Genomic DNA, 68,136 nt, shown 5'->3' with positions numbered 1-68,136 from the left:
ATGCTCCAATTGCTCTCAAACTTCACATGTTGCATCACACTCTCACCCTCATCACAGACATATGACGACTCTCACTCACAACGCCACCTGAGGGCGTGGCCACAGCGTCCTAAAACGCCAGAATATGAGACGTACTGTGTAACTGGCCTGTATGTGCTCCAATCTTCCTGAAACTTTACGCACGTGCTCCGAGTCTCAGCCAGAGCGCGTTTCCACCATGGTCAACACGCATGCCGCCATGGCTTGTCACTAAACAGGAAGTGGCTCGTAAATACGCCTGACGTGCTCCGATCTGGTCAAAACTCGACATGCCGGATCAGAGTCCCGCCCAGAGCACGTTTGCGCCACACTCCGCCGTGCGCGAAGGCCGACAAGCGTCGGGCGAGGACCCGTCCATCGCCGCTTGCGGCTTTAATTTTGTTTGCATCCTTTGTTTCTTACATTTGTGTATAAATTTCAAACCATGCTCACAACATATAACACGTTTTACTTTACTTCACACCTTAACAACTTCCAGGTCGTCAGCAAACCCTTTAGAGTCATTCAAAGTGGGTTAGCATCGAGCAGTAAGACATCATTTAAAAACAATTATGTCGATATGGAAATGCTGCACCTGGTTAGATCTGATATATTTTAGCTATTCAGTTAATTCTATGGAAAATATATAGCCCCCATAACCTAAAGGTGTAGACTTTCATACGGGGTGGTCGACAGGATTTAGAGGGTATGTGGTGAACTGTATAGTTCTGGCATGAAGCATGTCTTCATTATTGTTTTTTAAAAATGGCTTTTGATAGATGCGGACAAACAATATACTTTTGAGAAATATTTAAGCTGATATAGTTTGTGTTTTATCCACATGCTAAACAAGTACATTTTCAGAAACTAGATGATGGTTCCTTCCAAATAAAGCCTCACACATGCATTTTCCGTTTAGGTATGCCAAACAGGCAAGAATTCTCTAGAATTCTAAAAAAGGAAAAAGAAATGAAAGACAGAAAGAAAGAAAAAAGCCTTCCTTTGTCTGAACGTCTCCAAAGGAGCTTAAAGTAGATCCGCTGCTGCTTACCGTTGAGAGCAGCCTGATGAGATGGTCCAGGGACCAGATAAGGATGCCCCATTTGCGCCTCTCTTTAGAGGTCTACCGGGCTGAGCAGAGGCCCCGGGGCCAATACATGACTTGTTAGAAGGATTATACCTCCCTGCTGGCCTGGGAATGTCTGAGGACCTCCCAGAAGGAGATGGAGGAGACAGAGAGGCCTGGTCTGGAGGATGGATACATTTTCATTGACAGTACATTAACATTTCCAGCGTACATTTACAAAATAATGGATATTTGTTATCAAATGCTTTGGTTAGCATTCAGCACTCTTCGATCAAACCACACACACACATGCGCCTGGCACATGTAGACACACTGTAAACATTTTAATACTTCCTCCTGGTTTCCTGGAGACTCTTTTTCCGAGTCGTCATGTTTTGGCTGTCAGGATTAGTGTCACAGCTGCTGCACCTTGATGAGATAAAACCACACAGGCGGTCTGCACACGGTAAGAAGTACAGACATAAAGTGTCTTTGTAAGGTGTTGGCTGACCACGTGCTGCCAGAACAGCTTCACAGCTCCTTGGCATTAATTCTCCAGGTCTCTGGAACTGTACTGGAGGGATGAACATCATAATTCCAAAAGACATTCCATCATTTGATGTATTAATGATGGTGATGGTCCAGAGTCATGCTCATTTGTGTTGAGATTAGTTGACTGTGAAAGTCATTCAGTGACCCCTGAATGGCCTTATGAATGGGGGCATCCTGGATAACACCACTCCTATCAGCAGAAATATTTATATTTCATAGGTTAAAGGTTACATCAACTTTGTATGATTTGCAGTGACTCCTCCCTTCAAGCAGACAAGTGAACCCAAAACCTTCCAACAAACAGGGGACATTGTGTGGGGGTCTGGCCTTCAGTTGTTTCCTCTTATTTTGTCACTGGTCTGTCTATTATTGTCTGAGTGTCTAACAGCACTGCACCACCAGCAGAGGGCACATGAGGCAGGTTTCACTCAGGCAGGTCCGACGTCAGCGAGGTTTCTTGTGCAAGATTTTTCCTGAGCCTGGCCTCCCTCACACCACTGATCAACTGTCATGTCCACATGCAGATACTTATAAATATATATATGTATATATTTCAAAAATTGTCGCTTTTAGACTACAACAAAAGGCGATAACTGAAAGAAAAGCACAATCAGCGCACTAGTTATTTAACAGCTTACATTTAAAGAACTAGAACTTTCCCTGGCCTCAGCAGTTATATTCATGCCACTGAAGAAGTGTATGGCATCGATATGAAGTAAAACAATCCAGTGAGAAGGACCAGCTGCTTCCTTCCCTTTTGCCCACTTGGAGCTGCTGACCCATGAGGAAAATGCAGCTCGAAAGAGGATGTGATTTAATCACATTACTGCTTGATCAGCCCTGCCTGAGTCATGGTCCTTGACTCCTGGTCTCTAAATGAATCACAGATCCACGGAGTCAGGGACAATTTGTATGTCACCCTGATTAAATCAGCTGCTTAAGTCAAACAACAGGTTATCTGCGAGCCCTTCCCCAGACAGTGCCTCCACGTTGCCGAGTGACTGTCAGGGTTTTCAGGCACTTAATGTGAAGCGAAGGGATTGGCTGCAGGGCTGATGCAGAGCTGATTTCACTTTAAAAGAGCGATAAGGGCCTCATCTCAGTTTCATCACACGTTTTCTGGTATCTAAATGTAAATACACTGATACACAGTACTTTGTTCTCCCTTCTTCTCACACCTAATGTATATTAAACTGTCACACCTGAAAGTGTGACTATAAACACTTTGGAGAAGAAAAGTGTCAGTCAGATAGACTAAAAGTAAAAAGAAATAACAAGATCTTGTGTATTTTTTTTAACCAGTTTCAATGATTGAGTTCACTACGCAGCTTTAATACAACACAACTGTTAGTATCGGAAATCTCAACATGCTGTCGATCACTTTCTACCCTCTAATGGAAGAGAAGCGTTGGATTGTGCTGCTAATAGAAGTCTTGTGGTTTCCTTCATTTCCAGGTCTCATGGTTTCATGGAAATGCATCACACTCACAAAACCCATGACATGGCTAAAAGCTCTGCTCTTCCCTCCTCTCCCATCCTTTAAGGCGCTGAAATGCTGGTGTGTGAATTTCACAAGACAAGGTGTGTGAGAGGTCTGTGTTTGTGTATGCGCTAAGTCCCCTCAGGATTATCACATGACTCATGGTTAACATAAGTACAGGCCGGGAACAGGCTTATGTCAAGGAAGGGAAGGAGAAGCAGGGAGGGAACATTCCTCATCAATGAATGCGTAATGTCGCTTTGTATTATGATGTTGAATAAGTTTTAAACTGGAATTAGACTACAATGCCTTATGTACTTTTCTCCCATTACGAAGCTACTTTAGGATGCTCATTTTACTATAGGTGTGTACTATTGTTCCGTTTACTTTATTAAATTGGGGAAACTATCAAGCAATTTTTTCTAAATTTGAACCCCATTTTTAGTGCTTCTCAGTCTATTTTGTAGTTCTTTGTGTTTATTTTTACTCCATTGGCTTGTATTTGTGTAGTATTATTTCATGTATTTATAAAATTCATTTCAGTTCTGTTTTATTATAGTTATGTTTGGACAGTTTCCAACTCTTTTTGACTTATGACTACTTCTAATGAAGTTAGATTCAACCAACAAACAACGCTGAGTTCGGAGGATTAGCTTTTCTTTTACAATCAAAGGTATTTTTAATGAGCGGTCTTCGCCATCTGTAATTTTCCAGCCATGTTAAGATAAGGGAGAGGACTTGAAATCCTAAACTCAAGGTGGAGAAAAATTAGGTTCTAAAGCCAATTTAATCAATTAATGCAAATGTTTTCATTCAAAATCCACACAACATGAATTTGATTTAATTACCAACATTATTCTGTCAAACTATCCCACCAAAAAAAATTTTTATTTTTTATTTTTAAAAGGTTTATGAAAATCAGTAAATTAGATTCATCATAACATGAACCTACTTTTTTTTTCTATTTCATCTGAAGGCACTTCCCCCTACAATATTATATAATAGGGAAAAGTCCAACAAATCCATTGATTCCCTTTGAGTAAGCTCTTTGGATGCAGTATGTAGTAATCATTAGTGTGTTTCATAGTACAGTTCTGTCTATTTTCTAGTACTTTGCATGTTTTCTTGTACTCCTCTGTGTGTTTTCTTATTTTTAATTCAGAGCCCTGTAGTGTTGGCACATTATGTGGCTGATGTAGTAAATGTTACCTTTAGCTTTATGTCCACTGGTCAAAGCTCTGTGGAAAATGTAAAGCTGAGGGACATTCAGAGATGATGCAAGCACTGGGTGTTTATTTTGTTTTCACATTGCCTCTTTTGCTTTAGTTATTTTCTCCTGCTCTCTGTGCTCACGTATGCTTTTTATTACAGCAGAATTTTCTATATAGCTGTTCTCATTGACATATTTTTCTGTTTCTGTTTTTCGACAACAGAACATGTATGGAATAGTGACTGAAATGGGGCCCATTAAGACAACATGCTAACCAGCAGTCACCTCAGAGCCATTTACCAAGCTGTGGCTCTGCACCTTTAAATACAGATTTTATAACCAAAAACTCAACACACACGAATTTAGAACAACGGCTGTGCTGCAAATTTGACCGTTCAACATTTCCACGTCAACTGCTGTGATTGACAGTGCAGAGAGAGTTTTCTTACTGAATGGGATGGAGACAGCTGCAGCTCACTGGTTTTTAGAGTGAAACAGCCCGTCTAGAAAAGCTGATGGTAAGATGCCCCATTTTTGCAGTACTGCCTACATAGAAACCCCCATCTAAAGCATCCCTTTGAGTCATCATACTGGTGACAGCGAAGAGGAAATGTTTGTTTTTTCAATAGTAAGAACCCCCGGCAGACCCAGGCTCAGGAAAGGCAGCTGTCTGCCTCGACCAGCTGGGGTGAGGGTAATCGGGAAAGAGAAACAGATAGCAGAGTAACACAGAGAGCGCAAACTAAATATCATAAACACTGGACAGCTTGGAAGTACCAGTAACTGGAGATCAGACTCATGCAGCTCCAGAGCCAGAAATATCTGCAGAGAGGTATGAATGCTAATATTCCACTGGACAGGCCTCATAAATATGATCATTAAGTGCAGAGTCTTTGCTGTTGATCATCAAATGGCGCTGGAGACTTAAAGCAGCGCTGCTGGGACTCTAAGGGCCCTCATGACAAAGAAGAAGAGGTGTTTAACTTTGTCACCATGTAATTCTCTAAAAATACTTTTTACAATAACTTAGAAAATGTTACCTATCAGACAAAATCTAATGAAATAGTGTGCAGTGTAATGCATTTTGTCCCACCTTTAAAGGATCCTTTACAACTTCTCTCATTCACTTTTTATTTCACTGAGACTGAAGACCAAACTCAGTTGTTTCACATATAAGATGTCTGTGATGGCTGTTCTCGCTGGTTTGTGGTAAGCTGAATATATCATGTGATGTGCTTTCATGAGTTTAGCCACGTTCAATTCAAAATGTGATGACAGCTGTGGCTTCTCCTTATGTTGGAAAAAAAATGTGACCAAACCACATGGAATGTTAAACTCCAGATGAATATTACTTCACTTTTTTTTTCTTTCTTTTCCTAGACTTTAATGCACTGACTTGCTGATTTAGTCATGAATGTTCTATAGATACATGTAATAATTGTCAGAATTAAGATCTAGAAACACCTTTTCCGGGGGTTTTGGAGACTCGTCACTTCCTGTATTATGAGGAAAAGCGTATCATAATCGTAAAACTAGGTTGGATTATAAAGTAGGCAAGGTGGGAAACTGACGTAAGTCAGTTGCATGTTATTACCTACAATTTAATCATTTTCAAACTGGCAAAGTTATGCTTGAACTTATGACAAATATATATTTGGGCCGAAAACTGACTAGCTTTTGCCCTGAGGTCATGGACTGACTTCATGAGCCATGAAGTTGAATTAAGTACTGAGCTGAAAGTATGAATCAGTTTGTCCTGGTTGGAAAAAATAAAGTTCAGGGATTTTGTTCAAAGAGTTTGGGCTCAATTAGGCTGTCTAGTTGCATCTACAGTGATCTAGAGCATCGCCCATGTTTCACTTTTGTGATTTATATTCTAGCATTTCTAAGCACGTTTTCCAGTATTCAGTATGTTGGTTTGTACTCTTCAGTGTACTTTATAGTACTCTTTAATCTATATTTTAGTTGTCTGTATATTTTCTAGTACTCACTTGTTTACTTTTCCATACTCTGTGTATTTTTTAGTACTGTTCTGCAAACTTTCTAGTAATCTTCAGTGAATTCTTTGGTACTGCAATATATATATTTTTTTGTGCTCATTGGTGTATTTTTTTTAGTATCCTCACTGCATCATTGAGTACTCCTCAGGGTATTTTTTTTTGTTCTTTTCTGGTTATATTCTTGCACTCCTCGATCTAGTTTTTACTCATCTGCATTTTGTTAATATTCCTTTATTACTCCTCACTGTATTCATCAGTGCTCCCCAGTGTATTTGTTAGTACTTCACAGTGCATTTTAATGGGCTACTCCTCCGACTATTTCCTAGGACTCCTCATAGTATTGTTAAGTTCTCCTCAGTATGTATTCTTGTACATATCAATGTACTTTTAAAAGACTACTCCTGTGTATTTGTTAGAACCCATCAGTGTATTTGATAGTATTTCTCAGTGAGTTTTTCCACAGTCTACCCCTCAGTGTGCTTGTCAGCACTCTTAAATATATTTGTTAGTACTCCTCAGAGTATATATGTTAGTACTCCTTGGTGTAGTTTAACTTACAGTATTTATTATTATTATTATTATTATTATTATTATTATCACAAACCATATTTAGACAGCACTTTTCACAATACATGTTATAAAGTACTTTAAATCAGAAGCAAATTAATCATCAAGTTGAAAAACAGATTTATATAAAAACCAAAGCAGGGTAGAAAGGTAAAAATATAAAATACATTTAAAACCTCAAATGATCTCAAAGAGCGTGTTGGCACATGAGGTACTAAAAGGTTGGAAACACAGCTTGGAGAAAGGCCATGTAGGCCATGTTCAGTACTCATAAGTGTTTTTTAAAGTACATCTCAGTGTACTTCAGTCTACTCCTGTGTGTGTTAAATACTCCTAATTGTCGTTTGTAGTACTCTCAGTGTAATTCAACAGTCCACTCCTGTGTGTATTAAAGAACTCTTGACTGTATCTTATAGTACCTCTCAGTGTATTCCAACAGCCTACTCCTGTGTGTATTAAATACTCCTGAATGTATTTTATAGTACCTCTCAGTGTACTTCAGCCTACTCCTGTGTGTGTACTTAATACTCCTCAGTCTATTTGCAGTAGTATAAACAGGGGGCGGGGCCTGCTTCCATTTTAGGAGCGGGTCGGGTGACGTCACGCGGCCAGCGCCCCTGCGCACCACACAAGTCGGAACACGCGCCGAGCAGCAGCTAGAGGAAGCTCCAGACGTCAGTTGAACATGGCGATGAGCTGGAGAGCTGTCAGCCGCACACAGAGGAAAACAAACGCCGTCAGGGCCACGGCGCTTCTCTGAGAGCCAGCGACGGATTTCATTTGACTGCTGAAGCTTCCCCTTGCGCATTCATCCGCATTTCATCTTTTTCTCTGCTACTTCTAGGACGTACGCCGAAGGAAGAAGGGGGGAGGCGGTAGAGCGGAGTTGACAGCTAACGTTGCGGGCTCAGCTAACGTTTACCTGGACGGTCTGACCACTGCTAACCAACGCTTAGGGAGCTAGCTATCGATCCCATCAAGCGCTCAGCTGCTGGGGTTAACTCCTGGTGTACTAAAGCGCTATTAGCCAGTCGATAATAACACGGCATGATTCAGTGAACTGTTGCTCTGTGTTGCTCGTCACTCATGTCCAGGTAGTCCGTTTAAATCTAACCTGTGAGTTGTCGTATGCCGCGTTCGTGTTGCTTGTTTTAGTCGTTAGTCGAATAGAAAAAAAATGTCAGATAACCAGAGCTGGAACTCCTCCGGGTCTGAGGAAGATCTGGAGCCGAGAGAGGAGCCTGGACATCCCGTTGGAATCGCCGAGTTCAGCGGAGTCCTCAGTAAGGTGAGAGAGCAAAGTGAATGTGTCTGTCAGCCTGACAAACATAGACGGAGGCTTCATTGGTTACCCAGCGCCTCAGTGTCATTAAAGAGAACATATTGATTTGCAAGGTGCAAGGCTAAACAAACAAAAGACAGAAGAGGGGGGCATGAGAGGAAAATTGTATGTGTGTTGCCTCAGCAGGGAAAATATGACAAACGTTGATTTCCAGGGTAACAAACATTCAAAAGCCTGACAGAATACCTTGGAGCCTCCCTGCATTATATCCCATTAAGCTTTAAATTGTCACCAGGTGCTTGATCTTTGTATTTTCTTCACTTAAAATGTATTTTCACTGTAATTTGAAGGAGAAATTGAAACATAAAAAATCATTACAAAGCAGAAAATGAAGAATTTCCTGGGTTACCTGCTGAATGTGACCCCTCCTAATGTTCACACGGAACCTGCAGCCAAGTGCTGAAGGCGTAACTGCCAGGGAGGCGCCTGTCTACATGTCAGGGAAAAATTAGGTAATCGTAGGATGTTATGGCAACTCATGGCATATCCAGTTGAGGGACGGGTTATCCAGAATCCACAAAGTACCATTTCTAAGTTGCAGGAATATCAGACTGGTAATCCCCACTGAAGCAAAAAGGAAAGCCCCCAATAGAAGTGAAATAGATGTGCAAGGTATAGGTTGCACAGTTGGATATATTTGCTCCTGGGTGCTTTTAAAAGTATTAAAAGCTGTTGCTGCATTGCTGAAAACACTAAAATAACTGTAAATTAACCAAACGTCTGTGCTGTGGACCAGTTTTCCACACATTGCCCCTTGATATCTGCTCCGTTGGCAGCATTTTCACACTGCTGCTACCAGCTGCTTTTACATTTCCCTCAAAAAAGGGTTAAACATACGGACTGATCTAGTGGTTCACTGCCTACTGTCGACTACTAGACTAATGGCTGGTTATTTTAATTATCCATTAATCAGTTTGAGTAATTTTTTAAGAGTAGAAACGTCTCAATTCTCTTATTCCAGCTAATTAAATTTGAATGTTTTCTTGTTTATGACAGTAAACTGAACCTCTCTGTGTTGTGGACATTTGCGGATGTCGTCTTTGGTGCTTGGAAACATTGATCTGCATTTTTCACTGTTTTCCAACATTTTACAGACCAAACAAGTTATCATTTAGTTGAGAGAATAATCTACAGATTAATCTACAATGTAAATAATTAATTGTTGCAGTTCTGCTCCTGAAGGACTAATTTAAAAGGTTAAAGCTGGCCTGGTGCACATTCCTATTCCATGACTGCTGTTATCACAGTGTGAATAGAGCAAATGGTGTTACGGGTTACAGGCAGATGTCCAGCTATACTGTAAATATTGGTTTGACGACAGTATGCAAGCTGCGGGAAAACATTTGCTGGGACACCGGTACAAGTACACTGTGTTTGTGATGTGAGCGCACTGAGTGAATAACAACGCTGCAAGCTATTGTTGATCTGTTCTGTTCTGTTTTCCTTTGGTAAACAGACTGTTAAGTCCACGGCTAGACATAGTCTTGGTAACCTATTTTGCCATATGCTTCTGCTCACTTGTGCGAGGCTCTGTTTTGGGAAAACTGACCAGTTTTAATTCGTTAAGCTGCTAGCAAGCTAATGTGGTATTAATCTCTCTGAACACTGGTTGGCTCCTAACAGATTGCATGCTGACCCGCTAACCAAGCATATTGAGAGATTAAGCAGATCCATCCAGAAAAGCTCACCTGTTCAATCATACTAAGCCGTGTACACGTCATAGTCTTGTGTGGATTAATGAGTTGACACCTTACATAAAATCTCACATGTCCTAACTAAGGTTTCCCCAGAAAAGCAAACAAGAGTTCTGTAATAGTGAAACTTAAAAATGTGCCTGTTGATGCTGTGTCAGAGATGTGTTGTTTCAACTTTGACCTGAATATTGAGGCTGTGGTTTAAGTTTCTGTAGTTTTAAACCGCACCACTATAAAGCAAATAAGGTTGAACATGAAGTACGTGACTTCCCAAAGAATGCCACAAAGTGCAGCCTCTGAACATGCTATAAAATACTAAACATACCATTTTACTCCTCGCTCACTAAACTGAAGTGGTTGTGGGGTGGTATTTATTGCACAGCTATGTTATTCCATGACATCCTGTAGGTGTTTTTGTTTTTCTTGTGTCTCAGCATACAAAGATATTGATAATATTGATTTCTGTTTTCAGTGGACAAACTACATCCATGGCTGGCAGGACCGTTGGGTTGTGCTGAAAAACAACACGCTGAGCTACTACAAGTCTCAGGATGAGACCGAATACGGCTGCCGAGGCTCCCTCTGCCTCACCAAAGCCGTTATTACTGTGAGTACCGCTGAGTTTTGTTTCTAGTAGCAGTGCTTTACCATTCTGTTCAACTTGCGCAATGTTAGGCCTTCCTGACAAAACAAGAATGAGCACTGTCGTTTGTGCAAGAAGGTTGCATTTTGGCTCGAAGAGAGGAACTCTCACTCTTGCTTTTGCTTTTGACCAGAAGTTTTGGCTGTTACATGCAAAATACACCACTGTTTGGAAATCCCTGAATTTCACCCCCCACTTTGCATGCTTTATTCAAATCTTATAAAAAAGATTTGCTTCTCATTGAAAATTAGATTTGGTTGTACGCTGCACATAGCATTTAGTTCAGCTGGCATGTGAACACAACTCTACTTGTGGGATTGACATTTCACCTAATTCCACAATTCTGCATGAACTCAAAAACATTCAACAGGAACGGGGGAAAAAAAAGGCTTTCTGTGTTTATTGCGGCACTAATTTGGCCTTGTAATGTGAGATGCTGCTTCAGATTTTACCTGACCAGTTTTTAAAAATCAGTTTCCATTTAATGAACTTTGTTACGTTTTTCTTTAATATACAGTCAAAATGACAGCAAAGATGTCGTTGTGTACTTCCACAGTCCCTCCACCCACCCCCTCTCCTCTCCCCTTAGCCTCTCACATGGTTTTGAGAAGTTTGGCATCTGATATGTAAGATGTGATTCAGATGTCAGGCATCCTCCATATGTTTCTTTTAAAATTCATGAAGGAGTTCAGATGTTTAACCCCAGAGTTTCTCACAACATAGGTGAAAACCTATTTTTACAAAGAACTGATTATGTCCCAAGTTATGCTTGAGGATCACTGGCTCGTCAGGTGACTGGTCTAGTTTAAAAACAGCTTGCTATGTGGTAACACTTCACTGGAAGCTCTGTCATGGGACTCATAATGCCGTGTCACTGTATAGGATAGACCTAGAAACACTGCTCCACAACTGTTAGGAACATGTAGTAATTGAAGCAGACACTCTCATGCTCATCATACTTTTAATAATAGCCTGTCACACAGATTACAGAAATCTGTCACACATTGCTAAGCACCGAAAAATTCAATCCAAATGTGTCAACAGTGTTCAGTCCTGGATGTTGACACTGTTTCACCTTTCATCATGTTTCAGGGGGAACGCAGGTCAGTCACCTCAGACTGTGTCTCTTTCCAAACAGTGACAAGGGAAATGAATAAGTTACTGTTTCCAGGCAGGCTTTGCTATTAGGTGTATTTGTTCAGCTTCATCCATTCCCAGCATATGTAAATATTAACCTCCATGTGGTGCTCTGCTGTAGTCGCCTCACATTCCAGTGGAAATATGCCTCGTAAGTGTGGGGCATAGATAATGAATTGTCATGCTGGTGATGGTTATCCACGGACAGTTGTTGTCTTTTTTCAAAAGGAAATCTAGTTTCAATTTTTTTCAATATTTGTCTCTATGATTCTTAAACTCTCAAACACAGATGAACCATGATACAGTAATAGGAGTCGTATGCAATAGCTCAACTGTTGTGAAGTGCTTCACTGCGAATGTGTTGTCACTTTTTTAGAAACCATCTTTGCAGTTACTCATTACTTAACAACCAGTTTTCGGGCTTCTTACTATGTCATTTCAGTTATAGGCCAAGGATTCTGAATTATGTCAGGAGTGTCCACCTGCTGTGGAAAGAGAACATTCCCCCCAATATAATGTCTCCGTCCTTGTATAGTTGAGGGCTCTCAGGATCTCCTCTCCGCCTGCACACTGACTCCTCAGCCTGAGACAAGAACGCCACCAACAACAGCTGTAAAAGGACAGAAAATGTGTATTCCAAAACAGGAAAATAATAGTTTTCAAAAAAAAGACTATGTGTATTCATATATTTGCATATAAAGAGAGGTGACAAATTATGAATATTATTATTGTTGTTGTTGTTAATAATAATAATCATAATGATGATGATCTTTGCTGACTAATGGCTCCTTCACAGAAATACAGCAATAACAAAACAATAAAATAAACAATTAAACATTAGAAATGGGCAACAATTGCACATGAGAAAAGACATCATAGACTACATGCAAAGGCCATTTATGTATAGGTGTGGTTTTATAGGGTCCCTATGAATCTATACACAGTTTTTCTGAGTAATCACCTTTATCTTATGATGAAACATCCTGATGTGGGTGGTATCTTCCAGGATGACAGTGGCCCCATCCAAAGGGCTCATTTCACTGAATGGTTTGAATAAAATGTGAATCCCATCTTATGGCTGTCACCAGATCTTAACCCAGTTGAACACCTATAGGAGATTTAAATCTGATTTGCACTCTTCATCACTGCCATCATCAAAAAAACAAATGAGAGAAAATCTTTTGGAGGAATCGTGTTTATTTCTCTCGTAGTTCCACAGATCCAGAGACTGATTGAAGCTGTTCTGGCCGCACGTGGTTACTTTACTAAAACACTTTATGTTGGGGTTTTCTTGAATTTGTCACAATCTGTGTGTTTACTTCAGAGGGAAGTCAGTGCTCTGCTTGGCACTGGGCGTCATTCACAGGTTCACACCACATTTGAGAAATGTGGGTAAACCTGTAAGATAATTTCTTCATTTTAAAAGACCCGAAGCGTAAAGGCATTTCTCAAAACAATATCGTGTCGCAATGTTATAACCCAAGGATGCACCTTGTTGCTGGTGACCCATTCTTCCCTCCTATTTTATTTCTAATTATTCCTCTGTCTATGGAAGCTGATGACACTGAACTGGATAACATTCAGCCAACGTACTATAACCAATATACAGTGTATGTGGACATAGAGAACTCATTTTACAGATGCATACCATCAGCATTAGCACTGGGCAGGCTTTTTATCAATTAAGTAAACACAGCTTATATTAAGCCCACATTATCTCTGACTCATTAACAAGAAACCTTAGTCAGGTCAGTAATGCAATTAATATTAATAATTTATTTCCTTACGTTTCCTACATTCTTACGATCAGTGACTCATCAGCTCACTCATCGCTTTTGTCCTTGATTAACAGCCTTGATAGCGTGGATGATGTTGTTTTCCCCTTGTAAGCCTGTCTGTCTGTATGTGCATGCGTGTAATCATGGCAACATGTGGTCATGGACGGGTGGTGTAATCCCATCACAGGATGTTCTCTAGTTGTTTGGTTGTTTCTGCTTCTCACTATTGTGTAGTTTGAAGAAGTAAAAGAGTTCAGTTGGGCGTCATTGTTACTCCACTAGCTCCATATTTAAATACTTCTCTTGAGGCCGGCTATCAACCGCATAACAATGATGCCCTTCTTGTAGATGTACTCAGAGTTGTCGTGCCATTTGTTTCAGGAGTGGAGGACATTTATGACGCATAAGTGCACAAAAAGTTGCAGTGCAAGCAGAGGTCAAGCTCTTTGATTAAACTAGGATATGCCAGGCTCCAGAATGTGAGCAAAATGGCTGCATTTGCAACCTTTTTTTGATAGTGTGAGAGTTGAAAAGAGCGCATGTAGAAAAAAAAAATCACTCTTGTTTCATTTAGGACAAATCTGACATTAGAACGGCCCAGTTTAACTCTTCCAAAGTCCTTTTTGGTCACACACCTGTCTGAGCACACCACAGCTACCAACAGCGGCTACCACAGCATGCAATGTGGGGCGTTCAGGGAACGTCAGTAAATTGTAGGGTCTATCGATAAGAAAACGTTCAGCAAGTGATGTGTTTTGCCTGTGACAAGGTGGGAGGTGCAACCAAATAAGAAAGTTGGTTGCACTGGTGCTCCCAGTGAAAAAGTTCGTCTGCAGCTTAGCTATGAAAACGGAACTACGTAAGCTTTCATTTTATACGACTGGCTTGTTTTGTAATCTCTGACCATTGAGAAAGCGTCAGAAGACTGAATGACATCAGAAGGCTTCCTTTTCTTCTTTACCAGTTAATGTTAGGTAGGTAGAAAAAAAATATTTTAATTGGCTGCTTAAAGACTTAGTTTTAGGGGCAAACATTTTCTTTAAATGTGTTACTCAGTCCAGTTGACTTCATGAATCGTCAGTACAACGTTGACCATTCTTTTTATTGGCTCTCCTGCCTGATGCTCTAAAGATAATAGAATCTTAAGCACTTAAAAAATGTATATGAATCTTTACTGAAGTATTTGAACTACAGATATTATGTTTTGTCACTTGGAGAAAACTGTTGCAGAGTGTTGTTCTGGCAGCACTACAGCTATGGATATTTTTGAAAGCGGTGGAAAACCAGGAAGAACATCAGTGTGTGTTGGCAGTTGACTTGGAAATGGACTATCTTGTCATGTTATTCCAAGGAGTGGATGCATGGGATTTTCTGTCGGTGCAAAGGTGGGTTTACAACTGTACCTACAAAGGCTTACAAGAACCGCTGCCATTTTTAGATCCATGGTCACTTAATGAGAGCACACTGACCTACTTGTTATTCCCTCCCTCACTGGAATCATTGAGTATTACAGACTGGATCCAAGATTATTTTGAGTCCTGCAACGATCTGGTTTTCGCCCCACCATGTCTGTCACAGTTAACCACCTGCAATGTTTAAAAGGAAAGGAAAAGAGTTCAGGTGGAGGTCAAACAGACCGGTACAAGTGACATCAGGCTCTGTGGAAATGTGCTAAGTGTCTTCAGCCAGGAAATGTGACTCTTCCTCACAACATGTGACTTCCTCCACAAACGGGGTTATGAGGAGGGTCAGAAACCACATGCTAGGTTCTGTATGTGTGTGTTTGACTGACTGAATGTTGTTCCTACAGTCACACTCACTTATTTAGAGTTCCCTGTTCCTGTCTTTCACTTTGACCACTTGGTGAGTCAATGTTTCCTTCATGAGGGATCCCGTTTTGGTGTTCAGGGAGTCAGCAGAAGGATGTTCCTGGCACTAGATCTTAGTAATACTGTTGAAGGAAAAAGACACCGTATTTGTCACAACCTACTTTGCTTATGGCATAATTCTACTCTTTAAATCTGTTAAAATTACAGTGAAATACATGTAGGTCTAGTGCAGATTTTGAAGGGTTTCCTCGTGTTTGCCTGGTTTCAGCCGCTCCAAGTCTTAGGCACTGTGATTCCTAGTGATTTCTGTACTCCTGGCCTTTGTGACTGCGGACACGTACGCCGGCTCAGAAGACATTGGAAGGGAGAGGACAGAAGGGGAGTCTTTTTGAAGCCGAGTAGGAAGTTTATGTTTCAAGAGAATAGAGACAGGGTGAAACTGTTTTGTCTCATCATTTAGATTTTGGCATTATATGACTTGTTACACAAAATAGTAAATGATGTCATAAAATGTTGTGTCTCCCTTTTCTGTTCTATTCTCTTCCCTTTTAAGTTAGAAAACTATCCAAAGCAAACAAAGACACACAAATGAGTCCCCAGTGCCAAAGAGTCTGACACTTACGATGTGAGAGGGAAATAAAAGCTACTGTGGGACCCAACACAAAGGGAGGCGTTTGACAGACATCAGAAATAGTTGCAGGCAAAGGCTTCTCAGCATCAAAAATAGGCAAGCATGGCAACACAGTGCCCCAAATTAACAAAGGAAAAACTGCTCTGATGGGAGACTGCTTTGTTATATCAATGAGCGAGACTTAAATGTGTCATCCGCACTGTTGATTGTGTTACGGTTATTTTGTTGCACGCACACTGGCCTTATAAAACATTATCTTTCAAGTTCAACTCCTTCTCACATCTTCTAATGGTCACGATCACAGATACATTTAGCAATAATAAAGACTTACTCCATATTTGATTTGTTCCTTATTTGATTTTTTTTTCCACCAATGAAAATGATGAGAATAGAGATTTGTGTGGGATTTAAAGTACTTCACTGGAATTAAATTGAAAACATCCATCCATCTATGCCTGATTGTGCTGTGATTGGACACAGGAGATTATACGATATTGGACACAGATCATGTTGATTTTGTAGCTCTGTGTTCTTTTGTTTAGGTAGTTGTTATTTGATCTACCTACACAGACATGCACAACACAAGTGGACAGACACAAACTCAAATTCAACATTTTCAGTTTCCTGTTATGGTGGAGCAAATAAGCCATACAGTAGCTAAAAAAATCAATTTTTTTCTTAAATGATTGTCAAAAACTTGGATTCTTTCAATAGTTGACAACTCATTTCTCAGTCTTTGCAGCTCCACACACAAACTAAACACCCCGTGCATTTTCTGTGTCTGCTTGCTTTTCACACAGAGCCCAGACTGACTTCATCGTCAGCATGTCATGTTGTCTTGAAAAGTAGCCCTCCAGTGATGCATTATTCTTTACTGTTGCCTTGGATCCCAGTATTGTGGAACTTGGTGCACTCTTTCATTCCCCAGCCCTTCTCACCAGTCAGTACAGGCATGACCCTGTAGCCCAGAGGTGATAAAGAGCGACTCATTTTCTCACTTTCCCAGCAACCAAATGGTACTAGAATCCCATCTGGCACAAAAAAAACCTGCAAGCTGTGTGCAAGGCAATACCACTGTTTGCGATCAGAAGTTTACATACACGTGCAAAGATCACGTATATCCATTAAAAAAACAAAAAGTTGGAGGAATCATTGGAAACTTAAGACTTCCAATATATACATATACATTTAGCAGTGTTCATAAACTTGCTACTTCTAGTCCAGTCAGTTGCAAGTTGTATGTTGAAACAGATTGGTGTAATCCCATGTTGTACAGAGAAGGAGGATGTTGAAGTTGTCTTCCCTGACACGACTGATGTAGAGTTAAGGATGCATCACACTTGTTTCCTTCCTTGCTTGTGCTTCCTCTTCTCATCTGTCTCTGTGACCGCTGCTGATCTCATGCGAGTGCCGACGTTAACTCTTAAATGAGCATCAGATTTGGAAAGCTTTTAGTATTCATCCTCATGTTGTGCATTATTGACACAGAGCATTTTGGTCTTGGCCTCAGAGCAGCCCAGATGCCAGGCAGCAATAGCCAAGTCACACTCTTGCAATGAAATCTCCTTAAAGACACTATAGTGGGCCATTTGTTACCCTGCCAAGGCACTGAAGTAATACAGTCTGTGGTAATGGTTTGGACTGTCTCAGGGCACATGCATCCGCTGGGTCATATTAGATTGCAGTTGTTAATGATTATGTGCTTGTTTGATTATAGCTTGTCTCACAGAATAAAACAGTTTAAGTACTGATAATCTTGCATGGATTAAATAGAGTTGGTAGGCAGGAATAATCGATAAAGTATAATTACAGTGTTTTCCCTCACAGTAATGTTATCGATTCGCTAACCCAAAAAAAAAAAAAAGAAAATCAATATTTGCATGAATTAAACACTACAGCTGCTAATTTCAATCCCTGCCTCTTTCTCTCTGACTGAAAGTGTTCCAAAGATTGCATTTATTGTGCTTCACAAATATGCTAAACCAGAGATTCCAGATGTGTTTATTGTATTGTGGCCAGCATAGGAATGTAGAAAGGTGATTTTTCTTTTCTTACACTGCAAGTCTCTGCTCAGTTTCTTTTTTTTTCTCAAATCGCAGTCCCTCTCTCGCCTTCGTCCTTGACTGCGCTCGAACAAGCCAGACTTGTGCTCATATATCAGCCTGTTCTTTCTCTGTGATGTGAATTTAGCCTTGAGACTCACTGCTGAAGTGTCCGTTCAGAGGACCCAGTACATTTAGTAAATTCAGGTAAATACCGTCGCTGTCGCCACCTCTGCCCTCTTCCACTGCACGCACCAACCCACAGACAGATTCTAGTTGATGACCAAGCCAGCACAGCAGTTTTACAATGCTTAGTGTACACTGGAGGGCTATTAGGAATATGCTCCGTTGTGCAAAATACTTTAAGAGGCCAGTTATCTGCCACTGCTCCTCCTATGGGACTCTGTGTGAAGATGGAGGCCTCCAGTACTCTTTGTCTATCATCCCTTTGAGGTATATAGATTGGATAAATTAAAGACATCCAATTCACATCTCTGAGACTGTGGTGAATCGCCATGTGTTCACTTGTTAAAGCTGACTCAGGAACAGATTGTCGCCCACCATGTGACATATCACACTTTGCTTTTTCTGTGTCATCTTAATCGCTATTTACATGGGTGGCCACCTCGCACATATGCCTCTCTCTGCTCTCCGGACCGCAAAAAGAGATTTGCTACAAAAAAAAAAAACATGACGATGAACTAAGAACTGTACATCAGTATCATCACAGATATCCAGCCAGCTCAGTCTCCATAGCTGGCCTCATTTAACAGAATCCCACACACTGATTAACCTATTTTTTCGTCCTGTTTCCTTTTTCTCTCTCTGTATATTTTTTAGCCTCATGAGTTTGACGAGTGCCGCTTGGACATCAGCGTAAACGACAGCGTGTGGTACCTCAGAGCTCAAGACCCAGAGCACAGACACCAGTGGATCGACTCCATCGAGCTGCACAGGGTAAGTCATGCACACAGCAGGCCGTGAACTCCAAACAAAATCCCTGTCACATTTCAAACAAATACAAATCATTTCATACAAGGCTGGACTTGACAATGTGTGTGATTACTGTATGCGTGTGTGTGTTTCTATTAGAGTATCAGAGAAGGCAGGAGAGACAAGGGAGGAGTCCAGGGAACAATAATCATCCCTCCACCACTGGTGCGTTTGTTGACAAGTCTGTAGGACTGTAGGAGTTCTGGTGTCTTTAGCACAGTACACTGCTGCAGATGGTCTGTGTGTTTGTGATAATACATCAATAACATACATGGATTACTTTGCATAAGCATGTATTCTGCGTGGATGGTTCACTATTGGTGCATGACTGGTGTAATGGCCTTTAACACAGAGGCATGGTTAGCTCAAAGTTATCTTAACCTTGGAGTGGCACAGGGTTAGCGTAATCCCTTTTCACAGACATTTAACACATGGATAACCCTGAAAAGGGTTCCAAGACTTGCTGTTAAAGCTGTTTGAAGAACACAGCTGAAATATAACTGTGTTTAAATAATTTTTCCAGGAGCAGCCTGGAAAAGTTAACCCTCTGACCCTAAAGTAGTTTTGGGATGTTTCTTTTTTTTTGCACCTGTCCCATTTGGTCTCACTGTGAGCTCATTCTCCACAGTAGTATAAAGTCCTGCACCTCTTTGGAAACAGAACGGCTATGGCTAGAAGGAGAGAGTACTCAAGAATGTCCTTTGTGTGGTATGGCAAGGTTATAATGAAACAAAAAACTAAAGTTTAATTTATTTTTCCAAGTGCTCACACATATTACTAATACTGGAAATACATATTGACTGTACATACTATAGATAATGTCACAATTTTGGGTTTGTTTCCATACTTGTCTCCTTTCTGCTCTGTCTAAACGCAACCTGCAGCTCAGCAAACTTCACCCAAATAGTCCTTGGATTTTTTGTAGTGTGGCTCAAGGCTGAGCAGTTCATGGATTCTTGGTTGTGCTAGAAGGGCAGACTTTTTATTTTTTACGCAATCCGATTGGAGCACACAATTTATTTTTGGCATGTAGAAAAAATTCTGGTGAAATATCACAATTTTTTAGCCAAAGTAACATTGTCACTTGAACAGTAACAAGTTCAAGAATCACTGGAAAGTTAAAAATCCAACAGTTTCTTTTTCTGAAAAATGGTCAACATTTGGCAACTCTTTTAAAGGAACATGTGTTTCAAACCTGCCAACAGGTTTTGGGGTTCAGTGGGTTAACTCATCCTGAAGGTGAGCCAGTCAGCTCTGGACTATAGTCAGGAGTTTTCTTGGCATTTGATTAAAATATTAGTACAATGTGAATTTACATGTTGGTGCACTACAAGCTCATGGTTTACGTGCAGCATGAAAAGCCTCGGAGCGCAAGGAGAGCAGACCTAGCAGCCTTTGTGTTTATTCAGTGCGAAGGACAAAGGAAGCAGGTTGCAGACCACTGGGTAAAAGACAATAGGGGCTGAGAAGACCCACGCAGTGTTTACGGCCACACATGCCGGCAAATGCACAAAATCACATTTGTAATTTTTGTTTCGCATTGTTGCTGTAAAGACTCCCAAGTGACATGTAGCATTTATGGCTTTGTTATTCATCCAAGAGAAAAAAAGAAATATGATTTCCAAGTGCACAATATAAAGAACGTGTTTGTTTGAATCCATTCATCTAAAGCAGACATGATCCAGAGTGGCCAGAGTCTGTTTGACTTAGATGAAGCAAAGGCAGTCACCACACCTTCAGTACATCTGCCAAAACACATGCTGCTCACTCGTGGTCCTCGGTTTGGGAAATCCCCTCCTCCTCCCTCTCCTTCCCCCAAACTCCAGTGACTCACACAAGAGCAGGAGGGAGTCATTCTTGTGCACATAACTGCATACCCGGCCATCCCACCCACAATGAGTCACCGCCGAAAACTCTTCTTCCTAGAAGGCCCCGCTTCCCTTTCTAACCCACATTACTCACAGCTCTCAGCAGCCAGCGTCTCCAGGGAGACACAACACACTACAGCGAGCAGCATCAGTCATCTTATAGCTTGAAAAAGTGGAACGTCTAAATATGTAACAACACTCGTTTCTAGGATACTATCACTATTTAAATAAGCCGCACTTGTGTATTTTACACGTGCAACCTTGTAAGATACTGTAAGGTTATCTGTTATGGTGATTTGATTCTATTTCTGTGGAAAGTAACTGTGTTTCTGCTCAGGACAGAAGGATGTTTATCAGCACCAGGTTTTCTATCTCCTCCTGTCCAAAGTCAGTCGTGTATGTGTGTGTGTGCACTCGCTGGGCCTTTAATCACCAGGCACATTTGAAGACAGTTGCACAGTGTTTGCTGTGCTGCATGCAGCTTAACAACATGTGCATGTGTGTACTGTAGCGCTGCGGCTGTTGACAGGAGACCCAGCATCTGATAAATGTTTCTTTTGCAGCTATTATTCAGTATTTTCAGATTTTTATCATATACACCAGCAGCAACAAAGCCTCTGCTTGCTTGTTTTGTTTTTCTGTCATCAAACAGATGAGACAGCTTCCATGCAAACAGTCAGATAGTGCTGATGAAGTCAGTGGAGTAGCAATATGTTGGCTAAAGGGAGAGCAGCAGTGACTGAAATCCATGTGAATGCAGGCAAAGCTACTTCTGGTCATTGACCGACAGTTACCCTGCCTCTTATAAATGCCAGTCACGTGCGTTTACCTGTCATGCCCTCTGGTGGCTGAAATAGGAAATGTTTCTTAAAGGGACACATCTCTGTTTCTCCTCTCTGCTGTCACGACCGTCTATTTTGAGGTCCTGGCAGTTATATAAAGGGAAAAGGGAACCAGTCAGGTTTACAGGAAGTCAGTTGATGTTGCAGTTGTGCTGCCAAAGTCTGTCATGTCGAGCTGCTGCTGATGACACTGAAGCCTTTCAAAATGTTTCATTCCCATGTTAAGAATATTCATATGAAGCCTGTCTGAAAACCTTGTGTACATACCTGAACATAACACAAAAATAAGAGACAAGTGATATTTTATGATTTACTTAGTGTATTTAGCTTTTCAACAACGGTGACAGAAATTTTACGACACAATGATGTGATATTTAACTTCATGAATCTTAAAATCCACCAGCAGGTTGAAAGGGTATTTTTATTTACAGATTCACCTGCATAGCACTGTTTATCACAGCCAGAAACTATGAAAACACAGACTCTTTCAAACAGATTTTGAATTAATCATGTGTGACAGGACATGCTGTGTTTTGAAAAAATAACCAAGTCTAAGCTGAAAAATGTGGCATTTCATTAAAATCACAATCTACGTGACTCACTTTAAAAAAAAAAATCCCAGGTGATAAACCGTTTGCTCAAACCACATTCTGTAAAAAAACAACAACAAAAGAAAGCGCTTATCAGTACAACTGTGAAGACGTGAATGACTCAGCAGCACACATCACAAAAATTCACGGATGTCTTAGGTGAACTAGGCTGAACTGTGGGCTGTCTACCCAAAACAGTAGAGTATATACAGCCACCATGGCTTTTTTTCTAATTTTTGTAACACCTATGGGCACATGGATGGTTGCAAATTATTATTCCTTTTTTTTTTTTTTTTTTTAAATTTCCGTTAAATAAAGAAATTCAGCTTGTCGGTTTCCATAGAGGTGCAGGACTTTATATCGCAGTGAAAACGAGCCCACAGTAACTACAAATGTGACTGGAGCAAAGAACCACCAAGAAACTTCCTGTGGTTAAAAGGGGTTGAAACAATTCAAGATAAACCCACAACTGCATGACATGAATCTGACACTTGAATGATGTGGAGTGCCTGATTAGAAGCCTGCCTTTTATTGGATCACTTCAAGTAACTAGTTTGTCTTTGTTTTTGACTGTTTGTTTTCTGAATCACACCCCGTTTGTTTTTCTGTAGTTCACATCTTTTGTTTAAACAAGTAATTGATTCTTTTATTATAATGAAATGATCATAAACGTGTAGGCTCTGCTGTGGCAGCATCACTGATTTGCTTCCTTTGGTTTTTTTACAGGCTGATTCTGGGTATGGCTCTGAATCCAGTCTGCGGAGACATGGCTCCATGCTGTCTCTCACATCAGCCACCAGTGGCTACTCTGCCACCTCCACGTCCTCCTTCAAGGTGAGTTTTCCGGTTAGTGTTTACTCTAGCTGAGGGAGTCCCTGGCTTCAGTTTGTATCTGCACACATGTGGGATGAGGGATGCATGAGAGATGTCTTGGGATTTGAAGACACAAGCTGCTAATTTTGTCAGGAGCTACGTGTTGGGATTTTTTCATGGAAAAGTAAACAAAAGCCCTAACCACCCTGTTTCTTTATTGTTCGATCAGAAGGGCCACAGCCTGAGAGAGAAGCTGGCAGAGATGGAGACATTCAGAGATATCTTGTGCAGGCAGGTGGACACACTTCAGAAATACTTCGACAGCTGTGCAGATGGTGTGTCCAAGGATGAGCTGCAGAGAGACAAAAGTAAGAAGCACTGACACTCGCACTGTCCACACAACTCTTTTTGTCCAGTTGAATTTCCATTTTTGTGTTTTTAAGTAAAATTAGTGAGTTCTGGGAACCACACATGAGAGCGAATCACAAAAATACATTTTCTCAACTGAAAGACTAACTGGAGAAACTTTAGCTTGCTTTTCAGTACATACATTATGAAAATGTTTAGCCGAGCCGTGCGCTGTCTTGTAAGGAATGTGTTTACGTGTGTGTTGTGACTCAGAAAGCAGTTATTCTACAAGCCCCCTCGCCCTCACCCCGTCTTGGCTGGCTGCACATTTGTTCATGGCAGCCTGCGCTGGGCGCCTGTGGATGACCACAGTGAATGAAGCCCTGCTTTTGTTCTCCTCACCTCCCTCTCTCTGCTGCTCGCTCCCTTTTCCTCTCTCACCCTCTCTCTATTCTAAAGATGAAACCAGACCATTGTCATGTTGTCCAGCACAGCGGAGATCTGTCAGTCTGATGGTGCACTGTGCTGTAGCTTAAGTTGTGAATGGGCCTCTAGGCGCTGCCCTGTCCTGGAGCCCTGACTTCTAGAAGAGTCCTATAAGAAAGAGCTTGCGTGCAACAGCTACCTGTTTGGTGTATTTGTGTTCTCTGAATATTTCTTTTCTTTTTTTCAGTTGTGGAGGATGATGAAGATGACTTTCCAAACACCCGGACAGATGGAGAGTTTCTGCACAATAACAATGGCAGCAAAGAAAAGTGTGAGTAATCCTCACTCGCTTCAAATTTTAAGTATTTCTCTAAGAGGACAGAGAAACACAAAGTTATTGTCAATAAAGCAGTTGAAAAAAATAAGATTAAGACGTTGTACAGCTCTTGTTTTCTCCATAGTTAGGATATATTCTAAACCTTGTAAGGCGTAATCTTGGATTTATCGACTCGATCCAGCACACATGTGACACTGGTCACACAAATCTGGCGTTTATAACTACATTTACCGTTGCCCTCTGCTGCTCTTTTAAGCAGTGTTCCAGTCCTTGAGTCCCAAGGGAATCAATGGCATAGACTTTAAGGGTGAGGCCATCACATTCAAGGCAACCACAGCTGGGATCTTAGCCACTCTGTCGCACTGTATCGACCTCATGGTGAAGAGAGAGGACAGCTGGCAGAAGAGACTGGATAAGGTCTGTAATATCTGCATCGCTGCAGTTTCAAAATATCCATATTTCAGCGGTTTGCTTGAGAGAAGGGCTCTTTAACAATGTTCTCTTCCTCGATTGAATTTTTGTGTGTGTAGGAGATGGAGAAGAGGCGAAGAATAGAGGAGAGCTATAAATCAGCCCTCAATGAGTTGAAGAAAAAGTCCCACTTTGGAGGTCCAGATTACGAGGTAATACAGTCGTGAAATTCATGCATAAGGTAACTCTGATTATGGCTTGTATATTGTATAGAACTATTGTAAGCAATGTTTTTTGTTTGTTTGTTTTAATGACAGGAAGGTCCAAACAGCCTCATCAATGAGGATGAGTTTTTCGATGCGGTTGAAGCTGCTCTTGACAGACAGGACAAAATAGAAGAACAGGTAAGCAACAGATCAGATACAGTTCTTATAAAATGATAACTGCCAAGTAGGAATGCCTGCTAAACCCTGGAATTAAACAGGCCCCAGGGCAGAACTATTAAAGACCAGGAAAAAAATAAGGAAAACAAATTTCCCATTTAAAATTGCTGCATAAATGTTATCCTGCATATTTCATCTTACCAACTGTGTTTCTTATTTGTTTCTAATGTGATGCATTTTCACTATTCCCAGTCCAGAGGCGTCTATTCAGTACGGAGGGACTTCATGTTTTTCTGCTTCTCTCCTGCTCTCTGTGCTCATATATGCTGTATTTAAGTACAGCCGAATTCTCAATACATTTGTTCTTATTTACATATTTTTCTGTTTCTGTTGTCTGACTTTGGAACAAGTATGAAATAGTGACAGAAATGCAGCTCATTAAGACAGTATTTTTAACCAACTGTCACTTCGTAGATGCTGCTCAAATCCTTATTTTATAACCAGTATGTTGTTTGACAAGCTCACCTCACATGAGTTAAAGACAACAACTGTGCTGTGAATTCAACAATATTTTCATAGAATTAAAGCTGCTACCAAAGTCAGAAACCAATAAGACAACAAGGAGAAAATGAGTTGCCATGGAGTTCCCAGTTTAACTCTACAGTTTGCACATTAATAATGTCAACCTTTTGTTTCCATTTCATACTGTGCTGCCATGTACAATGACATACAGTTTGTCAAAATAGCATATACTTAAATTAAGTGGAAATTTTGCATTTCTCAAGGACAATTATTCTAAATAGTCACTACTGGCAGCCCTACCTCGTAGCTGATCTCTGTTTGCTCCACATATGTTATGTATTCCAGAGCCCACACACAGAGTTAGCCAGATTACACAAACATGGTGAAACTGATGTGCGCGTTCATGGTCAGAGCATCGTCTGAGCTGTTACTCCCAAATTCCATTTCAGAGTTCTCAGAGCAGGACAGTTTTAGTGATTTAGAGGCTGCAGGCAAATTCTGTTTTGCTTTATCGTCACCCTTTTATAGTAAATGTTAGTGTCGGCAAGGTACTTTGTGTTCTTAAGCAAAGACATTAATACTGAACAGTAAAAACACTTTAGAGGAAAAAGTGGTGCAGTGAATTTTTTTTAACTTTCAAGTGAAGAGTGAGGGAGATGAAAGAGAGAATGTAAAACAATCTAAATTCGTAAAAAAAAAAAAGAAAAAAGTTCCATTACAGTAGCTGATCAATAAGCAGTACCTTCGGTGAGTGTAGTTGTGCCGTTTAAATCTTCACAATACCCATCACTATCACAGAGGTTTAAGGTGAGGTGTAACAAACTTTATCTTTATCTGTAAAAGTCATTTTTTAGATTAGTCAGCAGACATGTCTTATTTTTATACATTCCTTAAATGACAGATGTTAGATCCTGGACATCAAATTATTTTATTCACTACAGAGGCATTAATTTGAATCCTGAACAGATGAGATGTTAGTTTCTCACTATGAAACACTGCAATAACAAAATATCAGGTGGTGAAATAATATCAGAGAAATAAGTCCAAACTCAGAAAGCCCTTTTAAGTTAAACACTACAACAGTTTTATCTTTTATGTCCAGTTAATGATAAAGCTGCCTGTGTTTGTTGTTTGTTTGTGTCTAGTGTCAGACGGAGAAGACGAGGATACAGAGATCCAGCCCCGTCCCCCCTGGAGACGTCTATTCCAGCACCGGCACACACAGATTCTCTGACAAGGTCTGTTCACACTCTTCTCTCCCTGAAACTCTACAAGCTCCTTTAATCATCCCACCAGTCTCACCTCCCTTTATTCCTCTTCCTTAGTGTTTTCTTATTTCTCACATTATTTTTGACATTACTTTTATTTTCCCACATTTATTTTGTCCATCATCCTCTGTGTTCTCATCTTCCCTGTAGCCTCATAGTCAGTCCTCCCCTGCTCTGATAGTCAGGGCCCCTCCTCATGACGTCCACAGATTCAGCGCTGAGGTAACTCGCTGCCAAGGCTGAGCCATTCACTCTTCCTCTGTCCCACTTGTCTGAAATAAACACTGTTTGCATGACTGTCGAATCCCTGGTAACTGCATGAGCTTATTCAAGGTATTGTAAGGTCCTTTAAAAGACTGTAGCAGCTTGAAGCATGAGCTCCTGTTGGATTTGTGTGGAAAGTAATTTATGTCCAGAGACAATGTGCTACCAGGTCGCCTGTGGACTATAGTAGACCTGCCTGGTACAACAAAGCACACAAGTTTGACAGTGTTGTTCCACCCACTGGGATCATTTAAATGTCAAATTTGGAAGTTTAACAGCACAAGTGTATAAAATTAGAAGGACCTACAGGTAGACAGCTTGAGAAATAATTATTTGACTTAAGATTAGATTAAATTTAGCTTTGATTCGATAAGATCTGAGACAACACTTAAGCATCTAACCAGAAGGACAGAAGAAGCAGTAAAAATGCAGCACCATATAGCACGTCTAGTAGAGAAGCTTTAGGTGTAGTATGGATATGGTAAGATGTATACTGTATGATTCAGTGTTTACAGAAGGAGCAGTATGAACACGCTACGTATATAAACAGAATAAGCTGTAGGCAATGAGTGCTGGATAAACAGCGATGTAAAGAAAGATGAATGTAAATATAAAGATAGGGATAACTGACAATATAAACAATGAAGATGTGATGCTTATATACACGCTGACCAGTGTTTACATGTACAAAATCTACATGGCTTCTATCATTTTGTTAGACTTTTAATATGGTGGTTGAAAATCATCTACAAATAATTTTATACAAAAAGAAGACATGGAATTAGTCTTAAAACAGTTAGTTCAGATTCAACACTTGGCGTTTGATTGTGCCTCATTCTGCAGCCAGGTTCTCCTCCAAGGTCTCATTTTCAGCACTCTGCTTTGGTCAGTTCAGTCATGATGATTCAGTCATGATGTTTCTGTCATGAGGCTTTTGTCAGTTTTTCTTCACAAAAACAAGACTTTCAAGCTTTTCTTCCCTCATGTTTGCGGTGTACAGTTCCCGTGGTTACAAGTGTTGTTTGTGTGTCACAAGATAAGGGGAAAATGCAGTTGACCTCTCTGTCCTCTAGTGATACAAGACTTCCTTTTCTCAGTAAAGTACATTTTGCCTGCATCCACCTTCACACCCGTTCATGACGTAAGACTATCCTTTTTCTAAGTGTCATAATGCTGGCCTGCATGTTTCTGTGGTTTCTTTCAGCTCTTTTGTCATCGGTTGTGTGTAATTTGTGGATGCAGGCCTTCCTGGCTTCCATTACTGCCAGGCTGAATACAAGATGATGCTTATTAGTGCAACTAATCAGTTTGTGATGAAGAACAGAGGCTTTTTGGCAGCAGAGCTCACTCTTCAACTAGTTAGGGAGCATTATGTTTGAAATGCTCACGGGTCAGTTTATAAAAAGAATTCATTTATGTTCATTAATCCTTCTTCAACGTTGTCATTTACCTTTTATTCACTGATTAAAACTGTCATCCTGACTCGTACCACACAGATGGCGACCGAAGGAGATTATACGCTTAGCATAAAATATAGATAAAGTTCAGCGGGTGCAGCTTTTTAGACAGCGCTTCAGCTGTTGTCTCTGGTTCTCAGCACACCTTGACTCCTGCGCTGATACCTGAGTACCTTTTCAAGTTGCCATGAATCATTGATGTCATTAAATCGTCATAATCAATATCGTCTTTTCTTTCTGTCGCTGGCCTTGTGTTGCAGGTGGAGGAGATGGTGCACAATCACATGACCTACTCTCTGCAGGATGTTGGCGGCGATGCCAACTGGCAGCTGGTTGTAGAGGAGGGAGAAATGAAGGTAAGCGGAGGAGTTTGGAACGACATAGTCGAGCATCTACTGTAGCGCTTTTCCTAAAATCCTGGAATGCACCGTTTTAACTGAGTGTTTTCTATCAAAGCCTGCATTCATACAAACAGCCTCGTACAAAAATGTGATTATGGAATGATTTCACCTGAATGTGGCGTTTGTGTGTACAGGTGTACAGGAGGGAGGTGGAAGAAAACGGGATTGTACTGGACCCACTGAAGGCCACTCATTCAGTGAAGGGAGTGACCGGTCACGAGGTCTGCCACTACTTTTGGGACACCACCTACCGCAACGACTGGGAGAGTAGGTTTCAGCCAACACTAGCTTCTGACAATCTACTCTTAAAATACCATTTAAACGTCATCTTTCATTCTAACACACGTTCTTGCTTCTTTTAGCCACCATTGAAAACTTCAATGTTGTCGAGACACTGTCGGACAACGCAGCAATTGTGTACCAAACACACAAGGTAGGAAGCTAAATATCTCCATTTATCTGGTGACTGACTCTCACACTGGATCTGCTTGTTTATTATATGATCATTAGAATCTTAAATCAGGTGTCCCCAACCACTGGGCCGCGCGGAAAGAATAAAACCATTTTATTGGTTGATTTTATTTTCAGCAGCGTCTGCAGGGTGTTTTATTTTGAAAAATGACTAGCTCATCTCCAGTCATTTCTGCCTGTGCTTGTTTCCACACTTGACTCAGTTTTCATGCTCGACCATTAAACAAAGCCGTCAGTCCAGCTGCTGCCAAAAGTAATTTTAAAAAAATTAAAATTATCTGGAGAGCTTCTTCAAAAAGAGGGACTCGATGCTGAGACAGAAGAAAAAGTAAATACATATGTAGCAATAAAAAGTAATTTCATTTGTTCCGGACACCTTTTTAATAGAAAAAACAATTATTATTTATTATGTGCGCAATAACCGGTCCGTAGAAAACTGTCTTGCTTGAAATCTGTCCATGGTACAAAAAAGGTTGGAGACCGCTGTCTTAAATGACAAAAACTCGTGTGTGTTTCAGCGGGTGTGGCCGGCGTCTCAGAGGGACGTGCTGTACCTTTCTGCCATGAGGAAGATCTTGGCCAACAATGAGAATGACCCCGACACCTGGCTGGTCTGCAATTTCTCCGTGGATCACGATGACGCGCAGGTGAGCCATCAGATCAGTTTAAGGTTTCTGACACCAACCAAGCAATTTGCCGTTTCTGTACAGCGTTCATGAGATGCCGCTTTCGTTAATTCTCTGTTATTTCTCTCGCCGCAGCCAACCAACAGGTGTGTTCGTGCCAAAATCAACATCGCAATGATCTGCCAGACGCTGGTCAGCCCACCAGAGGGAGATAAAGAGATCAGCAGAGACAACCTCCTGTGTAAAATCACCTACGTCGCCAATGGTCAGTGTCCACCAACAGAAACATCCATCCATTATCTATACACCACTTAATCCTCACTAGGGTCGTTGGGGGCTGGAGTCTATCCCAGCTGACTTAGGGTGAAGGCAGCGACCTTCTTGCTGCGAGGCAATGGTGCTAGCCACCGAGCTATGTTGCAGCTGACAGAAACATTCAAATTTAATTTACGAAAGTGTTCTATTTTTGTAGCGTACATTGCACAATAATGTAGCAGCCTTTAGTATATCAATAGCAAAAGTGAGTTCGTCGTCATGGTGAATCCGACTGAAGGAGGCTGTTCAGTCCTCTCCTGGTCAAACTTCTGCTAGTTAGGCTACATAGGAAACTCTCAAGTTTTAGCAAAGATTGCAGTTGGTCATCATTTAAAATAGGTCAGTCTGTCCATTAGTAATGTTCATATGTACGTCATTAGGATTTACTGTTTTTTACTGCTGGTGTTAAAAAAAAAAAACCTGATTATAATGTAATTAAGGGACATATCATCTCTGCTGGTTTTTCATTCTACAAGTTTGATTGTGAAACACGGTGTTAAAAATATGTTTAAAGTCTCACACTGAACTGTGTGTAACCTGCAGAAAGTCAAGTCACTGTTATTTATGTAGCACATTCCTTTCCAATAGAAAAATGGGATTCATTTAGCAAATTTGCCAAACAAATAAAAACAATAAGGTTAATACTCAACATTATTTAACAAAGTTCCTTAGAAACATATTTACTGAGCTTAAGACCCCACATTATCACATGTAATACACATTTACCCAAGAATCTTGAATGTTAGGGTTAAGGACCAACAATATCATACTATTATTCCACAGAATTACCTGACTCATGTAAGAATTAAGGTTTACACCCCACAATGTTAGATGTGGAAAACGCTGATGAAGCTCTGAAGAATGCAAATGTTAGGCGTGGTTTCCATTTGGAGGGAAAAAGAGCCAATTTTTAAAGAGGGAAAAAAATATGTCTCCATCTAATCCAGTTCTAAGCATTCGATCGTTACAAATGTGAAACGACCACATTTTGGCTCTTTCCTTTCTCAGGTCGTCGTGTTTGCTTTGGGGTCACTGTGACCCAAAACATCCTGAGGAAGGATGTACCAGCACACGTTTAGTGGTGGCTTTTTTTTATTTTTAAACATCCACTTGGATGTTTCCTCTTTAAAATTCATGTTATGCGACCTTGGGAGCTGTTTCGACAAATTCTAATGTGTTCCAAAGTGGTTATTATTAACTCAGGCCTTCCTGCTTGGTGAAGTTGACATCCTGTGTCTCTGTGCAGTGAATCCTGGAGGCTGGGCTCCGGCCTCTGTGCTCAGGGCTGTGGCGAAGAGGGAGTACCCCAAGTTCCTCAAGCGCTTCACCTCCTACGTGCAGGAAAAAACTGCTGGCAAGCCCATCTTATTCTGAGACCTATGGGTAAGACGAGGGGTGCTCATCTGGTTTGATGTCTACATCTGTCACTACTGAGTATGTATTGAGCAAGTAGGTGTGCTGCAACATTATAACACAACCTTCTCCATCTTTTCAGTGTTGAGACATGAGGACGGAGCTGCATCTGAAGCTGAGGACCTGCTACCTGCTGCTCTGCTGCCATGAAGAAACACCTTCCTCACAGTGAATTTCCCCTCCCAGCCACAGGTTCATCCCAGTACAGGAGGAAGAGTTCTACTGGCCCCCTCTGGTTGCTGCATTCAAAATCAGCCTGCGAGACCAAACCTTGACCTCTGAGCGATATTCATATGAAAGAACCTTCTCCAGTTGATTGAAACCAAGCAGTAATTCATCATTTCACAGACATTACTGCTTGGTTTCTTTCCCCTTCATCGTGGTTTAATTTACAAAATACTACATGAAAGTAGTGTAAGATGATTTGAAGTGTCAGTAAAACCCTGGTTAGTGTTTTTACATTTGTCTCCTGAGATAAATGCGCCCAGCTGTGGGCCGGCTTGTTCCTGTCCCTCCTCCTGCTGCAGCAGCAGCTCCTGAAGCCACATCTTTCATGCTCACATAGGAGACCAGTTTAGGACAAATGTGTTAATATATAAATGTATGTATGTTCTGTAAGAAGTTTGTAAAAAAACAATGAAACAAAAATCTCACTCAATAGACTGAAAAATGTAGCTCCTATTTTGTGTTGATTTTTCATATTATTCATAAATTGTGCAATTTTCCTAGTTTGTAAAACACCATAAATGATTTGTTAGTAGTAAGTCCAGAGGGCTGTCATGAACCGATGACCCCTATGATGTGAGACTTCACCTTTTCATCTCTCTCATGAAAACACCTTTTCGGTGCCGACGGAGAGACGAAAGATTTTCATTTATGTCGCGTGCAAAACAGACTTTGTGTACATTATTTGCTCGGCTTTGTGTTGTTCATATCTTTTAGTGTCATAACACACGTTTGTGAATGAATTGTAAATAGTGTCACTAACATTTTCGCTGAAGGTCTGCAAAGCTTTTTTTGTGACTTGAGCCCAAATGCCTTAGTGTTACATGAAACGCTAGATTCAGACGGGACACCGGGTGCTGGTAGCGCACCTTTGAAATCACTAGTGAAGTGCCTCATGGCTACGATCCCCTTATCGATGTCTTTCAGAGTCTTATTTCAGCTTTGTCTGACCGTATAGTTACTGAATGGGTGCGACGTGTTACTTAGTTGTTTTTTTCACATGTTCTAGTATTATGATGTCAGATTCATTTCAGTTTCATTTCACTGTCAGCCTCCTCAACTTTTCAGTCAGTATTTCTGGGATTTGTTACATGTGCAGTTAAACCCATTCTGTGTCTTTGCATCATGTATTTTCTGTCTAAAAATGTTGATAATACGTGTGCAGGACTGTTAGTTAAGGATCTACTGTTTAGTTGAGGTTTTATAGGAAACATTGTGCTTTCAATTGATGCTTGTTTTACAGAATAAAAATGCAATTCTGGACGTTACAGTTAACACTGGTTAAAATGGGTCACTTTTTTTTTTAATAGGACATTTTTTAAGCACACAGAAATATGGTTTTCATGATCTTAATGAGGAAGTTTCCAGACAATGCTTCACAAAGTAGAGCACCAGAGTACATTTTTAGTTGCATTTCCACCCCTTTGACAGCACAAAATGTTTTCCTGGTGACGGATTTGTAGCTATTTTATCAGTCTTCACTCTTACGCCTTTGAATTTAGAGCTAGAAGATGTGGGTGAAGTGAAGCCACATGATGCCCCAGGCTGAAGCTCTCTCACCTAAAGTTAACATTTCTAATGCTGGTTTAGTTGTTGGCATGTTGTTTAAGCTGAATGTAATTAGAAATACTTTTTTTTTTTGTAAATAATTTGTTCATACTAATGCTGTGGGATCAACTTATAAATGTACTGTGACGACAATGTGGCACTTCTTCTGCCCTGTTTTAAAAGTGAAATAAATAAGTTTATCCTCCTGTTCTCTGTGTGTGACCGTTTGTGTGTGTTACAGAAAGACAAACATGACCATGTAGGGTAGTGTTATTTATTTCTTAAATAAGACATAGAACAATCTTGACATTTTTAGCTTGAAAATTGGATATTCTATCTAAAGCGTGCTAAGACGTCTCTTATGTAAGGCCACTTCTTAGCTCCAGCGCTTTCTGAAAATGACGATACAAGAACCTTTTTTCCACTCCCATTCCAATAAATCCTCCAATAGCTGTGCACATATAGTGTACCGTATAAATTTAATAAACTAATATGGCTTTCATTTTTCTTTAACTTAAAAAGAAACTCGCACCGAACAACTCGTGTTGGTAGGTGGTTGATCAGAACCACGCTCTGACCAAAAACTAATGTCTGTTGTGTTTTTTCTTAGAAACAAGAAGTCCAACAGGTTCGGTCAATCTACAGTATACACAGTATACAGTAGCACCTTCATTCATTCTACCACACTGTTAGTACAACATACATTCAGGCATTAAGTTGGCATTTTGAACACAAGTCATCATTACATCAACAGCGCTGTCTCAAGCAAGCTTTTGGCGAGTGCAAAGATCCATTTCTGTTTTTGTCTCTTGATCGCACTTCATGCATTCCACATGTAAAACCCATACAAGAATTTAGTCAGAAGTTGCATCCGTCCTCTGATGGGAAAAGCCGTTCGCTTTTGGTCGTGCCACTCTTCAGAGGCACAGGATTCTTGAGCGATCCGAACACTATCAGTGATTCACAGTGGTCTAACAGACCAATAATAACAGCTTTCTTGAACACTAAAAAAAAAAGTTCCAGATGCAGACAAATGGCACAAATTAGTCGCAACGAAACATTTCAACCCCAAAAAGTCTTGCAATCAGTCAGGTGGCACACAAAGCAAGCACATGTTGGCTGTTTAATAGCAGTCTGTGATATGAGGACGTCCCACAGCGCTCCTCCAGAACCACATCATCACAGCAAAGGTTCCTGCTGTTGGCTGCGGCTCTCGTCCACTCAGGATGCACCATCGCTTCATGTCACGCACTCGACTTTGAAGGTATCTCTGCCAGGTTGGTTTTAGATCTAAGAGAGGGACAGCAAAGTGAGAAATCTCTGGGAAAATTCCAACATGTACCAACAACAAAGAGCGCAAGTAAAAATCCAACCTGTTGTGGGTCATGTGACTCTTGACGAGGTGTCCGGCGGCGAGAGCTGCCATCAGGGAGAGCTCCCCCGCCAGGACGGTGGCACAAACCACACGGGCCAGCTGGCGGGCGTTCTCACCCGGCTGCTCCGGACTAGTGCCTTGAACACCAAGCATCTAAGAACACAGATTAGAACAGATATTGATGTAACGTTTCTACGTCAGGGAAACAAAAACATCTGAGATCTGAGTAACTGATGTGTGTTTCTGGTAATTCAAGCTCCCAGCGAGCTGTTCTTTTACAGGGATCCTGCCTTATTGGCACACATCAGCAGATTCTATTTAAATCCTGCTGTAGACATTTGATTCATCACAGAGTCACTGGAGGGTCATCGTTCCCTTTCCCCTCCATCTGCTACATCTGAAAAACTCAACTGTCATGTGCCCAGCTGAAAACTGCAGTCAAAGGTTCAACGTGACCTAAGCGTACTTTTTTTTGGTGAATGTATGTGTAGAGTCCATCTCTGAGTGGGTTTAAATGTAGGGCCTTGCTGTGTAGGATCTTTAAACCTTTCATCAGTTCGATAAATCCTCTGACGTACTTCAATCAATTTATGAAGTGAAGGATTATAACACTAGGATGCACAAAAAACTTGCTTGTTCATTTCACGCACAAGTTTTTATACATTAAACTGTGAAATGAAACAACCATAAAATAAAAGGTTTGAACTGTCTGAGTCCTAAAACCCACTGGCAGGTTAAAAATGCACTAAAAGACATATAATTGCCAAAGTTACACCATTTATCAGAGCCAGAAACTGTAAAAACAGAATCACTGAATTGTTATTTTCTACTTTCCAAAAGTTTTTCAACTAATCATGTGATGACGTGCTGTACCAAATCTAACCTTAAAATCATTTCATCTAAATCACTTGGTGCAACCATTAAGCCATTATTGACGCAGTGTGTGAACTAAAACTTGAAGACTTTAAGCAGAAAAATACATAAACCTATTACAGAAGGTACAAACCCACTGGACTGGGACTATCTAGTGAGGTGAAATGAGATGCGGTGTCAGTACCTGCAGACAGGCCTGCTGTGGAGGCAGGTTGGTGCCTCCTCCCACTGTTCCCAGCTCTATGGAGGGCATAGTGCAGCTGATGTACAGGTCCTCCCCTGCCGGACCAGCAGGCTCCATCTGAGTGATACAGTTGGAGCTGCCCACCGTCTGAGCCGGGTCCTGAACCGCAACACAGAAATACTGATCAGATAAAAAACCGCAGCTCACACAAGCCTATGAAGATCTTATATCATTTACAGACGTCACCCTCCATATATAAAGTCTCCCTGTACTCATTAGTTGTGAATGGATTTAGCTGCAAAGCTGCTCTACAGTTGAAAGCATGATCATAAATATTTATTGCTTTCATTCTACTTAACACACTTCACAAGGATTCATCTCCAGGGATTTCTACTTATAGAATAACTCTGTACAATATCATTATTTTGTCACATCCAGAGGAATCGGGGCAATACCTCGACTTTCTACATGTAAAAGAGTCTTCACTATATCAACAGTACATGTTTGGTTTATTCATTTTCAAGATTCAAGAAATTTGGGAAATTTGTTTTGGGCTATTTCACCCATGCAGCAGCCACAAACAGGGAAAATAGAGTTAATAGAAAGAATAAATAAATATATGCATTTTTACTGATGTCCTCATGTTTATGAGCTATCCTTCCTTTCTGCTGTAACACTGAAAACGTCTCTGCTGTGGGATCAATAATGATTATCTTATCTTGTCCTGCACCTGCTCTGTGGCTGGTTAATCATGCATATTGGAAACTGAAATCCAATCTTCTTACAGCAAAATCCTATTTTGCTGCTACAGGGAACATTCTGGGTTCTTGTACAGAACTGAGTGGAATATAATTCATTCCTTCATGTGGTATTCTACGGCTGTACATCTGTTAAAAAGCTCTCAAAGCCTGCACTGAATTGGGGAAAAGGGCATTAAGTACGTTGTCCCGTTTGCCTGGAATCAGTTGTGAAATTGGCTGAATCTTAAAGAGCTGATTACAGTAAATGAACTCTTCATGAGCTGGAAGCAGATCTACACAGTTAGACTATTATGACTGATTCACATTGAACCCGTCTGATCACCAACATTGACTCGTGACATGTTTGTGTGATTTTATGGGACTGTAATACACTCTCCATCTTTATGTCAACCTTGTTTAAACTGTACATACTTCTGTAACCTGTTGAATTAAGGTGCTGTCTGTGTCTGTCAGGACGCTTTAATAAAACAGATTCCTAATCTCAATTAGACTACTGCTTGACACATTTTTATAAAAGACAATTTTAGCTTCCAACATTGACACATTTCTGCTTCTTACATGCTTTGGAAAATGGTTTCATTTTTCCATTGTATCTTCTTTTTTTTCATCTCTTATTTTCCCCTGAAACACACGACGCTGTAACAAATACCAATGTCACTGATGAGTTACACCAGGAGTCTGTGCTGTTTCACCTTTTAAACATTTTTATCCTCTTCCTGAACCATCTGGATACTTTTAGGGACCAACTGTATAATGTATGAGGCAGAGCAGGGCTGCAGACTAACTTTTTCACTGGTAGCACTGGTGTGATCAACTTTCCTATATGGTCACACTTCCCACCTGGTCACGGGCAAAACACATCACTAGCTGAACATCTTCTGACTGATAGACACTCTATTTACCGGTGTTCCCTAAACGCCCCACATCACAGGCTGCGGTAGCTGCTGCTTGGTGGCTCAGACTGGTGTGTGATCAAAAATGAAAGTGCGCGCTGCACTTCATGATAAGACTGCATTTTAAGTGTAGATACCGCAGTACCTCGGGTTCATGTAATGGTGCAAAGCTAAAAACATTATTGTGATGAATATTCATTCAATTTTGTAGCCCTACTTCTGCGTTAGCCATTGGAATTGAACGGATTTCTTTTTCCTTCACTGGTTCTGTCGGTGTCGCTCTGCCTGCATCTGTTCTCTGACCTCTCTGTCTACCTCCTCTTCCCTCATTTTCTTTCTAAATAATCAGCTACAAATCAATTGATCTTTTGAACATACATCAACTTAACATTCAACTTAGAGACAGACAGACAGCAGTTTGAAAAGTTCCACTTTGCACCACTGTGGTTAACGCTGCCGCTTCCTGTGGTTGCAGCGACACTAGCACAGCTTCATGATCACCATGCACTTGAACCAATACGACCATTTCAAAATTCAACTTGCACACTCTCAAAAACCATCGCTCCAGACTGCGGTCAAAATGATAGCAGTTTAGAGCCATAGGCATCAAGTAAAGCCTGTTGAGGGATCCCTTACCTGTCCACAGGCGATGTAGATGGCTGCTACAATGTTGGCAGCGTGAGCATTAAAGCCCCCTATACTGCCAGCCATGGCTGAGCCCACCAGGTTCTTACTGATGTTCAGCTCCACCAGAGCAGCTGTACTGCTCTTCAGCACCTGCAGAGACATTAAACAGGCCGGTTTCATAAGGTGAGCACCATTTTACGAACAGAACAAACAGCAGCATTAAGCAAAAACTGTGGAAACTAAATCATGGATGAACTTTGACTTGATTCCACTGTTAAAATGTGTAATGTAATCAGAGGAGACTGGATAGTCTTTACCTCCCGGACCACTTTGGCAGGAATGGTGGCCTCACACACAGCAGACTTGCCCCGGCCCATGATCCAGTTAATGGCAGCAGACTTCTTGTCGATGCAGTAGTTGCCACTGACTGACAGCACCTCTACATCTGGATACTGTTGCTGGAGTCTGCGCAGAGCATGCTCAGTCCCCTGGAGGAGACACGTATTTACAGATGTGAACATGCTGGATAAACGCGGTACAAATGAGTGAGCTGACAAGCAGAGCAGCAGCTAAAGTTCAGTACAATATTTTCACCTGAAGTGACTCCTGATTTAAAAGATGAGTTTGTACCTTGGAGAGCATGTTCATGCCCATGGCGTCCCCTGTCAGGGACTGGAAGCGAATGTACAGGTTTCTGCCAGCTATGCACACCAGCAGCTTTTCCAGACGAGCAAACCTGCAAAGTGAAAATAATCATTTATGAACTGTCTGCCCTCACATGTGACTACAACATTTCATATGTGTGAGGCTGTATTCATTCTGTTGGGCTTCAATTCTACACAGCTTTCATGTGGGGAAATGCATTTCTTTACAGATGGATGGAAACTTCACTGCAGCTGTGGGAGAGAGGCTCATCTTATCTACTTTTTTTTAGAGTCCAGTTTTATGGATTATGCACATTGTGCACTACTGTGACCAAGACCGGACCACTGCTACATGGCAGGAGACTAAAGAGGTGGGCCTGGCAGGTGTGTAGCCAGTTCTTAACATGTTTTTTCTTTTTATCTTTTATTATCAAAAGTTTTCTCTTTATAGATGTATTAACAGATTAAAATACAAACACACAAAAATTAGAGTTTGGTAAAAACACAGTAATAACCCTGTGCTAACATAATTATAACACAGTAATATATATTTCAAACTAAATATATCCAAACAAACATGATTACAGAATAAAAAATCGACACTATTTTAAAGTTAAGAAACACTGCATAAAACAACTGAATGTCAATACACAAATAAAAATTAATTAGTTCTTTCTTTCATTAGTACTAACCAGACTATCTCTCTCAGTAAATACTTTTCAAATGTAATTTGTATTACTCGTGTGCATTGTTCTTATGTATGTTTCTAATCAGTCACAGAACAACGTCAATCAACTGAACATTTGTTTGTTTAGTGCCAAGTTCCCAACAATGCTGATCAAATTAAAGTTATATTGTTCTCTTCATTGTAGAACCTCCAGTGGGTGGAATCGAGGCATTAGTGTCGTGTCAGTGTGGTGTGTCTACTGACCTGCTGGTCTGGTCGAAGGCCTCTTTGATCAGGCTAAATCCATCAGAGGTCTCAAGCCAGACTTTGACCTCTGCAGCCCGGCAGGCTGAGGGCAGCCTCACTACAGGACCCCTGGTCATGCTGTCAGCCAGGATCCTGCTGCTGCAGCCCCCGCTCAGCTGGGCAGGAAAGATAACAGCGTCACCACAATACACACGCATACACAGAGTTACCAACAGCTACAGATAGGTGACAAATGAGGGGAAAAAACAGCATGAAGCGTCTCATTAAGGTGTGGGGTCATCATGTGACACCAGCTTCACTGCACTGATTCTCTGGACTGTGTCTCTGGAACTATACTGGAGGGATGAACGACATTCTTCCAAAAGACATTCCCTCATCTGGTGTTTTGATGATGATGGAGGAGAGCACTGTCTAACATGTCGGTGCAGAATCTCTCATAGGTGTTCAACTGGGCTGAGATCTGGTGACTGTGAAGGCCATAGTTTATGAGTCAAATTACTTTCATCAAAGCTTTCAGTGACCCCTTGTGTCCCATGGAAGAAAGCATTGTCATCCTGAAAAAGTCCACTAGGATAGAAATTTTTCACCACAGGATAAAGGTGATCACTCACAACAACTCGGTATCGACTTCAGAGCTGCTGGGATTTGTCAGGATAATCAACTATGTAGACACTGTGCAGTGCTGAAAATTTAGCAATATGTTAACAGATTTGTTTTAAACTCCCACCAAAGTCAGGAAATAATAACACAAGAGGGATAAAAATGAGTTGCTTTAGCTGCTCTTTAAAAAATATCCACTGTGTCCATGTTGCACCTTGTTTAAAATTCACTTTGTAAAGGGGTTTAATAGAAACTTGGATTTCTTTTGAAGCAAAATCCCCTCACACGATATAAAAAGCCATCAGATCTCCTCACTGTGGGTGTGAACAGTTCAGGTCTTTCCCTTTAATTTATCAACCACAAGAGATTCCTCACTTACAGAAAGCGCTCTGCATCCTCTGTTAGTGCTGGCTACCAGGCAGCCCTCTGTGGTCGCCATAGGAACGTAAAACTGCTTTTCATCCAACAGAAGAGGCCCAGCCACACCTACTGGCACCGGCATGAAGCCGATAACGTTCTCACAGCAAGTACCCATCACCTACGATGCAAGGACACAATGTAATAGTGATTAAATAAACACTATGCAGCAGCTTCAACGTGCACATAGAAACATTTCATTTGTTAAAAAAACAAAAAACAAAATTATCTGCTGGTAGATAAAACAAAAACAACTGAAGGCAAAAAGCTACATTTCTTAACCATGCATTTCGCAGATGACTGTTGCCAGTACCTTTGAGTAGTCGTAGTCCTTATAAGGCAGACAAGCCAAGGCAGTGGCCACGGGCAGTTTGGGTGATAACATTTGTCTCCTGATGGCTACGCCCCTCTCTGGAGTCTCAAGGACAGCTTCCAGTTTGTAGTTCAGGATTTTACATGAGGTTACGAGGGTCATCACCTCTGCATCGCTGAGCAAATGGGCGCCTCCCTGGAAAACACAAACATGCACAAATCAGGGATATTTTTAGCCTATTAGGTAAACACAGGGGATCAGATTTATTGTGCATCCTGTCTGATCTGGGAAGCTTACCTGTGGATCTGAGAGGATGGCCATGCACTCCTCCAGCGACCGGGGCTCTGAAACACTTTGAGGAGCACAAGGTGTCTGAGCGAGGGACTCCTCAGAACAGGAACCACAGGCTGCTGAAGGCTGAGTCACTTCTGTTGCAGAGAAACCAGGAGAGGGAGGGGGAGACACCCCACTCATAATGAGCAACAATTACGTCACAGTTTTTGAATTTAATGAATGAGTACAGATGTTTTTTTAAACTCGAAGCAATAACTAATGAGTCTCACCCTTCTCTTTGAAAACCACGTCTGCCTCAGGGGAAAGTTTACAGTCGGAGACAGCCAAGAAGGTAGGACTGGTTGCCAAGCTACCATTTGAGGTCTTCTGGGGTTTTGGGGTTGGGAGTTCCTTCCTGCAGCAGTCCTCGGCCATCCAGGGCTTCTGGGTTGGAGGGGAGCTGATAATGGGACTCTTGAGGGACAGTGAAGACTCTGTCTCTGCTTGCTCAAAGAAGACATATTTCACAGCCAGAAGCAGAGCGAGACCCAGGGTTATCACCTGCTCCAGGTCCATGCTGGTAGGTGGAGAGAGACAAAGTTAGGCATCAGTGTACAGGAATCAGTAATAAAATGTACCGTTTAATACAAATGGACAAATATAACTGTGTAAAAATGTACACGATCTCTTTACCTGCTGAGCTTTACAGGCCACTGGGTACCACCAGAGATCAGTCTCTTCGGTATGGGTAACTCTTCTGTGCGATTCTGACCCGAGTGCTCGGATAATAGTCGAGTGTGTGCATGAACCAAAGCTAAGCCCAGAGACTGAAAGATATCACACAGACATTGTAGTTAATACTCTGCATTTCAATGGTGTATTTTTAGGGAATTTTTAATTGAGACAAGTAGAAAAAGTGATTTTGATCAAATATCACATTTTAAAGTTTAGATTTCTTAATTTTCTAGAAAAAAAATGCACATCAAACATGATTATCTCAAGGACTGGCAAAAAAAAAATTTCAAAAATTAAAAATTAAACAACAATTCTTTCTATTTTTACAGCTTCTGGCTCTGAAAAAAAGTGTGATTTTGGTGATGCTTTTAAAGAAAGCATGCTGTTCAACACTACAGGCAGTTTTTCGGGTTCAGAGGGTTACCATATCAACACTCCTAATACGTGCACTAACAAGGCTGAAACTAGTTTCTCACCATAATGATTTTCACCCTTTGGGTCACAGGGTTGGGCTTGTTATCCTCCTCTTCAGCCAGCACACGGGCAAAGTGACTCAGCTGCCAGATGGGACGGCCTTCGCGGCTTTCCCTTGACAGCTATGTACACAAATGTGCATAAAAATGTATCGTGAGATTCAAGCAGCTCACTGCTTCTGCTTCATCCTGTCAGACATCAGATTTCCTAAAGGTTATCACACTTACCTCCAGGACCAGGGAGACACACGCAGGGAAGAACGTCATGAAGACGAAATAATTGGCCAGAACAGACATACAGCCAAAACAGCACATGATCTCTAACTGAGGCACACCTGGAAAACAACAGAACCACTGCTAATTTCATTTTTTGCTCAATTTAGCATCACAACAACATTTCTAATGTACTGGGGCAACAACTAATGATTATTTTTCACTGTCGATTCATCTGTTGATTATTTTCTCGATTAATTGAAAAGTTGTTTGGTCTATATAAAAAAAAAAAAATGTTGATGAGTGTTTCTTAAATCCAAAGATGACGTCTTGTTTTGTACACAACTCACTACTGTTACAGATGAGGAGAGAACCCAAAAAATATTCAAATTTGAGAAGCGTTTGAGAGTTGATAAATAACCGATTATTCGTCAAGTTTTGGTAATCCTTACCTGACATGGTGCCAATTCCTATAACCAGACACTCGACCAGAGCATCGAGGGTGAACGTGGGGCCCAGGATGGCCATGCCCTCTGAGATGTTCTCCCTCACCTCCTCCTGTACGTAAGACACAGAGCCGTATCATTAGTGAGTGACACTTCATCTATATTCTCCATATGAAACAGTTACAGTTCATAAACATGGTTAGAACAGGTGTGTGACATTACCTGAGAGTTCGAGCTGAGCGCAAATTTGGCTAAAGCACAGGCTTTGGACAGGTCAATGAGCAGGAGAAAGAACGGCAGGGCTTCACTGCACGAAAAGGAGTCAAATGTCAAACAGGCTATTTTCATTATTTACAATGATGGATGTGCAGTATTTTTTAAATGAAAAATCTATAATTTTTATTCACATCTTCAAGCAGAATAAGACCATCATAGTGCCCAGATGGTACCCTACATCAACCAACTGACCTCTGTCAAAATGTCAGCTATTTTAACTGTTTGATCTCAAACAGCTGGCCTGCTGTCTCAAACTGTTTCCTACAAACCTATGGGAATACCGTTTGGTCAGTAAACATGCTTTGGTTTTAAAAGCCTCTTCTTCAAACATTCCTTAGAATAAATGTTTACAGCTATGCTTTGTGCACTTAAAAAGAGGATGAAACTCTTCAGCACTCTAAATACAGAGATTTATTTCTCCTTCTAACGAGCCTCTTGATTAAAACCGCATGAACGCAATTTCTGGGAAGAAGGAACAGCTTCAGTAAACTAAGTCATAAATATAAACACTTTAAGCAGATCATAAACTGTTGCAGGAATCTTGAGTGTATGTCAGTGTATTGGGAAAACTCACTTGAGGCCTGTCAGCTCTTTCCCAAAGAAATGGATGACCACTGTACTGAAAACAAAGCTGGAAAACACTGTAAATAATCCTGCAATACCTGCAGTAAGAGAGAAAACAAAATGTTAACAATTTATTTCAATAATATGTTCAGTTGTTACCGACAGCCAAGCGCTATAAGTTTGAAGGAACTGAACACACCTACATATTTTTTGTGTTGTAAAATGAATCAAATATTCTAAATTAATATTACATTTTCCTTCTGAATTACTGAAGTTGGATTTTGCATTACAGAAGCATAAATATTCAAATGGCCCAGTCTGGCACCAGAAAAACAAAACATACCCTCAAATCTACGGTTAAATGTACACTATGTGTGATATATGCAGCAGTGTCATTAAAAAGCTCAGCACTGAACAAGCGCAAACATCTCAATATACTGACCTAGTATATATTTGGATCCCAGTTGTCGGAGATTCTTGAACTGGAAATAGATATAAATGATGGCCATGCAGCGGGTGACAGTCAGAATGATAATGTCACTGCTGTGAACTTTCTGTAAGAGATCAGGCACACACGTCTCCTCATTAGCATCAACAATATATGGTTTCAATATCAATAAAGCAATGTGCATATGTAAGATCATAGAAAATTTCCTCAACACATATGCACACTAAGCACATCGCAGACAACGCGATGAGAAGTAAGGCAAACACATCACACAACTGTTTATACAGCTACAAAAACATATGATACAAAAAGAAAATGTGCACAGTTCTCATTTTCCATGACTAATTTAGAGTCAAGGTCCAGGGCTCCTGACTGTGACCAAAATGGTCGTATTTGCGACCTTTTTTTGAGAGTGTGCGAGTTACAATTTCAACTGGTCGCACTGGTTTGAGTGCATAATGATCATGAAGCTGTATTAGTGTTGCTGTAACCGGCAGCTACTGTGTTAATCACAGTGGTGGAAAGTAGTACTTTTAGAACTTTGATATATTTACACTTCTTGTGAAAGCGCAGCACTGTTTTCCCCTCATTTACTCTTTAATATCAGATGCCTTTGCCAGCATTACACTATGTACGAAAAGTTGCAAACAGCTTTTAGAACTTCTTTTGATATTATTTGAAATTTTTGTTGCAGATGCACTCAGAATAATCATTTTGGATGATTAATTCTTTTCTAGTAGAGTTATTCACGTCATTTGGTGCTAATTCCTCACAATGTTGATTGCATTCAGCATCATGCAGGTTTCACTTGCTTCAAAGCGCCACACCTTCACCAGTCTCACCTCCTCGACTTTGGGGCACTCATTCCAGCTGCACATCTGGCTGCTGGTTGCGAGGTTGTTCATGGACACAAGGCACACAGTGAGAGCCAGGGTCCCCACTATGACCTCCCAGGGGTGAGAGGCCACCAGCAGGCCATGGAGCCTGAACAGACGTGCCAACATGGTCTCAGGATGTCTTCCTGCAACTGAAGGTCACCGCCTCAGCTAGGGCTAAAAAATTGGAAAAAATATTAAGGATATTGTGGTTACCTTGACAGATATTCCAAATTGATTCATGATTTTAGTAAGAATTGTAATTTTCTTCTACACTAAAACAAAAATAAAGTTGTCATTTTGCTGTGGTCTGAAGTAGAGATTCAAGAATTAAACAATTGTTTCTCAACTCTGAAATTAATCAATTGCTTTGATCATCAAATAATCAATTTGAATAACACAATTGTAGAACAATTGTAATTATTATTTTTATTCCAGCTTCCTGATATTTTCATCTTTCTTTCCTCGTCTATGACAGTAAACTTGAATTTGAATTTCCCCAAGGAAAAAAGCAAATGATCTATGTATCGACCTACCTATCTATAAACAGAAAATATTCGGGACATTTGAGGACAATACCTTGGGCTATGCAAAATACCGATTGGCATTTTTACAATGTTCTAACATTTTACAGACCAAATAAATAGAGAAAATATTAACAAATTAATTGACAGTGAAAAAATGTTAGTTGCACAACTATTCTGTACCAAACAAGTATGTTCTCTATCGTCTGGAGGATATGTCCTATAAGCCAGAACATCTCTGCAACACCACACTTTTCATTTCTAATCCAAAAAATACAGCTCCTGCGATTCGTATATTACACTAGGATTTCTATATTTCGATTAATTGTTCAGCTTTAGCCTCAACTGCTTAACCAAAGGACCACTGCATCACGAGCATATGGCTAGCACACGCCTACTGAGTACAGACTCCTGTATGTTTAGCCGGCAGCTGTGACACCACAATATAGCTTGTTCTTGACGGTTAACTACCACGAATGATGAGCTTTTAGTTCAGAATCCACCGGTAGTGTCGTATGGCTTTAAAATACGGGTAGAAGCTCCCTAACCTCAATTGTTGGTTAGCATTAGCTACATTTTAGCAGTTACTACTTCTCACTGTTATCGCTGGTTAGCATTAGCTATATTTGAGCAGTTACTACTCCTCACTGTTATGACTCGTTAGCATTAGCTACATTAGCCGTCCCACCCGGGCTGATAGCCATGCCAATAAAGGTCTATTACTCCCACAGCCTTTGGACACTTTATTAATTTCTGTTTCGTAATCTAATAAAACTCACCTACTTCCAAAGGTAGGTTTCACCGAGGTCAGAGAGTCCTTTCCATAGCGGTACTGATGCCCCTCACATGAAGCCTTCAGCTAGCTACACTGATGTAACCGATATTCAATATGGCGATGCGGAAATCCTGACGCTGAGAACAGTCAGTGGGCGTGGCCAAGCGTGACGCTAAGGGTCGCCGAGAGAATAACACTGAAGTGACGTCCGAGTACGTTTTAATAAATTACGTATTACAGTATTTTTTCCACTTTTATTTTTTTTCATTGGTTATGTATTTGTTCATATACAAGCATTTAATACATTTTATTGTTGTTTTACATTTGTTGGACAATAAAATGACATTACAAACAATTTGGCCACGTGGGGGTTCAGTGTGCTGTCACATGCGACACATGAGATGATGACTCGTCAAAGATAGAATGATAGACAGGTAGATAGATAGATAGATAGATAGATAAGATTTTTTTATTATTATAAATGTTACACATTTATGAAAACACATTTTCTCAACATTTTTGTTGCAAAAACTTTTGTACTTATACAAGATATCTTTTGTGAAATTACAAAATCTGTACTTTTGGTTGTAACTAATTGTACCTAATGTTGGAAATATATTAACTGTATTCATTTTAAATGTCATAGTTTTATTTAATAACTTAAAAGAACATATTGGTACAACTGCAATAAATATGCAAATATGTTTGTTTTAAATAATCAATTTACTTTAAAAAAAAAAAAAAAGAAATATTGTCTCACAGTTTTTCACAGGTGTTTAATGTTATTTCACATTAAACATGCTGATTCACAGTCTGTCTTTGTAATGTTTTTGGTAATTTTGTGTATTAAAAATATGTAAAATGAAAAATAAAGCTGAAAAATTCCATAAAAATACTTTTTTTTTGTTTGTTTGTTTTTTTTTTTGGATTGTTTGTTTGTTTTGTGGTGTGTTAAAGTCAAGTGTCCAAAAATGAATGTACAGAAATAAACACATAAATTCAAAACAAGTGCTATGGGATTTGAATATTTTAAAGGGTTTTATTTTCATATGCAGCAATAAACAAGACATCAGTGCAATGAAATTCTTTGTACTCTGGGTCTCCACCTTGTGCATTGAAACACATTCATCACCGACATCTACTCATACATACTGAGGTAACAATAATATAGGTAAAAAGAACAGCACAAAAAAGAGTATCTACTTTTTTGTACAACTGTGCAAAAAAAAAAAGTAAGTCAAGATGTGCAACACACATCAGTGAGAACACTGCATTAAGTGCTTTGATAGGTGCTATGGTGAGGGGGAAAGGGGGACAGGGATCTGGCTTGGAAGTGTTCAGTCATTCAGACGTATGGCCTTGAACCTTGAGGTTCTGCATTTCAGCATCAGCCAGATGGCAGGAGAGTGAAGAGGTTGGGTGTGAGTGGGTGGGCTCCCAGATCATGTTGCTGGCCCTCCTGAGCACTCTGCTGATAGACATACTGTAGAAATGGGGGACCGTAGTTGTCATGTACAGGGCTTTGTGATGGCCGCTTCAAAACATTGACTTTGTTGTCCTGAAGCCTCTTTGTAATTTATCTGGCGGTACGCTGAGGGTCATTGTCGATTTGAAGACCCATTTGTGCCCAAGCTTTAACTTCCTAGCTGATGTCTTGAGATGTTGTTTCAATATTTCCCCATAATCTTTTTTCCTCATGATGCCATCTATTTTGTGAAGTGCACCAGTCCCTCCTGCAGCAAAACACCCCACAACATGATGCTGCATCACAGTTGGGATGGTGTTCTCAGGCTTGCAAGCTTTTCCCTCCAAATGTAACAATGATTATTATGACCAAACCGTTTAGTTTTAGTTTCATCAGACCACAGAACATGTCTCCAGAAAGGAGAGGACTTTGTCCCTGTGTGCATTTGCAAACTGTAATCTGTTTTTTTGTTTGTTTGTTTATTTGTTTGTTTGTTTGTTTTATGTTTCTCTGAAGTAATCTCTTCATCGTCTCAGAGTAGCTTTTCAGTCCATGTTGGTACAGGACTCGTTTCACTGTGGATAATGACACTCTCTTATCAGCTTCAGTAGCATCTTCACAAGGTCTTTTGCTTTTGTTCTGGGGTTGATATGCACATTTCTCACCAAAACACTTCATCTCTGGGACACAGAACCCGTCTCCTTTCTGAGCGGTATGAAGCCTGGTGTTTATACTTGCGTATAATTGTCTGAACAGATGAACGTGGAACCTTCAGGCATCTGGAAATTGTACCCAAGGATGAACCAAACTTGTGGAGGTCCATAATTCTCTTCCTGATATCTTGGATGATTTCTTTAGAATTTCCATGTTGTCACAAAAGGAAGCAGTGTGGTTGAGGTGTGCCTTAAAATCCATCCATACATTCCTCTACAACTAAAGATCTTTTTAATTAGAACTTATTTCATGATTGGTAACATGAACCCAAGCTGATTACTCCTACAAATTAACTTGTTTCAGCTAGTTTTTCCATCTAATGTAAAAGGAATTTTCAGGTTTGTATCGTATTATATCACCATAATTGCATTTAATTACTATAATTCAGAATACACGTTTTGAAGTCGGCAAACTTAAGTTAAATCATGTTAATCACATCGAGGAGGAGACTTGAAGTCCTGACCTCAAGATGAAGTAAAATGTAGTTATCAAGCTAATTTCCTGAACTTACATTTAATTTTAAATCAAACACAACAATTTGAGTGTAAATTACACACACTATTAAGTTGATGCAACATTAACAGTCCAACCCATCAAAAAATGTTTGCAGCCTATGATGTTTATCTAAATCAGTCAATTGGAATTGAAGTTAATTCAGCGGTGGAGAAAGGCTGCTGTTTGTTGTGCTGAGGCACTTGTGCTGCCTGGAGACTGGACCATGCTCAGTTAATTTCACATACCTGCGCACACTTTACCAGCTGTCCATTATTAGACACATGAGGAGAAGAACTGCCGCCATGTTCTTTAAGTTTGGGGAGTTTTTGNTTTTTTTGGATTGTTTGTTTGTTTTGTGGTGTGTTAAAGTCAAGTGTCCAAAAATGAATGTACAGAAATAAACACATAAATTCAAAACAAGTGCTATGGGATTTGAATATTTTAAAGGGTTTTATTTTCATATGCAGCAATAAACAAGACATCAGTGCAATGAAATTCTTTGTACTCTGGGTCTCCACCTTGTGCATTGAAACACATTCATCACCGACATCTACTCATACATACTGAGGTAACAATAATATAGGTAAAAAGAACAGCACAAAAAAGAGTATCTACTTTTTTGTACAACTGTGCAAAAAAAAAAAGTAAGTCAAGATGTGCAACACACATCAGTGAGAACACTGCATTAAGTGCTTTGATAGGTGCTATGGTGAGGGGGAAAGGGGGACAGGGATCTGGCTTGGAAGTGTTCAGTCATTCAGACGTATGGCCTTGAACCTTGAGGTTCTGCATTTCAGCATCAGCCAGATGGCAGGAGAGTGAAGAGGTTGGGTGTGAGTGGGTGGGCTCCCAGATCATGTTGCTGGCCCTCCTGAGCACTCTGCTGATAGACATACTGTAGAAATGGGGGACCGTAGTTGTCATGTACAGGGCTTTGTGATGGCCGCTTCAAAACATTGACTTTATTGTCCTGAAGCCTCTTTGTAATTTATCTGGCGGTACGCTGAGGGTCATTGTCGATTTGAAGACCCATTTGTGCCCAAGCTTTAACTTCCTAGCTGATGTCTTGAGATGTTGTTTCAATATTTCCCCATAATCTTTTTTCCTCATGATGCCATCTATTTTGTGAAGTGCACCAGTCCCTCCTGCAGCAAAACACCCCACAACATGATGCTGCATCACAGTTGGGATGGTGTTCTCAGGCTTGCAAGCTTTTCCCTCCAAATGTAACAATGATTATTATGACCAAACCGTTTAGTTTTAGTTTCATCAGACCACAGAACATGTCTCCAGAAAGGAGAGGACTTTGTCCCTGTGTGCATTTGCAAACTGTAATCTGTTTTTTTGTTTGTTTGTTTTATGTTTCTCTGAAGTAATCTCTTCATCGTCTCAGAGTAGCTTTTCAGTCCATGTTGGTACAGGACTCGTTTCACTGTGGATAATGACACTCTCTTATCAGCTTCAGTAGCATCTTCACAAGGTCTTTTGCTTTTGTTCTGGGGTTGATATGCACATTTCTCACCAAAACACTTCATCTCTGGGACACAGAACCCGTCTCCTTTCTGAGCGGTATGAAGCCTGGTGTTTATACTTGCGTATAATTGTCTGAACAGATGAACGTGGAACCTTCAGGCATCTGGAAATTGTACCCAAGGATGAACCAAACTTGTGGAGGTCCATAATTCTCTTCCTGATATCTTGGATGATTTCTTTAGAATTTCCATGTTGTCACAAAAGGAAGCAGTGTGGTTGAGGTGTGTCTTAAAATCCATCCATACATTCCTCTACAACTAAAGATCTTTTTAATTAGAACTTATTTCATGATTGGTAACATGAACCCAAGCTGATTACTCCTACAAATTAACTTGTTTCAGCTAGTTTTTCCATCTAATGTAAAAGGAATTTTCAGGTTTGTATCGTATTATATCACCATAATTGCATTTAATTACTATAATTCAGAATACACGTTTTGAAGTCGGCAAACTTAAGTTAAATCATGTTAATCACATCGAGGAGGAGACTTGAAGTCCTGACCTCAAGATGAAGTAAAATGTAGTTATCAAGCTAATTTCCTGAACTTACATTTAATTTTAAATCAAACACAACAATTTGAGTGTAAATTACACACACTATTAAGTTGATGCAACATTAACAGTCCAACCCATCAAAAAATGTTTGCAGCCTATGATGTTTATCTAAATCAGTCAATTGGAATTGAAGTTAATTCAGCGGTGGAGAAAGGCTGCTGTTTGTTGTGCTGAGGCACTTGTGCTGCCTGGAGACTGGACCATGCTCAGTTAATTTCACATACCTGCGCACACTTTACCAGCTGTCCATTATTAGACACATGAGGAGAAGAACTGCCGCCATGTTCTTTAAGTTTGGGGAGTTTTTGTTGTTGTTGTTGCTGCTGCTGTTTTGTGTCCTTTCACAGTTTACTTAACAAGTTGTACCATTGTTAGGCCTCTCTTGACATTATTCTTTTCAGTGATTTAGCAATACCCACAAGCCCTGTGTGTTTTTTTCTTTGTAGTTTTGCCTCCTTTGTTTGGTCATTACATTACTAAGCAACCCAGAGCTTTGCTAAACCAAAACCAGCTGGTTTGTGTTGCTTCACTGTACTCAAGCAGAGCTGCAAAGCAACAATGTTCACTTGTTTGAGTTTGGTAACAGCATGTCATATATTTATTTAGTTGACAGAACAAATGTCACTTTTGAATAATTCTACATATGAAAGCAGTTTTACTTGCTTGAACTCATCAGCATCAAACTACATTGCTTTAAGAAGCAATGCCTCAACAGGTGGATTACCTGCATTATTTGACCACCTCTAGCTTCTCTCTGTCACACTTGGGAACTTCTTTTAGTGTTAAAATGTTGTGTGGATTACTATCAGCCCAAAAAATGTAAGACACTGAACCTTAGGATAAGTGATTATTAGGAGTTGCTCATAACTCAATCAGCTAGGAGCTACTTTTGTCGATCGTGAATATGACCTGATCAAGCTGCCAAGAGCTACTTTTAAGGCCTCACATATTTGTATTTATGTTGTACTCACATGGTCTTGATACCTACATAAACTGTGTTTCTGTACTCAAACATGTTTGCATTTATCTGACGGCTTTAGTTACCTTAAAGATGAAGATTTTACACGTCAAGCTTTTAAAGTACAAACCAAACTTTTAGGCTTCTTTCCAAAATGCAATTTGTAGTCAGGCTCACATTTCAGATGTCTGAGTTGTTCAAAGCTCCACCCAATAGTGATTTTTCTGTCTAAACTTCTCACATGGTTCCATTCCAATAAATGTTCCAAAAATATATATATTGTTTTTGTTTCTTCATTCCTTGCCCTCAGATTTATCTGATATCCTTGAATATAAAACTGTTTATAAAGGAGCTGAAAGTAGCTCGGCCTGCAGCAGCTGCAGCAGTAACATGCTGCCGACACACTGAGGCTTGACTATTAATAATCTAATGATGGCCAACATCATAAAATATCAGGAAGTAAAATGAAATCAAAAATTGTACTTTATTGCTTAAACTACATTTTGCTGCTTGTGTACTTTTATTTATTTATTTACTTATTTATTATTATTATTATTATTATTATTATTATTATTATTATTATTATTANTTATTATTGTTATTATATTAAACATAATTTTATCCTAAATATTATTATTTAGGATTCATCATGCGGGACTTTTACGTGTAATAGAATATTTTCACATTGCTGTGAAGGATGTGAAAACTTTGTACACCACTGACCATAAACTTCAACAGAAACTACCCACAAACCATTCTTCTTGCAGTGAGTCTTCCTGCCATGCTCATGTCATTTAAAGGGCAACTTTGTGTGATACCTTTCATGTGGTGAAAACAACAAGGAGTGGAAGTAACAACAAGTTACAATGGGCCTACAACTTCAGCTGATATCAAACCTTTCATTTGCATTTCATTGCCAATATGGATATCTGATCCGAAAGAGGCCAATGGAAACAACAACCATAAATACTGTAGCATCTGTTAACTTTTAAAATCATCTCTTGCTGGAACTGAACTAAAAGGCCAGAAAGTAAACAGTGCAAGATTTGCCAACATGTCTGACAGTTGTGGGCTTTTGACTCGCTGTGGTTTGTTTGCGGTGCTTTGGGAGAAGTAAAGACTGTTCTGCACACAGTTGAAAACCAACATGACGGCTCATTCTGCACCATCGAACACTAGAGAAGTGTTTGAACCACGGGGAAAGAAGGCCAGGTAATATTTGGCACGGCTGATGGAGAGGCTTTGAAAGTGGTGCAGCAGAGCTGAGTTTAGCTGAAATATGTAACTGCTGCTGCTAACAAACGTATATAAAAAAAAAAAAAAAGAAAAGAAAAGAAAAGAAAAAAAAAGAAAGAAATGCAATGACAAGCAATGACAATATCCACTATAGGCATTGTTTCATGCTTATTACACAAAGTCTGTTTTACACAGATGTTTGAAGAATTCTGCCCTAAGACCTTTTTTTACATGTGGATGAGAGGTCCAAACACAGAGGAAACTGTTAGCTCTGCAAATTATCCAGAAGTCTCAGTTTAAACTCAGTTTTTGGACCTCCCCTTCTGACTGACTGCCTGCTACTAATAATGCATTCAACATCACTGGTTAAAAAGTAACTCATACTGGGAGCAGTTTTTGGGAAGAAAACTTTGCCCTTCAGTCTTTTTAGCAGCAGTAGTTCCACTTGTAGTTGAATAATATTTCAGTAATGTTACACAACTTCTACTTAAGTAGAGTTCCACCATTAAAATGAATCAGAATCAGAAATACTTTATTGATCTCTGAGGGGAAACTATTTTTACCATATAAAACGGTAGAGAATTTAAACGCTGTGATGCCAAATGTAGCATATGCGATACATGAATTTCTGAGACCTCGACATCATCAGTGTGATTTTTTTTTTAGAACTGAAAAACCTTGCACCAAAAATGCTGAATGTAGCAAATATGATACAGAGCAAAACGAAATAGATGCACATTTAAATTTAATTAAATTTATTATTGTTGCTGTTGTTTTTGTTGTTGTTACTATTATTATTATTATTATTATTATATTTTGTTTTATTTATTTGTTTGTTTATTTATTTTTTTAATTTGTCAGAGGGTTCAATTAACACTCCAGTTTCAAAATAATTAATTTTTCTGGCAATTATTTCATGGTTCAGGCTGTACAGGGTTGAGTAGCAGGAAACATGTAGATAAACATAAGCAAGAAAATATAATCATGAAATTATGAATATGCACATTGTACTAGAAAAATGAAAGTAGAGAGTCTAATATATAATAATCAAGTTATTATCGTGTTATTACACAGAAGTAGTTATTACAATCATATCATCAGTTACACCACACCTCCACTGGCACTTACATGACAATAAAATCCAGTTTAAACACTAATCTAGTGATTTAGCTTATTCTGTAGATGCTCTATGGAGTTTATTTTCCCTTTTGGTAAACAACTGCTAAAACTGCACACAGAGCACAACTCATTTAAGTTATTTATGTGGAGTAATTAGATTAGCAAACAGGGTTAACCACCTTGGAATAATGCCGCACTCAAAAGCCAGCCAAAAATAAATGACCACTCATTTTTTATCGGTGTTATGGATGGTTTAATATGAATTTAGCGTGCACTGTTACGGAGCATTAACTTAGTTAAATGACAATTGCTTGCCGGGTGTTTTCCTGCTTCTGGGTCTGTACATTTGTGTTGGCCTGACCTACATGTTCCTGCTCATCCCACACACTCAGGTAAAACACTTCCTCTCTCACGATTAACAGAGACCAAACAACCAACAAACATCTTCTGATTCAAATGTACCTAAATCCTGATTGGTGCACAGACAGAAACACAGGATAAAGCTGCTCACCTGTCTGGCCGTAGAACAGACCACTTGAAGAAAACCTGAGACCCTGCTGGTCCACACGGGTGTCGCGTTCTCATGCCAGCTCATCTTACTCACTCAGTAGTACACAAAACCAGAACATCCAGTAAAATTAATAATTTACTGGAACCTAATAAGCCCTCTTGACTCCATCTGCTCAGTGTTCTGTAACTAAACTGCTCAGCTGCACAGAGGAGAGACAGAATACTCTAATGTGATACAGAGGTGTGAGCTTATACGCTGTGTGGGAGCTAATTGTAACAGGTCGGACAGATTGTCTTCTAATTTATGATAATTACTGCCAGGGGAAATAAACTGGCACTATCTGATATTTGTGAGTAGACTACTGCACATACATTTAACCCCAAAGTTGTAGGGTTCATTTGAACTTTGGGAGGAAACATTAGGTCAAAATGTTGAATTTTCTGCACTCTAGTAAAATTTTAAATGCCAATTTGTACTTTTCTGCTTTAATTTATGGTGGAAATGTCTTTATCTATGCAAAGGAAAACACAAAACAGTTCAAAATATAATACAATGTGATGCAGTAAGGCTCACTGGTATTCTGTGTTGGTTTCATGTATTGAATTGAAAACACACAGAGGCTGGATTTCCTCCTCTGTCCTGTTTTGTGCCTTTTGTTTGAATTTCTGAATCCCTGGACTTAATTAGGCTGATATGTGTTTTGGCAAGATTTCTGCTGAAGCTGATGATGATTTTTAAGAATCATGCTCATCTCAACTATGTTCTCAAGGCTGATTAAAAATAACAATACAACCCATTTTGGATATGACCGAATAAAACCATCATTGAAATAACTGGAGAACAGGGTCTCTAAATTATTCTATAAAACAGAAGCAACATTTCTAGAAGTAGCTTTTTAAAAAAAAAACATTATTTATTGCAGTTTTAAGACTTTTTGAGAAAAATCTAATCTAATATGTGACCATGTCCTCCTGTTATAAAGCTACCTGCACGTAACTTTTATTTTGAAAGACCCAGTGCACAGTAAAGAAAGACCTGCCAGAAGTATTGTTCCCTCTGTGAGTAATGTTCTAGCAGCTTCTCAGGTCCTTTCATGATTTCACTGAGGGGAATTAAATGCATATGTTCCAGTTAATGAGGGGACACATCCCCTGTGTCTGCCTGATCTACGGCCATGCCTTAAAGCTACAAACGGGTCACAAATTAACAGTAATTAAGGCGATCAGTTGGCTCTTCTATGCAGTGGGGGACATTTTGCTGGCATGGTTTGGTACACGTTCCCTATCAGAGGGAGGAGTCATTGCAAATCAGTACAAAGATGCTCACAGTGATCACCTTCAGCCTCTGATGAAGCATTTCTATCTTGATTCGAGTGGTATCTTCCAGGATGACAACGCCTCCATGTACAGGACGCAAAGAGTCACTGAGTGGTTGGATGAACGTATATGCTACGGCCTTCACAGTCAACAGAACCAAACTAAACACATACACTGTTGCCCATAAAGTTAGAATAAAATATATATTTTTTTACCTCTTCTCATGGAATGATTGTGTCAATGGGATTTATTGTTGATAGTTAAGGTGTGTGTCTTCTCAAAACTTTATTGATATTACAGTATACATACAATACATATCACAGTGAAGTTAAACTACAATTGACTTTTGCAAACTGTATATTGAGGTATTAAACAATAGGATGAAAGGTTTTGTTTCAATTTTTTCAACCTTGGTCTGTATCCTTGTGTTGTTCTGTTTTTCTTATTTATATGGTATACAGTCGTCCTCAAATGTATTCATACCCTCCCATTATAGAAGGAAGGGACCCATAAACTCATATTTTGTTGAACAATCCTTTGAGCCAATCACTGCAATCAAGTGTTTTCTGTAACTCTCAATCAGACTTCTGCACCTGTTGACAGGTTTATTGATTTTGACCCACTGCTCATCAGCAAAGTGCTCTAATTTGTCCAGGACAGTTTTGTTTGTATTTGTAATCAGTGTTTTCAATGTCTTATTTCACTAAATTATAATTTAGCAAATTTTTATTTATTATTACTTTTTTCAGTTTCTAGTTATTTGAGTGACTATTGTGAATTTTGCCTTTTCTTTAATGGAAGGGTATGAATACATTTGAGGATGAATGTATATATAGTGTATATATCTCACCTCTTTAATTTATATTTGTGTTTTCTTGCTGTTCTTCTGTCACTTTGCTGCTGTGATGTTGCAAATTTCCCTTTATGGAATTAATAAAGGATATTCTGTTCTATTCTTCTATTTTATTCAACAGGAAACACAAATTCGAGGAGATTTCATGCATCAGAATGTCCAATATTACTTTTTCAAATGTCCCTCAGTCACTAGTATTGAGTCTGGCCCCCCCTGACACAGATCAATGCGTTAAGGTGGCATACGGTCCACCAGCTTGTTGATGGTGTCAGTGGGCAGGACGTCCCACTGTTCAGTCAGATCAGAAGTCAGAATGTGTTTCACCTGATAACTGGGAGTCAGTATGTAGTCATTGCACCTGGTCAGAAGGGATTACTGATGTGTATAAACAGAAATAAAAAGAAGAATGTGTCTGACTAGCACTAACTGATAAATCATGCTGTGTGATGCTGACTAAGAAAACTGACATCAGTTTGGGTGGAGCCTTATCTTTCGCCACATACCTGTTTATCAGAACTGCTCATGTTCTGTCCTTGAGAACAAAACCTTCACAAAAGGGAACTTACCAAACACTTTGAACTTCTCTGCATTGTCATTGTTGAAAGTTTCGAGAGAATTTCTTGAATTCATGCCAATCTGTAATTACAAATAACAAGCATTGTTTAAAAGCCCTTCCTGTTACAACATCTCTGTAATTTAAAACAGGACTCTATTGTTTGCCAGAAACAAGAATTAAAAAAAAATAAATGGTGACTCACATTACCACTAAGGACAACTGAAGTCCCTTATTTTCCTCCCAAGTGTGTCACACAGACACTGATGAGACTCGCGGACTTGTAAGCAAATGCACTAGCTTGTGTGGGAAATGCAGGCTGTAAACTGACCTGACGCCGAAGTAGAAGATTAGCGAGTGGTGTTTAAATCTATTGTTTCATGCAGCAGTAACGCTATCTAATCAGCGGATCAGTGGTTAGTAAAAAGCACAAGCTGTAACAGATCGTATGTGTTCAAAAACTTTTTGCCATGTCGCTTGATAAACCTCACGAACGCACAAACCTTTTATCATAAAGACATAAAAATAGAAAGTAAAGGAGATGTACCTACACTGACACAGATTTTGTTTGAACATTGTAGAGGTCTGGGCATCAAGCACTTCAATTCCTGTATTTTAGTGCATTTTAATGTCTTTATTTAGGTAAAGGAAAGCATAAAATCCTCTCAGGCATTCTGGATTGGACTTTCACATATTTATTTTCCTGTAGATCAACTTATCGTATTTTATATTATCTCTGCTGAGTCGTGATTCATTCTTCTGTCCTCTTTTGTCTTTTATTTGGGGGCAGTAACTTACTTCAATATGCAGGGGACACCTTTTCATATCTTATTTCAATTATAAACCCCTGGACTATAACAACTTAAGATGCTATTTAGGTCAAATATTACCAATAAACTGACCATCAGTCCCTCCTGTAATGTATTTCTATGTATATTTCTCAGCTGTGCATTTGTGAAATGAAAGTAAGTTTTCACTTTCCACGTTATCCAGTGTTTTTCTAACCTCCTCCGGTGGGAATATAAAAAAGTTTAAAAGTGCGGCTCACAAAGAGCTACTTTTGCCTTGTTTCAACTATTCCTCAAAACCAAATATGTGTTTTGCTTATTGTTACTTGCCCTGAAGGCTTGGGTTTAACTGTAGTCGACGATTTACATACGTGAACATGTGGTGACTTGAACAGCAGCACAGGAGCTGTGATCACTTTTAATTTGAATGTTACTTGGTATGTGTGAGTGCGACTTTTTTTTTTTTTTTGGCAGTCACGGTTCAGTTTGCAGCATTTAAAGGGAACCTTTATTGCATAATCACTGAGCATTGAGTAGAAAACTGCTTGTTTCCAGCAGTTAGCCTACTGGGAGAAAAGATATTCGCACATTCATCCAACATACTGTAAAAACACCAGATTCTAGCAGTAGTGTTTCATTTAGTTTTTTCAAATTATGACGTAAAGCACCAGGCTGTTGGAGAAACAGACGGTGTGAAGAGAACAAAAAAATTTAACACAAAGTGACAAAAACCAGACACTAAAATGACACAAAGAAGATAAAAGAAAAATGAGACACAGCAGGAAATGACAGAGAGGAGGAAAAACCGTCCCAAAGAGAAATAGACAAAACACCCCAAACTACAAACAGAGAGAGAAATAAGCTAAGAAACAACACAAATGAGACACATAATGACAAAAATAAAACAAATAAATGACAAAGATGAGCAACATAGAAAAGATAGAAATGAAAAATGAGGGGAAAAAGTTGCGAACAACACACAAAACAACACAAATGAGACGCAACATGACACAAACAAGACACAAAAGAAGAATGAACACAAACTGACAACAATGAGACACAGCAGAAGAGACAAAATGGTCACAAAGAGAAATAGACAAAAAAATCACAAAATAAAACAGAGTGAGAAGTAAACAACACACATGAGACACATAATGCCAAAAGTGTGACACAAAAGACACAATTTCAACACAAAATGACACAAATAAAACCAAAAAATGACAAACATGAGCAAAATTAGCAAAATTTAAAGGAAAATTGAGACAAAAAAAGTTGTGAACAACNGTTGTGAACAACACACAAAAATGAAAAAAACAAGACATAAAATGACAAAAAGGAGACAAAACCGTCACAGAGACACAAGCAAAACCTCACAAACTAGACACAAAAGAACAATCAGTCATAAAACAACACAAATGAGACACAACATGACACAAACAAGACACAAAAGAAGAATGACACACAAACTGACAACAATGAGACACAGTAGAAGGGAAACGACAGAGAGGACACAAAAGGGTCACAAAGAGACAAAACATCACAAAATAAAAACAGACTGAGAAATAAACAACACACATGAGACACAGAATGACAAAAGTGTGACACAAAATGACACAAATACGACAATAACAATGGCAAACATGAGCAAAATTAGCAAGATATATATGAAAAGTGAGACAAAAAAAAGTTGGAAACAAGACACAAAATGACACAAATAAAACCAAAAAATGACAAACATGAGCAAAATTAGCAAAATTTAAAGGAAAATTGAGACAAAAAAAGTTGTGAACAACACACAAAAATGAAAAAAACAAGACACAAAATGACAAAAAGGAAACTAAAACCGTCACAAAGAGACACAAGCAAAACATCACAAACTAGACACAAAAGAACAATCAGCCATAAAACAACACAAATGAGACACAACATGACACAAACAAGACACAAAAGAAGAATGACACACAAACTGACAACAATGAGACACAGCAGAAGGGAAACGACAGAAAGGAGACAAAAGGGTCACAAAGTGACAAAACATCACAAAATAAAAACAGACTGAGAAATAGACAACACACGAGACACAAAATGACAAAAGTGTGACACAAAAGACACAAATGAAGCATAAAATGACACAAATACAACAATAACAATGGCAAACATGATCAAAATTAGCAAGATATATATGAAAAGTGAGACAAAATAAAGTTGGAAACAAAACACAAAATGACACAAACGAGACACAAAGTGACCTATTCTGTGCAGGTTGTGTATTTTTCCGAGGGAGACGGAGCAGACGCGGTGATGCTCCTCGCACTGTTTTGCATTCGTCTCTGCCCAGCCTGAGTGTGGAGATGATCGACGCGTTCCATTCATCGTCTGTTCTTGTTTTTGTACGTCCAACACCTCCACAGCACACCTGACATGCATTCACACACTGTTTGCATTGCTGACTTGCACAACTGTTTGCTTTAGTCACACAAAACTTTTCTTTACATATTAGCCCACGTGCTGCTCCTTCCTCTGCTCAGCGTTTGAGCCAGATGCCACTTCAAGAAGCTCAAAAATGTCTTAAAACATTTTGAAGCTCCATGAAGCAGCTATATAGAGAATAGAATAGTTCTTTATCGTCACTGTGGAAGTGATGTTAAAAAGCAGTGAAATATTGTTGTAGCATCCAGTGGCTCTCACAGCCTGCGAGTAGAAGCTGAGATGGTTTGTTTCAGTCTTCATTGTCCGTTATCTTTCACCAGAGGGTAGGGCAGAGAACAGGGGTATCCAGGGTGAGTGGGGTCATTTGCAATGAATGTGGCCTTCTTCTGAAGTCGGTCAGTGTAAATGTCTTTTAGGAGGGGTAACGTGGTCCCAGTGATTCTCTCAGCCGCCCTCACCATCCACTGCAGGTTCCTCCTGTCCTCTGCAGTGCAGCTGGTGAACCACACTGTGCAGCAGTACAGTCGTCCTCAAATGTATTCATCCCCTCCCATTAAAGAAGTTAAGTTGAGTTGAAATTGACAAAAGAAATAATAAAATTTAAAAAATAATTAAAATCATGACATTGCTTTTGAATAATGGTTCAACAGAAATATGAAACAAAACAAAAAAGCAAAAACAAGCAAACAAGCATGATGGGACCCGTAATCTAATATTCTGTAGAACAACTCTTCGAGACAATCACTGCAATCAAGTGTTTTCTGTAACTCTCAATCAGACTTCTGTATCTGTTGACAGGTATTTGGATTTTGACCCACGGCTCATCAGCAAAGGGCTCTAATTTGTCCGGGACACTTTTGTTTGTTTGTTTGTTTTAATTATTCCTTCCAACCACAATTCAAAAGCAATGTCTTATTTCACTAAATTATAATTTAGCAAATTATTATTTCTTGTTACTTTTTTCAGTTTCTATTTACTTGAGTGACTGTTGTGAATTTGCCTTTTCTTTAATGGAAGGGTATGAATACATTTGAGGACAACTGTATGCCAGGAAGCTTTCAATGGTGCTTCTGGAGAAGTTTACCAACAGGGCTTGAGGGAGGTGAGCCTGCTTTAACTTCCTGAGAAAGTAAAGTTTCTGTTGTGGCCTCCCCACCCTTCAATCCAGGGAAACCTGAAGCTCTCCACCCTTTCCACCTCCTCTCTGTTGATGCAGAGGGCAGAGTGCTCCGTGCGTGTGGATTGTCTGAAATTCACAACCAGTTCCTTGGTCTTGCTGGTGTTCAGGTCCAGGTTGTTGCTGAGACACCATTCTGCCGAGTGCTGGACCTCCTCCCTGTAGGCTGACTCACTGCTGTGTGCGATGGTGTTGGTGGTGTGAATGGGGGTGCAATCGTGGGTAAAGAGGGAGTAGAGGAGGGGGCTGAGGACACATACCTGTGGTGTTCCTGTGTTTAGGATGAGATTGGAGGATGTGTGGCCTCCTATCCTGATGTTCTGGGGTCCGTTGCTCAGGAGGTCCAGTACCCATGCGCACAGTGAACTGCCCAGGCCGCAATTACAGGAAACGTTCACTGCACTGAGCCGAACTGACTCTAAATAACAGTTTCTTGCATTTGTCCATTAAACTAAATATAAATGTGTCTCATAATTAGAAAAAAACAAAACAAAACAAGACTGTGTAGATCGTATGTCATGAGCCGAGAAACATTCATTCTGTTCTACTGCACAGTGTGCATCATGTAAACATGTATTAGGTTTGATGAAGAATTCTGGATTTTCTCCAAATAATGTCAATATCTTCAGAGGGTTCTGCAAAATTGCAGTTATTAGTGAATTAACACACAGACGCAGTATGAGAGGATGTGGATGAGCAGGTCGGCGCATGTTGGATCTTTAATGTAAGTGCTCATTACAGTCTAATTACCATCATTAAACCGCCACTCAGCCAAATTACAAACACAAACACACTCTCTCTGCTGTAAATTACAGTTTTTTTGGATGATTTCTTCTGTAGACAGAAGTAAAAAGTTCACAGTGAGGTGTCTGGGTTATCCTGAGTACCAGAGACAGCTTCTGGACAGGCACGCTGCTGGTGAGTGTTTTTTTTTAAAAAAGACAATTTCAATTGGATTTTGGTGTGAGAGCAGAAGTTTAGGAGATGAATGTTTCAAACCCTGAACAAAACACAAAACATCTTTGTATTGTTACATGTAGGTGAGAATGTGCAGTAGTTTAAATGAACTGGCCCTTTAAGGTGTCAGGCATTTGTGATGGAAAAAGCTCAAAACTGATCCATCTCCTTGACATTTTACCGTACCAAACTGACACTAGACATGCAACAATTACATTTTCTATTGCGGATTAATGATTTTCTTGATCAGTTGATCTGCTGTTCAGTCTATAAAATGTCTGAAAATGTCAAAAAAAAATGTTCATGACTGTTTTCCAAACCAAAGATAACAAATGTCAGAGGAAAGAAACCAGAAAATAAATGTATTTTTTAGTCAAACAATAAACAAATAATCAATTATTTGTTGCAGCTGTGTCTGATACTAGACATGAGTGTAGTTGGCCTCTAAGTAACGATTAATCATTTAAACCTTTGGATGAAGGCCCTCCACCACCACTTAACCCTCTGAACCCCAAATCTTGCCGGCAGTTTTAAAAGCACTTATCAGAGCCAGAAACTCCAACAACAAAAAAAAAAAAAAAAGAAAGGTTGGCTTTCTTAATGAATCATGCATGATGTGCAAGCCTGTTGAGAAAATGAACCAAATCTAAGCTTAGAATTGTGATATTTCATAAAAATCTATTCATTCAACAGGTCTCATTGAAAATTTCATTTGAAACCATTTGCACCACATTCTGTACAAAAAAAATAAGAGTTCGTGGGTGCAACTAAGAAGCTATGACTGACTCAGCTATGAAAAACAGTAATGTGGCAATCATTCTATGAACATTTGGCTGAACTGCAGGGGCTGTGTTTACATGGAGCAGAGAGGAGACAGATATATAAACTAATGAGACAGAGAAAAATGAAACATCTGATCAGTAAATAAGTGCTTAACAGAATGACTAAAAACAGTATACAGAGGAACAAGTTGCGGGAAGATAGATTGAGTTTGATGAAATATCCTCTTAGAGTTGATGTGCAGGGTCGTGTGAACAACAACTTTGGAGATTTTCTGAAAATATACAATAAATAAATAAATATCTAGAACATGTAGAGACACTGCTATTTATTTCCAGTCCTGGCCACACCTCTGGGCACTTTGAAAAATGTTTTACATGTTGATTCCAGTTTGTTCAAATTTTGTAAAAATAAATATTCCAAGAAATTTGACTTATATATATATATTATTTAAGGCACTATAGCTTGGTCATACTGTGTTGGAGACATTTTTAAGTTCTCTCTCCTTCTAGTCATGGTTGTTCTGTTTCCATGGAGGCGCAGGACTTTATATTGCAGTTAAAAATGTGACACACAGTGAGTAAAAATGTAACAGGAGCAACAAAATGCCCAGAAACTGTTTGAGGGTTCAAAGGGTTAAAACTCAAGATATCATCAAATGTTTTGGTTTGTTCGACTAACTGTCCAAAAGTCAGTCAATCTACTACAATGGAAGACAAGAAATAGCAGCAAATTCAATCAGATATGAAAAATGACCTTAAAAGAACAATCAACTGTCATACTCGTTGCTGGTTAACACCGTGTCAGATCTACAGTATATCATCAGTCAACCCTTTGGGCAGGTCTTTAAGGTCTGTGACTGGAAGAACTTTTGCTTTTCCTGCAGTTTCTCCTCAAGGCACTGAATGAGAATGGGGTCCACTTTGGGGTCAAACTTATTTGCGAACCAGTGACCGTAGTTGAGCAACCATCGCATTTCGGCTGCACCGAAAATACAGACGCTGCGGACGTGCTGCCCAGTGCACGGCGGGTACAGCTTGTCCTCCAGGTACTGCCACTTCACCAGCCTGGTCCTACTCATCAGGTCGGTGATGTCCGGCTGCGATCTGGACACCTCTCCTGGAACGCCAGGCAGTCGCACAAGCGTGGCCCAGAAGTGTTCATCTGGGGAGTACGTGTCCTCTGACCAGGCCAGGAAATCCTTCACTACAACTGAGGCGTTCAAGTGCGCAACAAACTCCCGCGACAGCACGAAGTAGGCGTTGCCGGAGAACACCTCGATGCCGTGCGGCGGCGGACTCTTCTTCCGCTCCGTTTTTACCGGCAGCTTCTGATACTCAAAGCTGACGTCTTTCAGCTCATGATGAAAGGTGAACCTCTGCTTTTTCGACTCACTGGGTCGGCTCGTTTCCAGCATGTTAGCACCATTTAGCTTCTTTAGCTCGGATACCAGCTCGATGTTGGACCTGAGCGGGAAATCTTGGCCGCAGAGGTTGATGACGTACTTCCACTTGACTTCTGAGCTCGAAAGGTCAGACAAGCAGTTTAGATCGGCTTTCAACCGGCTGATGCTGGCATAGAAGACGGACTCCCGTTTGCTGGCGATGAAGACGTTGGGCAGACAGCGGGCCAAACCCTCCATGGCTGAGATGAACTGAGCCGAGGACTTCTGGTCATAGTGGATGCAGTAGATGTTACTGGGCGAGTACAGAGCTCTGATGAGTCTCTCCACCATCCAGGCAGATTTATGCACAACTAAAGAATAAGCAAGAGGAAAGTTTTTCTCCTCCTTCGAGACACACACATCATTGTAACCTCTCGACTGGTGGAACGATGAGCAGTTGGAGGTGTAGTTAACCAGACTTTCATCTTCGTCCTCCACGACCTTTTCACTTCGGATGGTGAGAGATTTCCCCACCTCCACCGGGTCCATGTCATAGATAGCAGAGCAGTTAACGTTGTACCTGTGAAATGTCTGAACATCTGAAGCCGCCGGGAAAAGCAACAGGTCGGTGATGTAGCTGTACTTGACCAACAGCAGGACGCAGATGGACAGGAGGGTCAGGAGGGAGGGGATGAACTGTTTTCTTCTTAGTCTGAGGAGTGAACATCTTGTATTCATTCTATGGAGAGAGAAAAACAGGAGGAGAGGGAGCTGGGACTGTGAATTTGCATTTACATGAGAGTTAAACAGGAGTAGGTGGGAGACCTGAAACCACCTAGAAGCGTGGAGGTGACAAATAGCATTCCACAGTGGGCTCACCTGGCTCCATACGCAGGTGTCGGTCTGCAAAGCGCTCTGGAAACACGGAGTCACCCTGAAAGTTTGCAAAAAAAACCAAAACAAAACACAACTTAAATTCAGATTAAAACAAAACTTTTCATATCCCGAGCTGCTTAGAATAAAGAATTCCCTCCTAGATGCAGAAACAACTCACCGATGTCAGCAGAAACAAGAGCAGCGGACATGTATGCTCCTTGACATTCCACTTTTTACGCACCGCTGGAGACAACAGAAACCCAAACCGTAGTAGCGATCCCGGCTGTAGTCGTTATCCGGAGATTAAAAAAGCGTAAAGACGCACAGCTTGAAGCGACTCCCCAGCCTGCGTTGTTTCCCAGAATGTCGGCGAGGAGGGAGGACAGAAGCAATCTGAGAAATAACCCGGAAAGTGGGAGGGGTCCAGGAAACTAATTACAGACAATAAAAAAATAACAAATAAAAAACAACAGCTATCATTTGGCACCACAGCTTTGATCAATCAGACTTTTCTAGGTGCAGTAAGAGTGAATAAAATCAGTGAGTGACTGAAGATCTGCGTGAAAATGTGCGCACGGAGTCGTGGACATGCGGAGCTGCAGCTGATTGAATGAAAACCCCCGTGGCTGCAGTCATCTCAACTCAAGAAACGAGAGGTTAAAGGAAACTGTGACAGCTTGTTTTTAACACACGTTGACAGCTTCGTGTGGAGGTGTGACTTTTTTTTTTTAACGCTTTAAAAAATGCGCAACTGTCATTTAATGCGAGAAATCCTGTTAGTGAGATACCAAACCCAGCAGATCCTCTCATCAGGAAAAACGTGCCCTGAGTCATTCAATACTTTCGTTGTCTTCACCCGGAACACACATATAAATGAATGTCTTTGTCTGTAACTATTGATAAGGTGTGAACAGGTTCTGAAGCTGAAAAACCAAAGACAATGGAAGTTTACAGCTTATTAATAGTCCCAAATTAAAAATGCAATCCTGCAACCTTAAAGTAACATGTTTGTGCATGGAGTATTATCTCTATCTAACAACACTGTTGAGAGAAAACCACCCAACCACCACTATGTGATTCTACAGAATACAACCACCATAACCAAATATATAAATATCTGCATCTTGTATGCAGTTTTACACGATATGGCTCCTACACCGCTTTATTTACAGTAAGTGAATCGCAACAAGTGCAAAAAGAAGGGGAATGCTATAAAGAGGTCATTTGGTCAGTGTGTTAAATATTTTCAGTGAAAGCTGCACAATAACGGAGCTTTAGCCCATCGGTGTCAGAGGGCAGAGCACGTACACATTAAATCAAATCAAGTTTATTGTCATTTTGCTGTACATGCACAGTAGTACAGGCAAGATGAAATAACGTTTCTTCAGGATCCAATAACTGAATTTATATAAACAAGTGTTTGTATGTCTGGATCAGCAGTTCAGCATTCTGACAGCTTGTGGAATGAAGCTGTTGATCAGTCTGGAGGTTCTCCCTTTAATGCACCGGAAACGTTTTCCTGATGGCAGCAGTTCAGACATTTTATGTAGAGGGTGTGAGGGGTCCCTGACAGTGTTCAGTGTCCTGCTCCTGCAGCGGCTCTGGAAACACCTTCAGATGTCACTGAAAGAAATAGCTGACTGATAATCAACCTCATCCTTCCTGCTGCCATCTTGTTTCCATTTAGTGTGTCCGTCTTTATTT

The 68,136-nt window shown here is 40.1% G+C and overlaps 3 protein-coding genes across 7 annotated transcripts in view; 1 reads left to right on the top strand and 2 right to left on the bottom strand.

Moving 5' to 3' along the window:
* The first annotated feature begins 7,554 nt into the window (after positions 1-7,554).
* Positions 7,555-33,720, top strand: LOC103373575 (collagen type IV alpha-3-binding protein-like). Of its 3 annotated transcripts, none has more exons than XM_008303483.1 (19): positions 7,555-8,181; positions 10,402-10,536; positions 18,830-18,946; positions 19,082-19,147; positions 23,009-23,116; positions 23,328-23,463; positions 24,117-24,200; positions 24,466-24,623; positions 24,737-24,829; positions 24,935-25,021; positions 26,668-26,760; positions 26,941-27,012; positions 28,772-28,867; positions 29,047-29,179; positions 29,275-29,345; positions 29,902-30,030; positions 30,145-30,274; positions 31,571-31,707; positions 31,820-33,720. In XM_008303483.1, exons 1-18 carry the CDS (start codon positions 8,071-8,073, stop codon positions 31,696-31,698), a joined length of 1,947 nt encoding a protein of 648 aa, XP_008301705.1. In that variant the 5' UTR covers positions 7,555-8,070; the 3' UTR covers positions 31,699-31,707; positions 31,820-33,720. The 3 variants fall into 3 exon arrangements, with proteins under 3 accessions (XP_008301705.1, XP_008301704.1, XP_008301706.1); XM_008303482.1 differs by having other exon boundaries at positions 23,325-23,463; XM_008303484.1 differs by lacking the exon at positions 26,941-27,012 and having other exon boundaries at positions 23,325-23,463.
* A 50-nt stretch (positions 33,721-33,770) lies between these two features.
* Positions 33,771-46,840, bottom strand: LOC103373576 (3-hydroxy-3-methylglutaryl-coenzyme A reductase-like). Of its 2 annotated transcripts, none has more exons than XM_008303485.1 (20): positions 46,738-46,840; positions 45,402-45,611; positions 44,554-44,665; positions 44,122-44,209; positions 43,494-43,578; positions 43,278-43,383; positions 42,841-42,947; positions 42,616-42,735; positions 42,098-42,231; positions 41,695-41,981; positions 41,429-41,559; positions 41,132-41,326; positions 40,781-40,939; positions 39,799-39,956; positions 38,854-38,959; positions 38,541-38,711; positions 38,233-38,373; positions 35,943-36,101; positions 34,884-35,038; positions 33,771-34,800 (listed from the first exon to the last, which is right to left on the bottom strand). In XM_008303485.1, exons 2-20 carry the CDS (start codon positions 45,561-45,563, stop codon positions 34,755-34,757), a joined length of 2,622 nt encoding a protein of 873 aa, XP_008301707.1. In that variant the 5' UTR covers positions 45,564-45,611; positions 46,738-46,840; the 3' UTR covers positions 33,771-34,754. The 2 variants fall into 2 exon arrangements, with proteins under 2 accessions (XP_008301707.1, XP_008301708.1); XM_008303486.1 differs by having other exon boundaries at positions 46,742-46,840.
* Positions 46,841-64,769: 17,929 nt separating this feature from the next.
* The window catches only part of LOC103373574 (beta-1,3-galactosyl-O-glycosyl-glycoprotein beta-1,6-N-acetylglucosaminyltransferase 4-like), a 5,809-nt gene continuing 2,442 nt past the window's right edge, over positions 64,770-68,136 (bottom strand). The window contains exons 2-4 of one of the 2 annotated variants that reach the window (XM_008303481.1): positions 66,611-66,863; positions 66,436-66,490; positions 64,770-66,295 (exon numbers count right to left, since the gene is read on the bottom strand). In XM_008303481.1, coding sequence (XP_008301703.1) covers positions 64,999-66,294 — 1,296 coding nt within the window. In that variant the 5' untranslated portion in view covers position 66,295; positions 66,436-66,490; positions 66,611-66,863 and the 3' untranslated portion in view covers positions 64,770-64,998. Of the gene's footprint in view, positions 66,296-66,435; positions 66,491-66,610; positions 67,079-68,136 lie in introns of those variants that run through there. The other variant, XM_008303480.1, reaches the window with a different exon arrangement.

Source organism: Stegastes partitus, unplaced genomic scaffold (assembly GCF_000690725.1).
Source record: "Stegastes partitus isolate 25-593 unplaced genomic scaffold, Stegastes_partitus-1.0.2 Scaffold2016, whole genome shotgun sequence".
NCBI classification, from domain to species: Eukaryota; Metazoa; Chordata; class Actinopteri; family Pomacentridae; genus Stegastes; species Stegastes partitus.
This window is presented reverse-complemented; position numbering and strand designations above follow the sequence as displayed.

Bases quoted from the DNA above. Each gene is read 5' to 3' on its own strand.
- LOC103373575 (XM_008303482.1), top strand. From the start codon at position 8,071: ATGTCAGATAACCAGAGCTGGAACTCCTCCGGGTCTGAGGAAGATCTG. The intron at 10,537-18,829 runs GTGAGTACCGCT...TATATTTTTTAG, and splicing joins TCACCAAAGCCGTTATTACT to CCTCATGAGTTTGACGAGTG. The intron at 26,761-26,940 runs GTCTGTTCACAC...TCTTCCCTGTAG, and splicing joins CACACAGATTCTCTGACAAG to CCTCATAGTCAGTCCTCCCC.
- LOC103373576 (XM_008303485.1), bottom strand. From the start codon at position 45,563: ATGTTGGCACGTCTGTTCAGGCTCCATGGCCTGCTGGTGGCCTCTCAC. The intron at 42,232-42,615 runs GTGAGAAACTAG...GATATCTTTCAG, and splicing joins AAAGGGTGAAAATCATTATG to TCTCTGGGCTTAGCTTTGGT. The intron at 38,960-39,798 runs GTCAGTAGACAC...TTCACTTTGCAG, and splicing joins GCCTTCGACCAGACCAGCAG to GTTTGCTCGTCTGGAAAAGC.